Genomic DNA, 71,639 nt, shown 5'->3' on the forward strand with positions numbered 1-71,639 from the left:
GGAGGGACCGCCCCTTCGGCACGCATCCTCCAATCACGGTGAGCGGGAGCAGGGAGGGGCTCCTGTGGTGTCCTCAGCCAATCGGCGCCCAGAGCTCAGTAGGGCGTGGCAGGTGGGAGGGGCATTTGGCCAGCCAATCGGCGACGAGCTTTCCTCTTCCCATCCCCTTCGGGTTCCCCTCCGTCAGCCAATGGGGTCGCGGGTGAGGGCTCCCACGTCGAGGCCCGGCCAATCGCAGGGCTGCCCGCCAGGCATCAGCCAATCAGGTTCCAGATTGGGATCCATGATGCTGTGTGATTGGCTGGAAGGAGAGAGAGAGAGAGAGAGAGAGAGAGAAAGAGAGAGAGAGAGATATGGGGGGAAGGAGGGGCTTGGTGAGGAGGTGTCCAATCAGGGCTGGTGATCCCCTAACAGACTGATAGGCTGGCCAATCATGGGCTGTGTGTGAGCTATGTGTGGGCTGTGGGCTGGCTTGTGTTCATCTCTGATGGGCCTTTGTCTCTGTCTGTCTGTCTGTCTGTCTGTCTGTCTGTGAGTGTGTCTCTCAGATAACACCCATCTCCAGAACACAGTCTAATACACTGACCCATCTCTCTACTGAACACTGACAAGATTACAGAGAAACAGGAGACATTGATGGTGATGCGCTCTCTCGCTCTCTGTCATACGAACACACACTGTGTCTATCTTTCTCTCTCACACTGTACCCCCCTCTGTCTGTCTCTCCCTCTCACACACAGATTACCTTAACATGAGGAAAGTACAGCCATAGCCCTGAGAGTGAGAGAGTCAGAAAGAGTCAAAGAGAATAATTGACAGAGAGAGAGAGAATAAAGAAGAGTCAGAGAGAGAGTGAGAAAGGAGAGTCATATACAACCTGCAAGAGAGAGAGAAGGACAGACAAAAGTGTGTGAGAGAGAGGGATGGAGGAAGGGAGAGAGGGAAGGAGGGAGGGACACAATTTATTCACAGTGTTTCAGGCAAAAAGAGAAGAGAAAACAGTCTAGTCCAGTCCAGTCTAGTCCAATCCAGTGCAGTCCAGTATCGCCCAGAAATGTATGACTCCATGGGTCCAGTTCAATCTTGTCCTATCTGGTCCAGTCCAGTCTTGTTCTGTCCACTCAGTCCAGTCCATAATCCTCCACTATCAGCTCAATCTGAAAACCATGTCCTGAAGAGCACTGCACTCTCCCTCCCTCTCCCTCCCCCTCTCTCTCTACCTCTCCCTCCCTCCCTATCCCCCTCCCTCTCTCTCTCCCTATCCTGCTAACCCTCCCTCCCTCCATCCCCATCACACACTCTCTCTGCTCACGGTGGAAGGTCAGTGTCTGACTGTGCTCGGTGCAGCAGTGGGGTACAGTGACAGTGTGGCTCAGAATCACACAGTGTTGTAGCGCTGTGCTGTGTTCCTGTGTGCTGCGCTGTACTAAGCTGTGTGGGGCGTGCTGTGTCTCGTTGTACTGCTCTGTATTGTCTTGTGCCGAGCTGTACTATGCTGCGTGGGGTTGTGCTGTACTGTGCTGTAGTGCTGCTGTGCCGTAGTGGATGCTGTGTCTCCTGTATTGTATTTGTAGGATTTCTGTGTACAGTGTGTGAGGGGCCTCCATCCCTTCACCTCCTCCTCCTCCTCCTCCTCACCCACCCCCTCTCTCTCCCTCCCTCCTTCCAGCTCTCTCCCTTTCTCTCTGTCTCTCTGGGGAGGTGGACAGGGTGACGACGGTGCAGCCCCGAAGAGAGAAACAGGATGGACAGACATTCTGAGAGGCAAGGGAGCAGAAGAAGAAGAAGAAGGAGAGGCAGATGAAGGCTGTGACACACTCATCCCTTTTTCTGTGATTTGCTTCTTGCCTTCTTTGCTTCTTTATGTTCCTTCTTTTCCTCTTCCAAAGTGACGGCCCATCTCTCTCTCTGTCTCTCTCTGTCTCTCTCTGTCTCTCTCTGACTCTCTGTCTCTTTCTCTCTCAGATCTTGTCTTCTCGGTGTTGTGGTGGCAGGTGTGTTGTTGTCGGTGTTGTTCTGTGACAGCTAGTCTTCCTCAGTTCCTCTGCAGCTGCTCCTGTGCTGCTCCTCCTCCTCCTCCTCCTCCTCCTCCTGGTCCTGATGGGGTTGCCATGGGGCCCGTCGGAGTTGCCGCGGGTGCCGGGGTGCCAGGGGCGGTTGCCAGAGAGATGGCGGCGCCGAGCTCTCCGTTGTGGAGGCGGGGGGTGCTGCGGCGCCTGGGGCGGGGCAGCGGGGGGGGTGGGGGGGGGAGCAGCGAGGGGGGGGGCGGGTTGCCGTTGCAGGGGGGGGCGCTGCAGGTCGACATTCCTGAGGAAATCCCGGAGGATGACATTCCCAGACTCCCCCAGCCCGACCCCCCCCCTCCTCCTCCTCCTCCTCCTCTTTCTCCTCCAATCTTCACACAGGGGTCTGCAGAACCCAGGGAGGAAAACTGCTCCTCCTATCACACAGAGAGAGAGAGAGAGAGAGAGAGAGAGAGAGGGGTTGGGGAGAGGGGTGAGAGGGAGGGAGAGGGGAGGCAGTGCGAGGCAGAGAGAGAGGAAGAAGTAGGGGAAACAGGAAGAGGCAGAGAGAGGAAGAGGGGGAGGAGGGAGGAAGGAAGACAGAGAGAGAGAGGGATGGGCAGGGATTAAATAGATAAACCTGGGGTAACACACAGAGCTGGCCTCCGGGAGCTCCTGCTAATGAGCTGTGTGTTCAGTCAGTGTCCACAGCACAGAGCTCAGAGCACAGAGCACTGCCAGCCTGCCACAGGGAGCATTTCAGTGTTGGGCTAGTGCAGCTCTCAGTCCAGTCCAGTCCAATCCGGCCGAGTCTAGTCCAGTCCGGTCCGGTCCTGTCTAGTCCAGTCATGTCTTGTCCGGTCCATTGCAGTTCAGTCCATTCCAGTTTAGTCCAGTCTTGGATTGTCTCAGACTGCTCTTTCAGATGTCAGTGAGAAACTCTGTACAGTAGGAGAGAAAGAGAGAGAGAACAAGTGAGACAGAGAGAGAAAGAGAGGCAGAGACAGAGAGCAAGAGACAGAGTGAGAGACAGAGAGACACAGAGATAGAGACACACGTAGGGAAAGAGAGAGACCCCTCAGGTGGTCTCAATATTAACACTGTTATTCAGAGTGTTGAGAAGACTGTGTTCAGTGGAGAGACGGGTCAGTACATTACACTGTGTTCAGTGGAGACTCTGGCCGTGTTCAGTAAAGGAGCTACAGTGCAGTCTGCCGTGACCCTCCCCACTCTGACCTGGAGCTGCAAAAGAGCTGGTTCACACAGGACACAATCACAGCCCACTCCCCCTCCCACCCCCTGTGCCCCACTGACTGACACACTGACTGACTGACACACTGACTGACTCACTGATGCACTGACCGACTGACTGATGCACTGACTGACTGACTGACTGACTGACACACTGACTGATTGACTGACACACTGACTCACTGACTAACGCACTGACCGACTGACTCACTAACTCACTGACTTACTGATTCATTGACTGATACACTGATTGACTGACACACTGACTGACTGACTGACACACTCTTTGACTGACTGCAGTGGTGTCAGGATGCCACTCTAGGGGCCAGCAGTGAGAGACTGAGTGTGTGTGCCAGTGTAATTCTCTCACTGCAGACAGACACACAATTGTGAAAGACCAACTGAGAATCACCACACTCTTCTGCCAACCAGCAGCCCACCAACCACCAACTGGAAATTGAACAGACAGGCCAACGGTGGCTCAGTGTTGGCTGCCTTTCTGTGCAGTGAGACTCAGTGAGAGCAGAGGACAGAACAGAGGAGAGATGGAGAGACAGGATACAGAGAGAGAAGTGCTGGGCAGGGAGAGTGTGTTAGTGACAGACAGATGGACAGACAGACAAACAGACACACCCGCTGACACACTCATGTTTAGTTCGGTGCAAACTGTTTCATCACATCAGTCTTCTCTGATACAAATAGACTGACTGGTACAGTCACTGGCACACTCACTGACTGACTGACACACTGACTGAATCATACACTGACTGACTGACGCACTGACTCACTGACTGAATCATACACTGACTGACTGACTGACTGACGCACTGAGTGACTGATACACTGACTCACTGACTGAATCATACACTGACTGACACACTGACTGACTGACTGACTGACTGACTGATACACTGACTCACTGTCTGAATCATACACTTACTAACACACTGACTGACTGACACACTGACTGACTGACATTCATTGTACCATAGTGTAGTACAGTGTACTGTAGTGTACTCTAGTGAAGTGTAGTGTAGTGTGTTGTAGTGTACTGTAGTGTACCATATTGCAGTGTACTGTAGTATACTGTAGTGTACTGTAGTATACTGTAGTGTAGTATAGTGTACTGTAGTATACTGTAGTGTAGTGTATTGTAGTGTACTGTAGTGTAATGAAGTGCTGTATAGTGTGCTGTAGTATACTTTAGTGTAGTGCAGTGAAGTGATTCCCACACATTGGTCCACGGGCCAGTCCCAGTCTGAAGCTCATCTCGTCCGGCATGCTGTCTCATTCAAACATCCTTCACAATACTGAGAAAATCCCTGGCAAGGCTCCAGTATTGTGTATGAGTGTTGTGTGTGCGTTGGGAATCAGAGAGTGTGTGTTCTGTATGCAACTGAATTTGAGTAGGCTGTGCAGTTAATACTGTGGTGGTCTGAGGTACTTAAATACCACAGATAGTCGGGGCAGGGGAGAACCTGGGAACACTGCAGTGTAGTGGAGTGCAATGTAGAGTGTGTTGTGTTGTGTTGACTTCAATGCATTTAAATGACTCCATTTACACTCCAGGAAGAGCTGAAGAGAAACTGAACTAAAGGAGGTTTATAACACAGACATACTGACACACTCACTGACTGAGACTGACACATGGACACTGACTCACTGACACAGAATCTCTGACACACTGAAGACACACAAACACTGAGATACTGTGAGACACTGAAACAGTGTCAAAGTGACACAATGACATATAGATAGAGTACCATAGTGACACAGGGATACAGTGAATCAGTGACATTGACTCTCTGACACAGTGACACACTAATACACAGAAACAGTGACACAGAGACACATTGACACAGTGACGCTCCAGCACTGTGAGGATGTGAAATAGATACGGGGATTTCCCAAAATCAACCTGCAGGGGGGCGAAAGGGCAGGGGGGAGCGGGGGGGGGTAACTGTGTCTGTCTCCTATACAGGATCCCTGACACTCAGTGTCCTCCTGGGATTGTAGGGGGTGGAGGGGGGACAGTCACAGCAGCGTCCCACATTAACTGTGACAGGCAGCCTCTGTGCTCCTCCCACACTGAGCTGGCTGTGTACCTGGTATCACTGACTGACCAGTCTGTGTAACTGGTATCACTGACTGATCAGTCTGTGTAACTGGTATCACTTACTGACCAGTCTGTGTAACTGGTATCTCACTGACTGACCATTAACTGACCAGTCTGTGTAACTGGTATCTCACTGACTGACCAGTCTGTGTAACTGGTATCTCACTGACTGAGCAGTCTATGTAACTGGTATCACTGACTGACCAGTCTGTGTAACTGGTATCTCACTGACTGACCATTAACTGACCAGTCTGTGTAACTGGTATCTCACTGACTGACCAGTCTGTGTAACTGGTATCTCACTGACTGACCAGTCTGTATAACTGGTATCTCACTGACTGAGCAGTCTATGTAACTGGTATCTCTCTGACTGACCAGTCTGTGTAACTGGTATCTCACTGACTGACCAGTCTGTATAACTGGTATCTCACTGACTGACCAGTCTGTATAACTGGTATCTCACTGACTGACCAGTCTGTATAACTGGTATCTCACTGACTGACCAGTCTGTGTAACTGGTATCACTGACTGACCAGTGAAAGGCCAGTATGAATCAGTGCACAGTAACCCTATTGTTAAAAAGCCTGGCTGTTCGTTAGCCGGTGACACAGAATGGCCAGTGTCATTAGACTCCGGGGAGAAATTTGAGTAAGCAGAGCCCATCGGGGTTGAGAGGGAAGCAAGTTCACACGGAGTACACAGGAAGTGCTACATGGTACTACTGTGTGTGAGTGTTTCGGGCTGTGTGTGCGTGTGTATGTCTGTCTGTGTGTGTGTCAGTCTGTGTGTATATGTGTCAGTCTGTGTTTGTGAAAGTGTCTATGTGTGTGTCTCTTTGTGTCTATTTGACTGTCCGTGTGGTGTGTCTGTCTGTCAAATGGAGTGAAATGTTAGAAGGGTCAGTGTATTTGTCTATCTGTCTGTGTGTTTCGGTATGTGTGTTTATCTGTGTGTCTGTCAGTGGCTAAGTGTGTTAACAGTGTGTCATCGTGTGTGACTATGTGTATAGTAGTCTGACAGAATGCCAGTGTGCATATCAGTGTGTTAGTATGTGTGTATGTCTGTGGCAGTGTATCAGTGTGTACACTGTTTTGTTTTTCAGTGTGTCAGTGTTTACCAGTGTGTGGCACTGTGTGCATTAGTGTGTTTGTCAGTGTTTGATAGTGTGTCAGCATGTCAGTGTGAAGTGTATTGTGGTGTCAGTGCCATGTTGCAGTGGTTCAGTGTGTCTCCAGTGTGTCAGTGTATCATTGTGTCTTTATTGTGTCAGTGTGTCTGCAGTGTGTCAGCGTAGCATTGTGTTTGTAGTGTGCTCCACTATGTGTGGAGTTCAGATTACTTTTAGGGTCAGAAACGCACAGAGAGCAGAACCAGATAGAGAGAGAGAGAGTAATGGAGGGATGACGGGAATGGAGATGGAGAAGGAAACCTGCCTGTGTGCTGTGTGTGAGGGGGCGGGGGGGTGTAACGGCTATCATAAACTACGTAAATTAATGAATCTGTTCATTAAAACTGTGTGAGAGAGACGGATGTATTTACAGACTGAGTGATACACTGACTGACTGAGTGATACACTGATTGACTGACTGACACACTGATGGACTGACTGACTGACTGACACACTGACTGACTGATACACTCAATCACTGACAGTATATTTATCTGTCTATCTGTATGGGTAAAGGTACCATAGTAAAGGTACTTCTGGGAAATCCACACATCTATCTGTCTATCTGTCTAACTGTCTGCCTGTGTGTCTTTGAGTGTGTCTGTCAGGGTGTGTCTGTGTGAGAATGTAAATCTGTGTGGCTGTCTATAAAGGACTGTGTGTGCAAGCATCTGTCGGTGAGTGATTGAGTGTGTCTGTTTGCATGTCAGTGTATTATAATTTAGCTCAGTGTATCAGTCAGTCAGTCAGTCAGTCAGTCAGTCAGTCAGTCAGTGTATCAGTCAGTCAAGTCAGTTAAGTCCTGATGGATATAAGTCCATCAGTTGGTCAGTCAGTCAGTTAGTCCTAGTTAGTGTGTCTAAATGACCAGTGTGAGCTATATGTGTTGTTGTAGAGAGCAGTGTAAATAAGACACTGAGTCATAGCGTCTGCAATGTGTGTATATACAGCTCTGGAAAAAATTAAGAGACCACTTAACATTGATTTCTGAACTTCGAGTGGTCTCTTAATTTTTTCCAGAGCTGTATATGTACACACATTGCATATGCTATGACTCAGTGTCTTATTCGATGGGGAACAGTGTTTGGAGTATGCACAGACTATGTGTATTTAGAATATGTTCATCTGAGTATTGTGCAAATGTGTGTGCATATGTATTTTATAGAGAGTGAAAGTGTGTGTTTATGGAGTTATAAAGTGCGTGTAAAGAATGTAATGGAGCTGTGTATAGAGTTTTATGTATTGATTGTTATACAGTGTGTGTAGAGGGTTATAGAATGAAATAGAGTGTGAGTATAGAGTGCTCTGCAGTGTGTGAATACGTTGTTTTATAGAGTGTGTGTATGCTGTGATATAGAGTGTGCAGTGTTATGGAGTGTGTGCATCCAGTGTTATGGAGTGTTTATAGTAAATACAGTGTGATAAAGTGTTTGTATAGAGTGTCTCTACAGCATTATAGGGGGTGTGTATAAAGAGTGCTATAGAGTGTGTGTATAGTGCTATATAGAGTGAGTGTGCAGTGCTATATAGAGTGAGTGTGCAGTGCTATAGAGAGAGTGTGTGTATATAGTGCGCTATAGAGTGTTATATAGTTCTATAGAGTGTGTGTATACAGCATGTTATAGAGTGTGTATATATTGCTATAGAGTGTGTGTGTATACAGAGTGCTACAGAGTGGGTATATGGTGCTATAGAGTGTGTATTAAGAGTACTACAGAGTGTGTTTAGAAAGTGCTATAGAGAGTGTGGGTATAAAGAGTGCTATAGAGTGTGTGTTTTACAGTGTGTGCATTCAGTGTTATAGAGTGTCTACAGTAAATACAGTGTGATAAAGTATGTGTATAGAGTGTCTCTAGAGTGTTATATGGTGTGTGTATAGAGAAAGTGTGTGTATACAGAGTGTGTACATAGTGCTATAGAGTGTGTGTATAATGCTATATAGACTATGTGTATATAGAGTGCTATAGAGAGAGTGTGTGCTTAGTGATATAGTGTGTATAGTGCTACAGTGTGTGTATAGAGAGTGCTATAAAGTGTGTATCTAGTGCTATAGAGTGTGTGTATTGAAACTGCTAGAGAGTATGTGTATAGAGAGTTCTATAGCGTGTGTATATAGTGCTATAGAGTGTGTATGGAGAGTGCTATAGAGTGTGTGTATTGAAACTGCTATAGAGAGTATGTGTATAGAGAGTTCTATAGCATGTGTATATAGTGCTATAGAGTGTGTATATAGTTCTATAGAGAGTGCTTTAGATTGTGGGTATAGAAAGTGATATAGAGAATGTGGGTATAGAGAGTGCTATAGAGTTTGTGTGTGTAGAGAGTGCTATAGAGTGTGTTTATAGTGCTACAGATTGCATATAGAAAGTTATATAGAGAGTGTGTATAGAAATTGCTATAGAGTGTGTGTATAGAGAGTACTATAGAGTGTGTACATAGTGCTATACAGTGTGTATAGAGAGTGTGTATAGAGTGCTATATAGTGTGGATATAGAGAGTGCTATAGAGTGTGTATATAGTGTTATAGAGTGTGTGTATATAGAGAGTGCTATAGAGAAAGTGTGTATATATTGCTATAGAATGTGTATATAGTGCTATAGAGTGTGTGTATAGAGTGCTGCAGAGTGTATTGCCTTTGTGTGTGTGTGTGTACACAGTTCTGCAGAGTGTATTACGTGTGTGTGTTTGTGTGTGTGTGTAGATAGTGCTGCAGAGTGTATTACCTGTGTGTTTGTGTGTGAGTGTGTGTAGACAGTGCTGCAGAGTGTATTGCCTGTGTGTGTGTGTAGACAGTGTTGCAGAGTATATTACCTGTGTACTCGGGGCGGGGCGGGCGCGGGCGCGAGGCGGGGCTGGATTAGGATTGATTGTCGCCTCCCCTGTGGAAATCACCGTATCTCATCAACACACAGAGAGAGAGAGAGAGAGAGAGAGAGAAAGAGAAAGAGAGAGAGAGATGGTAGAGGGGGGGAGGGGAGAGAGGTAGTGGGGGTAGAAAGAGAAGGAGAGAGGGTTAGGGAGAGCGGGTAAAAGAGGAAGAGAGAGAGGTGGAGATGGGCTAGAGAAAGAGAACAGGGAAGAGAGTGTATGTGGGAAGAGGAGGAGAGGGGGTGGTAACAAACTGCAAGATACTGTAACACACCACAACACACTGAAAGTCACTGTACCACACAGTACCACACCATGACACACTGACATACTGTGACCCACTGTAACACACTTAACTCTGCATGCTACATGTACAGGCCACAGTCCAGTCTGGGCACAGCTGCACACAAGCACACAGGGACAGAACACACAAAGACAGGTGTGTTACAATGCGCACCAAACAAGCATGTAATAGAGCACATGGGACGCAGGGCAACATCGCCCACAGGTAAACATGCACAGTCACCCGTCCCAGGGCATGCTAGCACATGCCACATGCTTCATGCTACACACTGACAGGAGACAGACTGTGCATGTGTGTCTACTGTACTCCAGTATGTGTGTAGGGGGGAGTAGTGTTAGTGTGTGTTGGGGGGGGGGGCAGAGTGTGGAGCATGGCATAGAAAAAAACATGCACATATATATAGAGAGAGAGAGCAAGAGAGACGAGAGAGAGAGACAGAGACAGAGAAGAGGATGAGGAGAGAGAGAGGACAGTCACACACCAGCATCACACTGAGAGTGGGAGGACTGATGCACACACATCACATGCCACTCACATGCAAGTAACAAACAGAGACACGCAACCGCACACACATACACAGAACACAAACAAAAAACATATAACACACTGACACACGAAATACACATAACATAGATTCACACACATGGGCACTACATACATGCAACACACATTGAACCATATACACAGACATGAATACACAAGCACACACACTGACACACACTGTGACACACAGACTCATGCACAGGTGAAAATGATAATTCTTATGCTGCAAACTGCATTAATATACTGCACACTATAATGGCAGTCACTGCTTATCACTGTTTGCAGAAAAGATACTAAGACACACAAAGACACACACAAACAGTCATATAGACACACAGACACACATAAAGAAACACATATAGACACACAGACATACACAAAGACACACACAAACAGTCATATAGACACACATAAAGAAACACATATAGACACACAGACATACACAAAGACACACACAAACAGTCATATAGACACACATAAAGAAACACATATAGACACACAGACATACACAAAGACACACACACAGACATAGTGACACACACACACACAAATCCATATAGACAGACATGCAAACAGATATTGACACACACAAATACACACACAAACAGACATATCGACACACAGATACACACACACACAAATAGACATATAGACACATAGACACACAAAGACACACATGCAAACAGACAGAGAGACAGGCACTCATACAAAAGAATGCACAGAGATGTAGACAGGCAAACATACAGACAGACACAGTCAGACAAAGCACGTAACACACAGACAGACAGACACAAACAAACTGACAGACAGACAGACACAGAGAGACAGACAGAGCATGTGACACACAGACACAGACAGACAGACAGACAGAACATGTGACACACAGACAGACAGACAGAGCATGTGACAGACAGACAGACAGACACAAACAAACAGACAGACAGACAGAAAGATAGGCAGACAGACAGATCATGTGACTGACAGACAGACAGTATTATTCTCTCTGTTCCACCTGAGCCTCCAGCATTCTGGGCTTCAGCTCAGGAACGTGATCCCTCCTCAACTCATCCTCCACTGCCATCAGCCTGAGAGAGGGAGCGAGGGAGGAGAGGGAGAGAGAGAGGAGGGGAGACAGTGAGAGAGAGAGAGAGAGACACAGAGGCCGTTAATACAGACACACCTGTGACTGACTGACTGACTGGACACTGCAGTCCATGGGCCGTGCACAGAGAGAGAGAGAGAGAGGGAGAGAGAGAGAGAGAGGAGAGGCTGGCACACAGCACATCAACACTGCACCGACCCACTGCCTCCCTCGCTCCGCCCCTCTCTCTGTCTCTCCCTCTCGAGCCCGTCTCTCTGTTAGTCCATCATTGTCCAGCATCTCTCCCCCCCTCAGTGCAGCGCTAATGGACCACAGTGTCCGGTCAGTCAGTCGGTCAGTCAGTGTGACTGTATCCACCTCTCCATCTCTCCTGCTCTCCTTCCCCCACCCTAATCTCTGTCACTCCTCCACTCTCCCTCTCTCTCTCTTTCACTCCCCCTCTGCCCTCTCAGTCCCTCCCCCTCTCTCCCGTCCCTAGCTCCTGTCCCCACTCCCCTTCTTCCTCCCTCCATCTCTCTCTGTCCCTTCCCCTCCACCCCTCTCTCCCTCTCTCTCCCCTCCCCTCCCCGACCCTCCCTGACCCTCCCTCTCTCTCCCCCTTTCTCTGTCTCCCCGCCACCTCTCTCTCAGTACCTGTTGATGATGCCCTTGATCTGGGAGTCCTTCTCCACCTGCTGCAGCCGCAGCCGGCGCTCGCTCTCCTCCAGGCGGCTCTGGTACTGCAGCAGGATCTTGCTGGTCTGCTGCTCCTGAGACATCAGCCGGCGCTCGTACTCCTCCAGCTTCCTGTGTGACATCATCAGCCTCTCTTTCAGCGAGTGGATCTCCTCCTCGTACTCACGCACCTGGGAGAGAGGGGTCAGTACAGACACGCTAACTGACTATCACACACTCTTAACACACACACACTCACGCAAACACACCCTAACACACACATGCAAACACAAAATCACACTAACACAATCTAACACACACACACTCTAAAACACACAATCCCACTAACACACTCTAACACACGTACACACACACGCAAACACACAATCACACTAACACACACACTCACACAATCACAATGCACTTTTGTAATGATCTTACTGTTTGGAATGCTTTGCTAAATGACAGAAGACCCCCAAAAGTTTAACGTGAATTTGAAATTGAAAACTGGTTTATCACGGAGGAAAAAGCAATCACCGGGATCATTTAACCAACGTAAGTTTCAATTATTATGCATTATTTATTAGGCTTAATAATGGGTCACATCCATAGAATTGAAAAATATATTGTTAACACAAACTCTGACCTGTAGAAGGGACTCTTTTTATTATAGTTAACCCAAAAGTCAAGGTTACCGTGTTCCGGTGTATTTAGTATTTACTGCTTTCAGTATAGTTGTCTTTTTTATGTTACTGAACACCGGGGTTTATTAAGGGTTTTACACCGATTTGTTATTTCTGACACTATTCTGTATTGAATAAAATACAAATTACAGAGTTAACATATGTTTACGTCACTGCGCATATAGTTTATTATGATTAAGGTGCTTTTACTGGAAGGTTAACATGTTTCATGCAAGTAAATTTAAAACGTGAAGGGGTGGGTGTCGGGTGCGATGCCAGATTGGCAGCGGTTGGGATGGACCTAGACGGACTGGACCTTGGCGATGGAGACTGGCTTGTGGGACGTGGAATGTCACGTCACTGGTGGGGACAGAGCCGGAGCTTGCGGAGGATGTGGAAAGGTGCCGACTAGATATAGTTGGTCTCACCTCCACGCATAGCATTGGCTCTGGAACCAAACTTCTCGATCGGGGGTGGTCTCTCTCCTACTCCGGAGTGGACCGGCGTGAGCACCATACCCACCTTCTCCAAGAAGGCCAAATACTCTGAACTGCTGTCCAGGGCGGGTGTGGGGATACTCACAAGTCCCAGGCTTGGTGCCGCACAGTTGGAGTTTGTCCCTGTAGACGAGAGGGTCACCTCAATGAGGCTTCGTGTCTCAGAGAGGAAAACTTTGACTGTTGTCTGCGCGTATGTGCCGAACAGCAGTTCAGAGTATTTGGCCTTCTTGGAGAAGGTGGGTATGGTGCTTGATAGGATGCAGCCTACCAACTCTGTAGTCTTGGTGAGGGAAGCTGTCAAGTCGAAGAAAGAGGCCTTACGAGCAATGCTCGCATATAGGTCTCCGGAGTCGATTGAGAGGTACCTGCTGGCCAAGAGGGCTGCAGCAGTAGAGGTCACCAAAGCGAGAGCTGCGTATTCTCGGCGTTAAGTCGAAAACGTTCAAGGTGTTGGACTCCACCAAGGGGGCGTCTTGTCTCCACTCCTGTTTGTGATTTTCATGGACAGGATATCAAGGCGCAGCCAAGGTGGAGAGAGTATCCAGTTTGGGGGCTTGGAGGTGGCATCGCTGCTGTTTGCAGATGATGTTGTGCTTCTTGCCCCATCCGACTGTGATCTCCGACACGCACTTAAGCATTTTGATGCCGAGTGTGAAGCGGTTGGGATGAGAATCAGCACCTCCAAGTCTGTGGCCATGGTCCTCTCTCAGAAAAGAGTGGATTGCCTGCTCCAGGTTAGGGGGCAGAAGCTGCCTTTTGTGGAGGAGTTTAAGGGTTTTGTTCACGAGTGCTCAGGGGTTTACATGTCAATCTACCTCCCCATCCTCACCTATGGTCATGAACGTTGGGTAATGACCGAAAGGACAAAATTGCAGGTGCAAGTGGCAGAAATTAGGTTTCTCCACAGGGTTGCTGGACTCACCCTTTGGGATAGGGTGAGGAGCTCAGTAATCCGGGAGAGCCTCATAGTAGAGTCACTACTTCTCCGGATTGAGAGGAGCCAGCTGAGGTGGTTCGGGCATCTGGTAAGGATGCCCCCTGAGCTCTATTGGGCACGCCCCAATGGGCGGAGACCCCGAGGCCGACCCAGGACACGCTGGAGGGATTATATCTCCCGGCTGGCCTGGGAACGCCTGGGAAATTCCCCAGGAGGAGCTGGAATCTGTCGCTGGGGAAAGGGAGGTCTGGTCTGCCCTGCTTAGTATGCTGCCGCCGCGACCCTCATCAGGACAAGTGGTGTAGAAAATGGATGGATGGATGGAAAATTAAAATATGAAAACATGATTATTGTTCAAGATAACTTATTTTGAACTACAAATGGATGTTTAACCTGCAAAAAAAAAAAAAATACAAAATTTATACACTAGTAACTTATATGACATCATCGATAAGTTATGCAAATTAACACCAATGAAGCTTCAAACCTTTGTTCGGTAATGTGTTCCTAACCTTCAAAGGTAAAAATGGACCCTTCCGGACAGCCCTAATAATAATAATAACACACACTCTAACACACTCTAACACACACACACACTCCCTTACACACACACACACACACACACACATATGCACACACGCACACTGACCCTGTCCAGCCGAGACTCGTCCATGCTCTTGCTGTACTCCTTCAGTTTGAAGTCCTCTCTGTCGATGTGCGAGCTCTCGATGTCGGCCGACAGGTGCGGCATGTTGCTCACCCAGGCGACCGTGCGCTCGGAGGCAGGGGTGGGGGGGTTCAGCGTGGAAGGGGACTGAGAGCCCTGAGAGACAACAGAGGAGAGAGAGGAGAGAGAGGAGAGAGGGAGAGAGGGAAAGAGGAGAGAGGAGAGTGTGAGGGAGAGAGGAGAGAGAGAGGGAGAGAGGCGAGAGAGGGGAGAGAGGAAAGAGAGGAGAGACGGGAGAGAGTTTGAGTTTTACAAAGCACTTTATTGAAACAAACACCAAGGAAACATGGAACAATCAGTAAAAGCAATTATACCATTAGACAACATAAACTTTGAATGGTAACATAAAGAGGAGTTCCCCTCTCCGAGGGTGCATAGTGCATCATCTATGCACCACAATCGACTAAAAGTTTAAAGGTCCTTATTAAACCTATAGTCAAGTAAATTCCTGGCCTTAATAAAACATTTAAACAGCACAAGATTCTGCTCAACACTGGCACTAACTTTCATTTTTCTGGACTTTCTGGCCCCAAGGTGAAAGTAGCAAGCTGCTGTCTCCCACGCAGCTCCTTCCCACCCCGAACACCATATATAAAAACAGAATAGTTCAAAACCAGTTTAAGACCATTGAAAACTCTACTGACTGCACTCAAGAGAGGCCATAGATAGGCACAATATAAAAAACAATTAAACAGTCTCCCGCTCCTCACAAAAAGGGCACCTAACTGTGCAGGGTTAATTAGCGACAAGAAGGAGTAGACAGAAATGATTGCGTGGAGCACCCTCCACTGCAGATCCCCAGCTCTCTTATTCAACGGTGGCTGATACACACTGCGCCACACTGCCCCCCTCTCCCCTCCTCCCCCGGCCTGTCCCTCCAGGGCATATCAGGGAGTGGCAAGAGCTGCGCATGGAACTGGGCCTTCACACAGGCCCCATAGAAAACTTTACCCTCCGCACAATCCAGGGACAACTCATGCGGTCCCCTCCTCAACAGGGTCCCTGCGTGGGCACCATCTGACCTCAGTGCAGGGGAGACCATCAAATTGGGGAACTTGGACAGGGGCTCTGGGGTCTGGCGCTGGAGTAAACACTCCCTCAGCAGCAGCTTCCCTTCAGAGGGCAGGGCGGCATGGGCCTGTGCCAGCAGAGTGCCTGTCAAGCACAGGGAGCACACACCCAGCTTCTCTGCCAGGCTCTCCGTGCTCCGCCAGACACTCAGCCCCTCAGCCAGCAGATGATGCAGCTGGAATACCCCGGCCCTGAGCAGCAGGGCAGTTGCCCCCGGAGGGGGGGTCAGCTCAATGTCCAGAGTGGGATTTCGGACGCTAGGCATCTGGAGCAGCCAGTGCAGGGTGAGAGAGCTGTACACGAGTCGGGCTGTGAGCAGCTGCCAGGCCCTCAGCACACTGCGGCAGAATCCTGGAAGGCTGCCCGCTGCCAGCCCGCTGATGTCCATCAGGAACAGTGCCCTGTCCACCTGCAGCGACCCCACCTGACAGAGCTGGGCGCATGCCAGAGGCCTCCAGGACAGGAGGCTCAGCCTGTAGAGCAGTTTCTGCAGGAACTGCAGACGGAAAGCAGCCATTCTGCTCTACACGTCCACCAGCACCCCCACTCCTCACAGGGCAGGTACAGTACCCCCTGTCGCAGCCAGTGCAGCCCAGTCCCAAAGAAGCCCAACAGCTCCCTCTGCAGGACGGAAAGCAGCCCCACCGGCAGCTCCAGGCAGGCCAGCCAGTGCCACAGCTGCCAGGTTGTTGATGATGAGAGCCCGACCCCTGTAGGACAGCTGAGGGAGCAGCCAGCGCCATCCCCCCAGCCTTCCCCGCATCCCCTCCAGCACCCCCTCCCAGTTCCTCTGCTCTGTGGCCTGATCCCCCAGGTGCTCCCCCAAGTACTTTAGACCACCTCTGTACCATTGTAATCCCCCTGGGAATCGCGGGCCTCCCTGCCCCCCCCACTCCCCCAGCAGCAACGCCGTGCTCTTGGACCAGTTCACTTTGGCCGAGGAGAGTCTGTTAAAGTCCGAGAGCGAGGTGCTGAGTCTGTCCACATCCCCCTGGCATCCCACCAGCTCCACCACAACATCAGCGTCGGCAGAGAGGCAGAAGGGTGTCGGGCAGTGAGGGACAGAAAGCCCCCCCACCACTCTGCGCAGCTCCTGCAGCAAGGGCTCAATGGCCATGGAGTAGAGTATCCCCGACATGGGGCAGCCCTGCCTGATTCCCCTGCACACCCTGAAGGGGTGCTCAAGCCACCGTTGATTTTCAATATGCTTTGAGTGTCACCATAGAGCACCCTGGTCATGGCTATGAAACCAGGGCTGAACCCAAAAGCCTCCATCGTCCGCCACAGGTACTGGTGCTCAACAATCCACAGTCTCTCAGTCTCCAGGGACCTCATTGACTCGTTAATGCTCTTGGTGACACTCACAGTGTATTGCTGACACACCCCACCATTGCCTCACAGAAGAAAAACAGTTAATCTTACCCCTCCACTGACGCCAAAAATAAATAAAACAAGATTGAAAATGTTTATCACTGGTTAAAATGCTGTTAAAATGCCAATGGGGGCTTTTATTCTTAGCTGTTGGAATGACACAGGTACACGACACTAGGCAATGGTCAGACAGAGAAGTAGGTGTGATAAAACTGGCAGTAAAAACACTAAAATGATGACTAAAAGTGTAAAACCGGTCAAGCCTGGCTAGGGAGAGAGTGTCCCTCCGCACCTTCGACCAGCTATACTGCCTTTCTGCCCCATGCAACCTCCTTCACACATCCTGCAGGTCATGCCTCTCCTGCAGCGCCTTCATCTCTCTGGCAGACTGGGAGTGTGGCTCAGTGTGGTTCCTGTCAAGTTTGTCATGCAGGGTGCAATTAAAATCTCCACCCAATACCAGGTAATCGTCAATATTGCAGTTCTCTAGAACATTGTCAAACTGTTTTAAAACCCCCACTCTCTCCCTGCCGTTTGTCGGTGCATATAAATAAATAAAAACAAACGACCGTCCCTCAACTTCTGCCTTGACAACAAGCAGGCGTCCTTCCATCACCTCAGTCATTAAAACAGGAACTGGTCTAAAATAATCTGAAATTAAAACTGCAACTCCTGCACTCTGTCGTGACCCATGACTAAAACAGATCTTGCCTTTCCAGTCCCTGACCCACTCCGCCTCTAGCACACTGTCCGTGTGCGTCTCCTGTAAAAGATCACGGACAGGCGCTTCTGCCTGACATACTCAAACACAGCCGACATACTCGAAAAACAGACAACCGAAAAAAATAACTAAAGCACCCACCATGCATCATTTTAAATAAGTTTAGCAGATGCTTTCAATTTACTAAGGAGGCTTTTAATCCTATTTCCTCTGTTCTGCGCTTTTTAACTGTAGCCCCGTCCTCAGCCTTCCGTGTCCTTTTAAATCTCTGCGGTCTCTTAAACAGCACCTCAGGCTGCGGTCCCTCCATGTCCTCCCACACGCTTTCAGTCACCTGCACTGTCACCTTCTCCTGCTCCGCCTCCGCCCTCTGTACCACCTCATCTTCCACACCGGGATCCACCAGCTCCTCCACATCCCCCGCCATACCTCCCTGAGACTCATCTCCTCCTGCCTGCTCCTCCTCCTCCACCCTTGCCTGTTCAGCGGCTTCTCCACCGGGGTGCACAGTGCTCGGTTCTGCAGCCGCCGTCCTCCCCCCACTCGGGTCTCTCCCGCTGCTCGGGGCAATGCCGCAATTGAAGCATTTCATCCCATCGGTTGTTACAAAAATAGCATCAATCTTGAATTATAAACAAACATTTAAATCCTCCTGACTGCTCTTCAGAATCATGTACACATGTCTGCGAAAAGAGATGACATGCTTCAATTGCGGGGCTTTACACCCCAGAGGGATCCGCTTGATGGAGGAGACGAGCTGGCCGCAGCAGGAGAGTTCTCGCTCCAGCCCATCATTGCTCATAAAGGGGGGGACGTTAGACAGGGTGACTCTCCGAGCCGGGGTAGCGAGAGGGAGGATCGGCGTGTACGATCCCTTGACCACAACACCGTGCTCAACTAAAAAATTCACCAGATCAGTGGAAGACACAAACACCACCACCGCGCTATTCATGCGAGAGGCTGAGCGAATGTTCTCGCACACGATCACCTCTCCCACGGCGAGAACACACTCCTCTACGGAGCAGGACACCTCGGGGGTGATCTTCACCCCGTGTCGGTGAGTCAGCCTCTCAAAAGGGATTGCTTGACCCGCAGCTTCCCCAATCGGGTCCAACAACCCCCCCCACAGAGACAACAATCTACTGTTTAAACACACAAACAAAAAAGAAAAAAAAAGTATAAAACCAGAGAAAAAAGACAAGGAAAACACAGTCCAGACCTCCAGCGCACTCTCTCTCCACCACACCACCACAGGAGTGGTGAGTTGGGACACAGAGAAGGGGTAGGAGAGGGAGGAGAGGGAGGGAAGAAACTTCCTTCCCTCTCTCGTATCCTCCTTCCTTCCCTCTTCTCACTCCTTCCCTTACTCACCTGTTTGCTGATTGCTGGTTTCAGTAGGTGTTGCTGTGATTGTTGCTGTGATTGTTGCTGCTGTTGCTGTTGCTGTTGTTGTTGTGGTTGTGTGCTCTGAGTCGCCCCCCCACCTGGCCCTCCAGCAGCCCCAGAGCCACCCCCCCCACCCTGCGACCCTGCCGTGACCCCAGGCTCGCGCACGGAGCTCTGCTGGTGGGGCAGACCTGGGGCGGGGCTGTCTTTGACGGACAGCTGTTGCCGAGGCGAGGGCCTGCCCCCAAAGCTCGACTCCGGCGATTGGAGGAGGTTGCCACTTGGGGGGCGGACTTTGGGCGGGGCTGGGGGCGGGGCCTGGGTGGCGGCCGCGCTAACAGACAGCTGGTGTGAGGCCTGTGATTTGACGCGCTGCGGTGGGGGTGGGGCGATTGAGCTCTGTCTCATTGGCTGCACTGTGGATGGAGGCGTGGCCAGAGTTGAGGGGGAGGGGCCTGTCTGTTGGACCAATCCCATCATCATCTGCTGCTGCTGCTGCTGTAAAGTATCCTACCACAGAGAGAGAGAGAGAGAGAGAGAGAGAGAGAGAGGTGGAGAGAAGAGGAGAGAAAGAGAGAGAGAAAGAGCGAGAGAGAGGGAGGAGGCAGATAGAGGGCGGAGGGGGGTCAGTGTCTCAGTATTTCAGTGTCTCTCAGTCTCCCTCCATCACTCCGTCTCTCCACTTTCCACGACCCCCCCCCCACCTACAGCAACAGCTGTCCTGCCCCCCCACCCCCCCTCACCTGCAGTGACAACTGCCTCCTGCCGTACTCAGCCTGGTTCTGCCGGGTGTAGTCGTCGCTGTAGCTGTGGGAGTGGATAATCGGCGGCTGGCCCAGCCCTCCCGGTCCCCCTGGCCCCCCAGGCCTGAGGGAGGACAGGTCCTCGCTGCGGGAGAAGCCGCCGTGGCCAAAGGCGGGCAGGAAGGCGGGGTGGGTTGGCTCGGAGTGGGGCTCGGGGGCCAGCAGGAGCGGCGGCGGGGGCTGGTGCTGGGAGAGCTGGGGGTGCATCCCGCGGGGGGGGGGCGGCTGGGGGCCATCGGCGGCCAGGTGGAACAGCGGGTTCTGGAAGGACAGCGGGAAGCGCAGGGCAGCCGCCTGCTGCTGCTGCGACAGCGAGTCCGTCGTCCCGCCCAGCTGGGACAGCCGCAGCCCCCCCGACACGCTGGAACCCCCCGAGCCGGCCGACAGGCGCCCTCCCGCCCGCAGGGGCCCTCCCCCGCCGCCCCCCCCGCCCAGCCCCCCCAGCGGCCCCCCCAGACCCCCCAACCCCCCGAGCCCACCCAGACCCCCCAGCCCGGCAATGGAGGCCTGCGAGCTGTTGAGCATGTCGCCCACCGACTGCAGGTTCGAGATGCTGTTCATGCGCGAGTCCTGCAGGTCCATCATTGACACACTCTTATTGACACTCAGCACCTGGGGAGGGGCAGGCGAGGGGTTAATTTATTCAGAGAGTCGGTGTGTCAGAGTGTCGGTGTCAGTACCTTAGGGTCTGGCTCAGTGATGTCAGAGGGTCAGAGTGTCAGTGCGTCAGTGTGTCAGAGTGTCGGTGTCAGTACCTTGGGGTCTGGCTCGGTGATGTCAGAGCTGCTGGTGCAGTAGGCGGGGCTGGAGCGGGCCAGCGGGGGACGTGTCACATAGAACACATCCTTGGAGGCGCGGTGGGCGTGGTCACGCTCTGAGAAGCCAAGCCCCGCCCCCCTTGACGACAGCAGCCCTCCCGATGACAGCCCCGAGGTGGGGGAGGGCAAACGAGTGATATCAATAGAGCTGAGAGAGAGATGGAGAGGGAGAGGGATGGACAGATAGAGAGGGAGAGAAAGACTTAACCACTTTTATTCTACAAATTAGGAGAATGAAAGCCAGTCATCTGGATCAGTGTGTGAGTGTGTGTGTTTGTCTGTACCTCTCTGCCTCACTTTCCTCCTTGCTGCCCCACTCTCTCCCTCTCTCTTCCTTTCCCCACCCCACATCCCTCTCTCCTTCACCCTCTCCCTCACCCTCCTCTCTCTTTCTCTCTCACCTGTTCAGGTCTCTCATCATGAGGCTTTGAAAGTCGGAAGAGACACCCCTGCTGAAGCTGGGCCTGGAGTGGAGCCGGTCCGCCTGCCTGTCCACCTGCCTGTCCGCCTGTCTGTCCGGCCGCTCGGCCTGTCTGTCCTGGTGGCTTGGTTGCCGCTGGATGTGGGGGTTCCGCAGCGCCACGCTGATGTCATTCAGTAACCTTGGCAATGGCCCCAACTTCATGATGGCATCCTGACAAAGAGAGACAGGAGAAGAGAAGGGGAGAGAGGGAGCGATGACAGATCAGGATACATGAGGAGGAGGTACTAAAGGGACTAGCAGAATTAAAAACAAACAAATCACCTGGGCCAGATGGGATATTTCCAACAGCACTTAAAGAAATGAGGGAAATTATTTACAGGCCGCTAACTCAAGTATTCCAAATGACATTTAGAACAGGGGATGTTCCAACTGACTGGAAGACAGCAAATGTCATACCAATCCACAAGAAAGGGGACAAATCTGAGCCAAGAAATTACAGACCAATCAGTCTCACCTGCATTACTTGTACAAGTTTGGGAAAAAATATTTAGACTTGATTCAAGTCTTCAAAATCATGAAAGGAAATTGGGCTTCAAGGCGTTCAAGACGGAAAACAGGAGACGCTTCTTCACATAGAGAGGCGTCACAATCTGAACAAACTCCCCAGCGTTGTGGCTGAAGAGACAATTTGGGAACATTCAAAAACAGACTGGATAGGATCCTTGGATCACTTAGTTATTAATGGACACCAAACGAGCACGATGGGGCGAATGGACTCCTCTCGATTGGACACTTTCTCGTGTTTCTTCTTATGTTTCTTATGAATGTGGGAGAGGGAAGGGGAAAAGAGACTTGCTGGGGCTCAGCATATTTCTCTAGCACAGAAGATCTGTTTCTCCCTGGAAGATTGTGTGATATTTTATGTATTGGCAGACGCACTCATCCAGGGCCACTTACAGTTTACACAAGCATTACAAAAGTGCAGTAATGCAAAATCAATACTAATTTCAATTTAAACTTTACAAAAGTGCAGTTGTACAATGAATTTAAAATACAAAGCACACATCCTAGTTCACTGAGATGACAAGTGGATCCAAGGGGTAGGTGAGGGTCAATGTCTTGGTCTGGATTCCAGCCAAGATGAGAAGCTATTGAAGGGAGAGGAGCAGTGTAGTAGCATGTGCAAATCTGGGCAGAGATAATGCCAGACAAGCAGCCAGGTTTTGGATAACCTGGAGCGGGCAGGTAGCAGTTGCAGGCAGGCCAGCCAGGAGGGAGAGAACCAGGGACTGGACGAGCAGCTGAGTCAGGTAGTTGGTGAGGAAGCGGTGGATTCTGCATACGTGGCTCAGAAAGAATCGTCAGGTGCGTGTCGGCATGATGATGTGCTGGGAGTAGGATAGAGCGGGTCAAGGGTGACTCCAAGATCCTTTGCAGAAGAAGAGGGGGAGAGTGTTGTACATTCCAGTGGAATTGAGATGGAGAGATCACCAGAAGGTGAAGAGGAGGGAAAGAAGAGGAGATTAGATTTGGAGAGGTTAAGCTCGAGATGATGTGAGTGCATCCAGGAGGAGATAGCAGAGAGACAGGACCAGATGTGAGAGGGAATAAGGGGGTCAGAAGAGAGAAAAGACAGGAATATCTGGGCATCATCTGCATAGAGATGGTAGGAGAAACCATGGGATGTGATGAGGGGGCCCAGAGAGTCATTGTAGAGAGAGAACAGGAGGGGCCCCAGGACAGGGCCTTGGGGCACACCTGCTGGTTGCGGTCTGGACTAAGATACATGCCATGTCATCTGGTAGGAGGTAGAAGGAGAACCAAGGGAGAGCAGTGCCAGAGATTCCAAGTTCAACAAGGGTGGAGAGGATGGAGTGAGTGACAGCGTCAAAGGCTGCAGAGATCGAGGAGCCTCAGGACAACACAACTAGAGTTGAGCGAGTCAGTGACCGATAGCAGAACAGTATCAGTGGAGTGAGCAGCGCAGACGTCGGATTGCAGAGGGTCAGGGAGTGAACTGGAGGCATAGAAATGCAGAGAGCTGATGGTGACAAGCCCTCTCCAGGGATTTCAAGCGCAAGGGAGGGGAGAAGGGAGACAGGGCTGTAATTACGGAAAGAGGTGTGGTCGAGGGTATTGTGGAGTCACTAAAGAATGATCGAAAGTGAAGGGGAAACAGCTAGAGAGTGAGGAGTCGAGAAGGGAGGAGATGAAGGGGAGTGGATTAGGCGCAGTCACCTGAAGGAGGCGAGTGGGTCAAGGGCATACATGGTCGGTTTGTGGCTGTGGAGCAGAGAGGAAAGCTTAGAGTCAGAGAGTGATGAGAAAGAAGAGGAAGAAGGTAGGTCAGTAGGAGACCCGGAGTTTGCACATATCAGCAATTTTAGAGAAGAAGGATGCAAAATCATCTGCATATATAGAAGAGGGAGAACGAAGAGGCGAAGGGGCAGAGAGGGAGGAGAAGGTGGAGTAGAGTTTGCGGGGGTTGTTGACAGTGGATTCAAAGAGTGACTGGAAGTAAGACTTCTTGGCTGAGGTGAGCGAGGAGGAGAATGTGGCCAGTAGAGAGTGGTAGAGTTCGAGGGCAGCTGGGAATTTGGACCTCTTCCACTTCTGTTAAGCGACTTGCAGACTGGATCGGGCTGAGCGGAGAATGGAAGAGATCCAGGGCTGTGGAGAAGAGGGACGGACAGGACGAGATGTGAGAGGACAGAGAGAATCCAGGGAGGAGAAAAGGTAGAAGTAGCACAGTCCAAAGATAAACGAGAAAGCAGTCAATAGGAGGTAAGAGAGTGAGAGCAGTGGAGGCGAGGGTGGGGGTAGAGAGGGAGTGGAGACTCCGTCAGAGCATGAAGGTAGGAGTGGGTGGGGTGGAGAAAGAGGAGAGGGAGAGGGAGAATGAGATGAAGTGGGTGGGGTGGAGAGAGAGGGGATCCCCTCGGTGTCCTCATAGCCTGTAGATTAACCCTTAATGCCCATATATGGTATAGACTCCTGTAAACAGTTGAATGTGGTTGAGTTCTTGTGTTGACCTTTGGCCTTGGTATGAAGGGACACATTTCATGAAGGTCTTCGCCAACCCAGCCCAACAACTAGCCTGCGGGGCCCATTGTTGTGTTCCAATAGGATTGGTGAGGTTAAACCTTTAAGAGTCTCCAATCACACAAAGACACCAGGAAGAAGACAAAGGAAGAAGACCAGAGGAAGAGTACAGCATCCTGCACCTCCTCTCTCTCTCTCTCTCTCTCTCTCTCTCTCTCTCTCTCAGTAACGCTGTGACACAGATATCACTGTACTGAACTCTCCCTCCCTCTCACCTTGCTGAGCTGGCCCATGACCTCCCACAGCAGGCAGTGCAGTGTGGACAGCTCCCGGCCCAGGTCGATGTAGCCCTCGAAGCCCCCAGCGCTCGTCACGCTGTCCAGGTTGGAGATCTCGTAGAGGAACTGCTGCATGGACCCCCACTCCATCTCCAGGAACTCATTCATGAAGCACATATACTCCTCCTTACTGCCGAACCTGGGGAGTTTACATAGATGCAGTGTGTTATATACAGTGTGTTATATACACAGTGTGCACAGTATACGGTGTATACAGTCTGTTATATACACAGTGTGCACAGTATAGTTTATACAGTGTGTTATAAATACAGTGTGTTATAGACAGTGTGCACAGTATAGTTTATACAGTGTGTTATATACAGTGTACAGTATACAGTTTATACAGTGTGTTATATACACAGTGTGCACAGTATTTAGTTTATATAGTGTGTTATATACAGTGTGTACAGTATACAGTTTATACAGTGTGTTCACTTCTGAAAGTCACTGGTGTTATATATGTAGTGTGTGCACACAGTACATACAGTGTATTATATATACAGTGTGTGCATTATAGACAGTGTGTCACATGAACTGCGATTGACTCACTTGGAGAAGTTGGCGAGGTTCTGGATGACCTTTGCGATGAGGGTGAGGGTGCGGGAGGTCTGCTCGTCAGGGTACTCCTGCGTCAGGCTGAACAGGCTGGGTGACATCACAGCTGGGCATAGGAAGCGTAGGAACAGCGAGGCAGAGATGAGGCGGTCAGCAATGTCCTCCCGGCCACGCTCCGCACAGCGCACCCGCCAGGATGCAAACAGCTCCTTAAGCTCCCGCGGGAACACGCTGAGAGGGGAGTGGTGGGGAGGAGGGGAAAGTGTGGGAGGTAGAGAGGAGTGGGGGGGGGGCGAGAGGGGATGGGAGGAAGGGAACAGTAGGGGAAGGAGAAGAGCAAGAGGGGAGGAGAGGAAAGAAGTGTTTTAATATAACTCAAGTGACTGACTGGTGGCAGGGGTAGGCAGCGTGAGTGACAGATGAGGTGAGAGAGTGAAATGATAAGGGAGTGACCACTGACCAATAGGAGAGAGAGAGAAACAGGGAGAGAGAGGTTCTGACCGCTGAGGGTAATTATAGTGAGCACTGATCAATGAGAGTGCGAAAGACAGGGTGAGGTAAGCACTAACCAATGGGAGTTCACGATCTTGCAGAGTGCCAGCTCGCAGCACATGCGCAGGTTGGCCTGGTGGTCAGCCAGCACAGAGGGCGGAGTCTTCATGGGGTCAACTTCACAGTTCTCTTCTGACTCATACAGAGCGCGGATAAACTCTCCTGCAGAACAGAGCAAAACACTGATCAATATTGCACCGTACAACACTGTATAACACTGCACTATACAACACTGCACTGTGACACTGTATAACACAGCACTGTAACACTGTGTAGTACTGCTCTGTAACACTGTATAACACTGCACTGACACACTGTATAGCACTGCACTGTGACACTGTATAACACTGCACTGTAACACTGTATAACACTGCACTGTGACACTGTATAACACAGCACTGTAACACTGTGTAGTACTGCTCTGTAACACTGTATAACACTGCACTGACACACTGTATAGCACTGCACTGTGACACTGTATAACACTGCACTGTAACACTGTATAACACTGCACTGTGACACTGTATAACACAGCACTGTGACACTGTGTAGTACTGCTCTGTAACACTGTATAACACTGCACTGACACACTGTATAACTCTGCACTGTGACACTGTATAACTCTGCACTGTGACACTGTATAACACTGCACTGTGACACTGAATAACACTGCACTGTGACACTGAATAACACTGCACTGTGACACTGAATAACACTGCACTGTGACACTGTATAACACTGCACTGTGACACTGTGTAACACTGCACTGTGACACTGAATAACACTGCATTGACACTATAACACTGCACTGTGACACTGTATAACACTGCACTGTGACATTGAATAACACAGCACTGTGACACTGTATAACACTGCACTGTGACACTGAATAACACTGCACTGACACTGTATAGCACTGCACTGTGACACTGTATAGCACTGTGACAGTACAGAAACCACAGACCCCACACACTTCTTCCCCCCATCAGTCCCGCACCCCTGCCGCCCCCGCCGGTGTGCCTGCATACCAATGGCATCCTTGAGGTACTTGTGTCCAATGAGCTTGAGGTATTCCTCCACGGCCTTGCTGGCCAGTGTGTTCTCCCTGAAGATCAGGTGCTCTCTGTCGATAAAGCGGTCAACCTCACACATCGCCATGTCTGACAGGAAGTCCTGAGAGGCGAGAGATGGAGGAAGGGAGAGAGGGAGGGAAGGAGGGAGGGAGAAAGAGAGGGAGGGAGAGAGAGTTAGTTTTGAGGTCACAGTGAGGTTTCAGAACTTTACAGACAGACAGTTAGACAGCATACAGGTGTGTTACACTGTTACTCTGCATTGTGCAGGACAGTGTGTTACAGTACGGTGCCGTGTGTCACAGGATAGTGTGTTACAGTGTGATGATAATATGGTTACCTTGGCCTTGCCGGTGCTCTGCAGGATGTGAACCAGCGCACAGGCCACCTCCTCCTTGCTGCGCACACTGAGCACCGGCTCCAGCACGCCGCACAGCGCGCGGTAGTTGTTGGTGACAAACTCTGCAAACTCCTTGTACAGCTCCATGGGCAGGATGCTCATAGTCTGATAGCGCGACTTGAGCCGCAGGGAGGCGTTGACAGCCTTGCCCCCCCCCACACCGCCGCCCTTGGCCAGCACACTGGGCTGTATGACCGGGTACCACTGCTCCACAAACTGGCGCCCCGTCACACTGGAGATAGGGATACTGACCAGCCCCAGGTACGTGCTCTTCTCCTGGGGGGAGGGGAGAGGGATGAAGAGGAAGAGAGGGAGAGGGAGAGTTCAGTGATGTGATGTATGTGTCAATGATGCAGTGTTATTATTATTATTATTATTATTATTATTATTATTATTATTATTATTATTATTATTATTTATTTATTAGCTGATGCCCTTATCCAGGGCAACTTACAAAATATAAGAGCAATACAAAGTGCAATAATACTGTACAGTTCAAAACGATACAATTACAAGTTCAATATTACAATATTACACTATATTATGACAAAGTATTATCAGTGAACTGGATCTGTTTACCATAGATCTCTTCTTGTCTGCCTCCTTGTACAGGAGTAGATATATTAGAGTGCAGTACAATATAGTGTTACCGCACAGCACAGTATATAGTGTGAAGTGCAGTATAATATTACCACACAGCACAGTATATAGTGTGCAGTACAGTATAATATTACTGAACAGCACAGTATTTAGAGTGCAGTACAGTATAATATTACTGCACAGAGCAGTATATTGAGTGCAGTGCATTTTAATATAATTACAGCACAGTATATCTGCTCTCACAGTATAAGTCAGTACTCGAGGCAGGGCTGTACCATGCGCCTCTTCTTGTCCATCTCCTTGAACCGGTGCAGCCGCAGGTTACAGTGCAGTATAAGATTATTATAGTATAGTATATATATTATAGTGCAGTATAATATTATTACAGCGCGGTATTTAGAGTGCAGTGCAGTATAATATTATTATAGTATAGTATATATATTAGATTGCAGTATAATATTATTACAGCGCAGTATATAGAGTGCAGTGCAGTATAATATTATTATAGTATAGTATATATATTAGATTGCAGTATTATATTATTACAGTGCAGTACATATATTATAGTGCAGTATAATATTAATACAGTGCAGTATATAGAGTGCATTTAATATTATTGCAGCACAGTATATCTACCTTGCGCCTCTTCTTGTCCGTCTCCTTGTACAGGTGCAGCCGCAGGTTGCGCACAGCCGGCAGGTTGTTGAACTCGAAGTGCTCTCCCCAGAACACGGTGTCGGTTCGCGGCTTGCTGGTGGTGCGTGCGTACAGCATGTCGTCCAGGCACAGCTCGCAGTAGTAGCGCTTCTTGGGCGGCAGGTCTCTGGCCTCAATGATCCACAGCTTCAAGACATTGTCCACCCGCCGGCTGTTATCCTGGGGGAGGAGAGAGGGAGAAAGGGAGGGACACAGAGACATGAACACAGTGCTGGGCTGGAGGTCTAAGGGACAGCCCAACATCTCTCTCTCTCTCTCACCTTGTTGGGTTTCACTGCTCTCTGCAGGTTTTCAATCCACTTGTCTCTCTCCGCCGCCGAGCGACACGCAAAGCACTTCGTCCCTGACGCCGTGGTCACCTGACAACAAAAGACACAAAACACAACACACAATGAGTGTCACACACTGATGGGCAAACAAACTGTCAGTCAATGTGTCCGTCAGTCAGTATATCATTCAGTCAGTGTGTCAGTCAGTCAGTCAGTCAGTCAGTCAGTGTGTCAGTCAAGGTGTCAGTCAGTCAGTCAGTCACTCAGTTAGTCACTCATTCAGTGTCAGTCAGTCAGTGTGTCAGTCAGTCACTCAGTGTACCAGTCAGTCAGTCAGTGTACCAGTAAGTCATCAGTGTTGAGTCAGTTGTCTATCAATGGTCATCAGGGTCCAGTCAGTGTCCAGCAGTTCTGACCTCAAAGCAGTACTCCTGGCCCAGGATGCTGGAGTGGACAGGCTTGATGAGCGCGTCCTCATCCAGCGTGAGGTCCAGTGCCTCAGCCGCCGTGCTGGGGGACAGCAGAGACTCATGGGAGTGAGACTCCTTAAAGCTCTGCATCAGACGTGTCCTGAGAGACAGAGAGGGAGGGAGAGAGGGGGAGACAGTGGGTGATTGATACGGGACACAAGCACTGATGGACGGACAGATGCTGTGGACACTACAGCACACTGACACCCACTCTATGTCATCTCACACACAAATATCACATCTATTACACATCATATACATTCAAAGGAACTGAAAAGGTTTCAAGAAGGACAATACAGACCCGTGAGAAGTGCAGACAACCACCCTCTCCCTCCCTCTCTGTCTCTATGACTGTCTTTCTCTCTGTCTGTCCTGATTCCTATGCATCAACATATACTGTGTACAGTGTGTGCATCGGAGCGCATGAACACCAACAGAAGGGGAGAGAGAGGGATGGAGAGAGAGTTAAAAATAGACCCGGAGGAATGAGTCAGAAGAAGAGAAAGAAAAGCACCGAGTGGGGGTTGGTGGGGGGAAAGGTAGAGAAGAGAGAGAGAGAGAGAGAGATGGAGAGAGGGGAGGGCAATCATATTCTCAGCTGTTATATAACTAGAGAGTGACTGGACAGAGAGAGAAAGAGAGGGAGAAAGAGAGAGAGAGGGAGGGATGGGAATGAAACTGAGTCTGGGGTGGAGAGTGAGTGAAGCAGAAATATGGCATGGGGCTGAACTGAGGACAGACTGTTCACAAACACTACAAACTAAACACCACATACTACACATGACACGCCACATGCTACACACTACATACTACACAATACATACTACACACTACACACTACACATGACACACTACACGCTATACACTACATACTACACACTACAGCCTACAAACTACACACTATATACTACACACTCACACCCCCTACACACACACTATACACACACTCTCTCTCTCTCACCGGTCCTGGTCGGCACTGCGGAAGCGGGGCAGGATCATGTGGCGGAAGCTGCTGGTTCGGTCCAGCTTGGGCTGAGACTTGGCCCTCTTAATAGAGCCCTTCAGCCTCCTGCTGAGAAAACTCTGACAGAGCGAGAGGGGAGAGAGAGACGTTTGATTCAACAACAGACCCTTACTGTAAAAACAGCAGATTATGTACTGGCCACTAGAGGGCAGCAGCACATCACAGACAGAGAGGGAAAGATGAAAGCTCTACTGACTGACTGACTGATACACTGACTGACACATTGACTGACTGACACACTGACTGACACATACTGACTGACTCTGACACACTGACTGATACACTGTCTGACTGATACTACACAAATACAGCACTGTACTTTACTGCTATACTGCACTAATACAGAACTGTACTACTATACTGTACTGTGCTGTATTGTCCTGTGTGTCAGTGTTGCTGTGCTGTACTGTACTGTACTGTGCTGTGCTGTACAGTACTGTGCTGTGTGTCAGTGTGGCTGTGCTGTAGTGTGCTGTACTGTGATGTATTGTACTGTGCTGTAGTGTGAGTTTGACTGTACTGTGTCTTTCCCATACTGTGATACACTGCAGTCAGTGCCTGTAAGGGAGGCGAGAGATGGAGGGATGCAGGAGGGGTGGGGGGGGGTACTCACGGACTGTCTGAAGGGCTGGGGGGGGGCGGTGGGGGGGGTCTCCATGCTTGGCTGCTTCCCAGTGGCTATACTCTTTCGACGAGAACGAGCGTACTCTGAGAGAGAGAGGGAGTGTGGGGCAAAGAAGGAGAAAAGAGGGAGAGGGGGGTAGAGAGGGAGTGGGATATGGGGTGTAGAAAGAGAGAGAGGGAGAGGGGGGGCAGAAGGAGAAAAGGAGTAATGGGTAGATGGGGAGAAGGAGAGAGGCAGGGGGAGGGGGGAGAGAAGGAGAGGGAGAGAGAGGGAGAGGCAGAGGGAGAGGGGAGAGGGAGAAAAAGTGAGAGGAGAGTTAATACAGGTCTACACTCAGATACTTGCAGACAGTTTATTTTTAATGCTGATCCGTATTAAAAATAACAGCAGAGATGGGAGGACAGAGGGAGAGAGGGGGTGAGGGAGAAGGGGAGTGTTTCCAGTGAAAGAGTGCAGCACATAGAGGAGATGGGTCATCTAACTGACACACCAACGTTCAGCCAACTGTCAGCCAACGTTTCAGATCTGGCAATCAGTCAGTAAGAATTGTGTCATTGGTAGACAGATGAATAGATAGATAGATGGACAGATGGATAGATGGAGAGATACATAGATAGATTGATAGCCACCCAGATCCTTATAAAAGCCTGTGAACTGTGATAAGAGACACACAATAGAGCTGTGATTTACTTACTATAATTTCACAATTGTTACCCATCTGTGGGTCGGCTTTACAACTGTACGGCAAACACACTACATACATTCCACTATTCATCTCTCCCCACTATGGGGTCCCTCTCTTTCTCTTTTCCTTTTTCTCTCCTTTTCCCTCTCTCTCCGCTCTTTCCTAGTAGAGCAGTAACCTCTTTATATTTCACACTATAAATACTCTCTTTCTCTCTCTCTCCCTCTCTTCGTTTTCTTCCTCTCCCACGCACCTTTTTTACATAATTCCACTGGTGCGCTCACCCCCTTCCCTTGCTCTCCTCTCCTCTCCTCCTCTCTTCTCTCTCTCAATGCAGTGTTCATGTCCTGTAGTGTCCAGTCAGCCAGTCAATGTGTCTGTATGGACCTCTCTCCCTCTCCATCACTCCATCCATCCTTTCTCTCTCCCTCATTTTTCCTTTCACCCTTCCCTCTTTCCCCCTCTCTCTCTCTCTCCAGTATAATTATTAGCTCTGTTTTTAAACTCTCTCTGACAGCCGATCAGTCGCCCACTCATTCTCACACAGATCCCAGAATGCCTTGCAGCCATTACATAGCTCGAGGGGGGGGGGGGGTTATAGTGGAAAACACCTCTGACTGTTGACCACTGACACCTGACCCCTGACCTCCTGATGCTTTATATAGTTCCTGTGACTCATTCTATGCTCACACGCACACTGACACTAACACACTCACTCACATACAGATACACACTCAACACACACACACACATTCACTCCACACATTAAATACACACTCACTCAACACTCACATTCAACACACTTACTTACAGACAAGCTAAATACACACTGTCACAGAAACACACAAATCACACACACACACATACACACAAACTCTCTCTCTCTCTCTCTCACACACACACACACATACAAACTCTCTCTGCATCCTTCTCTCTCTTTCCTAAGTAAAAATCCAGTCTGACTTAATCACAGAATAGGTGACAAAAGATACAGCATGTAAAAATAGCTCCATTCAGTTTTCTCTCTATACACCTCTCTCTCTCTCCATGTCCATCTCTCTCTCCCCCTCTCTCCCTCTCTCTCTCTCCATGTCCATCTCTATCTCTCTCTCTCTCTCCCATCAAAATTCCATCTCTTTGTTTGGTTACCATAGCAACAGTGCCGAGCACTCCACTTCACAGTAGCCTGTGGTTCAGACGCAGCTCTGCGCCTCACAATCTACACACATACACACTCAGCACACACACAACACACACTTAACAGACACAACACACACTAAAAACCCACACACTCAACACACACACACTGAATACACACACACCACACACACGCACTAAACACACACACATACACACTGAACAGACAAACACATTCAACGCACACACAGACACACAATACACACACAACACAATCTCAACACAGCACACACATTTAGTACTCACTGAACACACAGACACACTCAACACACACAGAAATACACAACACACACTCAAAACACAACACATACACACACTCAATGTACAAATATAATGATCACACTCAAAATTCTGAACACACACACTCAAAATACATGCAACACACACACACCCTGAATACTCCAACTGTGCAAAGCAACTGAACAGCCTCTCTCTCCCTCCCTCGTTCTTTCTCTTTCACACTGTCTCTCTCTCTCTCTCTACATACGTATATTTATATATATTTATATATATATATATATATATATATATATATATAATGATACAGTGTGTATTATACAGTGTGTATGAGAGTTATAGTGCTGTGTGTAGTCAGGGTGCTGTCAGGTCTGCTGCAGTGATGTCAGTGTAGTGTGTGTGGGAGGAGTGGAGAGCACAGCCTTGAGCTAACTCACCAGAGAGAGAGAGAGAGAGAGAGAGAGGAAGGGAGAGGGAGGGATAGGGAGGGGGAGTGTGTGGGTGTCTATTTAAGTGAACAATACCTCTAGGCTGTGTGTGTTTGAGAGCCTATACAACCTGCTTCACATGCACTGTTACAGTGCAACACACCCTAATGCAAACTGACTGACTGACGACTAACTGAAACACTGACTGACTGACACACTGACTCACTGTCTGACTGACTGACTGACACACTGACTCACTGACTGACACACTGATTGACTGATACACTGACTGACTGACACACGGACTGACTGCTGACTGACTGACACACTGACTGACTGACACACTGATTGACTGATACACTGACAGACTGACATACTGACTGTCTGACTGACTGACTGACTGACACACTGACTGACTGACTGACACACTGACTGACTGACACACGGACTGACTGCTGACTGACTGATACACTGACTGACTGACACACTGACTGACTGATTGATACACTCAGTGACTGATTGGCTGACCTTGTTAGCAGTAGTAATAGTAGCAGTTATAGTAACTGCGGCAGTAGCAGTAGTAGTAACAGCAGTAGTAGCAGTAGCTGTAGTAACAGCAGTAGTAGCAATAGTTGTAGTAACAGCAGTAGTAGCAATAGTTGTAGTAACTGCGGCAGTAACAGTAGTAGTAACAGCAGTAGTAGCAGTAGTTGTAGTAACAGCAGCAGTAGCAGTAGTAGTAACAGCAGCATTAGCTGAACTAGTAACAGCAGCATTAGCAGTAGTAGTAACAGCAGGTAGAATTAGCAGTAGTAGTAGCAGCAGCATTAGCAGCACTAGTAACATCAGCAGTAGCAGTAGTAAAAGCCGCAGTAGCAGTAGTAGTAACAGTAGCAGTAACAGTAGTAGTAACAGCAGTAGTAGCAGCACCATTTACATTTTTAGTAGAAATACCTGTAGTAGCAGCAACAGTTACTATCCATCCGAATACTACAACCAGTACAAGCACCAGTAGCAGTAACTTTAACAGCAGCAGTACCAGTACAAGTATAATAAGTTGCAAGACTATGAATAGCAGCAGTAGTATTAACAGTAGCAGTAGCAGTGAGAGTGATAGTAATAGTAGCATTAACAGCATGAATAGCAACAGTGATGATATCACCAGTATCCACAGTAATTATATCACCAGTATTCACACTAATTATTAAACCAGTATTCACCGTGATTGTATCACCAGTATTCACACTAATTAGATCACCAGTATTCAGTGATTAGATCACTAGTATTCACACTAATTATTACACCAGTATTCACATTAATTATATCACCAGTATTCACAGTGATTATATCACCAGTATTCACACTAATTATATCACCAGTAATCACAGTGATTATATCACCAATATTCACACTATTACACCAGTATTCACACTGATTATTACACCAGTATTCACTCTAATTATATCACCAGTATCCACAGTGATTATATCACCAGTATTCACACTAAGTATATCACCAGTATCCAGTGATTATATCACCAGTATTCACAGTAGCTGTAACAGCAGCAGCAACAGTAGTAGTAGTAGTAGTAGTAATATTGATTATATATTATTACTGTAGTACAAGTAGTAATATCCGTAGCTGTAGTAATATCAGTAGTATTAGTAATATCAATAACTGAAGTGCCAGTAGTAATATCAGAAGTCATAGTAATATCAGAAGTCGTAGTAATATCAGTAGTTGTAATAATATCCACAGCAGTAGTAATATCAGTAGTAGTAGTTGTGGTAGTAGCAGTTGTAGTAATAGTAGTAATATCAATAACTGTTGTACCAGTAATAATATCCGTAGCTGTAGTAATATCCGTAGCAATAGTAGTTATGGTAGTAGTATGAATAGCAGTAACTAGCATAGTACAATGTTCAGACAGGGATGACACAGTGAGTGTGTTAAATGTGTCATGCAGGACAGTGAAGACAGTGTCACCTACCTACACAGTGTGTTCACACAGCACCTCTCTCTTTCTCTCTTGCTGTGTCTCTTCCCTCTTCCTGCCTTTCCCTCTCGTGTTCTGTGGCTGGAGCTCTTATTATTATGATGATGATGATGATGATGATGATGATGATGATTATTATTATTATTATTATTATTATTATTATTATTATTATCAGTTAGTCTGTGCAGTGCTGTACAGGGTGTGTGTCAGTGTAGATCAGTGTATTTTTGTGGAGTGCTCCTGTTTGTACAGCTGCAGGTGTGAGGTATGTATATTACTGTGTGTGTCTATCTATCACGGTGTGCTACTGTCTATTAAATGGTATTGTTGTGCCTGGTTTCTGTATGATTTGTGAAAGTGTACTCTTCAGTGTTACTGTGTAGGTTACTGTATTGTTGTGTGTAAGAGTGCATTGCTGTATTATTGTGTGTGGTTGTGTATTGCACTGTTTCAGTGAACTGTGGTGTATTAATGTGTGTGGTTGTGTATTGCAGTGTGTTACAGTGAACTGTTGTGTATTAATTTGTGTAACTATCAGAGTTATGTTATTGTATAAGCCTAATGAATGTCTATGCAACTATCTGTGTGTGTGTGTGTGTGTGTGTGTGTGTGTCTGTGAAACTGTCAGTCTGTGTGTATCTGTAAGGCTGTGTTCGTCTCTGTGTGACTGTATGTCTGACACTATGTGTGTCTGTATGTGGCTATGTGTCTGTGTATCTGTGCTGTAGTGTCAAGATTTTATATAAACTCTTATGAATTCATTCAGGCTGGAATCTCGGCGGTAGCTGTTTAAACGCCTGGGGGGCAGCGACGGCGTGTTGAGGGAGCCGCCAGGGCCCTGGGAGGGGGTCTGTTGTTGTTTTTTCTTTTTGATTGTGTTTTTATTTTTTCGGGCAGGTGGGAGGGGGGTGGTGGTGGTGTAAGCGGTCTATTTCGATTAACCGCCTGGCAACGTGTTATCGTTCATACCCTGCGTATACCGGGGAAAGCGGGTTTTACTCGAGTGCTGGAAAACCGAGTTCGATCGTTTCGAGAGCAAGGGTGGACAGTGACAGGACAGAACATGAAAGGACAAAAGGAAGGGAAAGAAAGACTCAGGGATAGCGAGACAGACGAAATGAGCGATTGCCTATCCAGAGTTGACGGGTGAGAGTGAAGGAGTGTGCGGTGACCCAGTTAAGCTCGAAAGAAGTGCTGCTTGGTCGTATTTGACACAGCGAGTGTGTCAAGGTAGACGACACTCTATCTAAGCGCAACTGACAGGTCAATTAATTTAAACCAGTTTTCTGAAATTAAATTCGACGCTTTCATTACTACTGTGTGTTTTTATGTGTGTCTCTTCACAGATACTCCCTAGAAACCGCATCAAATAACAATATCAAGAACCATCAATGAAACTAGATATCTGACGATCATTGCTATTGGTTGTGTTTCGTTGTATTTCGGTTTTATCGAGTGACTTGTATTAATTTGTACATATTGGGAATATGTAAAGCTAGTCCCTGTCTATTATTATTATTATTATTATTATTATTATTATTAAATATATGTTTTAGTATATGTACAAGCTCCTATATACAAAACAGGACTAAGTGAATTGACCCTTTACACAATTCCATTTGCTGGTACAACCATATATATATATAGGCTATGTATGTGTATGTATTCGTGTATCACTATAAATATACAATTTAAACTAAACAAGAGGAAGGGAATGGCGATAATAACCTGGAGATGGGCTCTCTGTTATAACCGCAAACTCATTGCCGAGGTCAGCAGCTCCGTCGCTCTCTCTCCCCGGCTTCCAGCGGCGTCTCCTAGCCCTGTCTCCCCGGCGCACAGCGACTCTCTCTTGGCGCACAGACCCGGCGCTGCCCCGCTCTCCGCCCCCGTCTTTCGCGGCTCCCTCTCCCCGGCTCTCGGCGCACCGACCCGGTCGGAAATTTGTGCGACCCTCGCTAGCCCGCTGTCGTATCGTCGGTAACCTACTGAATCCCCACGGCGGCTAAATCCTCTCATGTTTTGCGTGTGTGATTATTATTCTTATTATTCTTATTATTGAATGTATGGATGGATGTATAGTTTAGTTATATTTTATGCTGTAGAGTTTATTATAAATTAGCAAATCTAATTATATGCTTATTATTAGAACAATGTCGAATTCGTTCAGTAAATTGTTATTGGTCTTTATGTATATGTATCCGTGTGTGTGTGTGTTACTGTCTGTTCAGTAGTGGCGCTGTGTGTGAAAGAGCCTGTACGATACTAGTAGCACTCTCACACACACACACTCTCTCTCTCACACACTCTCTCTCTCCCTCTCTCTCCCTCCCTCCTGGTGCCGGTTCGGTCAGTGGCGCACAGAGCCCAGGACCCCTCCTCTCGGGCGGCACCCCGGGGACTCTCCGGGCGGGCGGGCGGGCGGAGTGAAGGGAGGGCGGCCGGACTAGGGCAGCGACACCGACACCAACTCCCTTACCGAGCAACGCCGCTACTCCCGCCGCCACTGCGCATCTCTCCAGGAACGCATAATATTGCTACTATTAGTAGTAGTAGTAGTAATAATAATAATAATAATAATAATAATAATAATAATAAAATCCCAAATCTTTAGTCCCTCCTCTCTCTCTCTTCTCTCCGATAGACAGGACAGAGGGAGACACAGAAAATGTTTCCTTATATGTCTTCTCCTTCTTCTTCCTCCTCCTCTCCCGCTCGGTGCTGTTTGTCTGTAATTCGGTATTCCTCGCCGGCTCGATACCGTCTCCCTCCTGTATGTGTGTATTGAGTGATCGATATTGCTACAGTACATCGATATCCCGGAGCCGCTGTGTGGCGGGGCTCTCTCCGGAACAGGTGAGCAGCGACACTGAGCAGTCTGTCCCTCTCCCTCCCTCTCTCTCTCTCTCTCTCTCTCTCTCTCTCTCTCTCTCTATCTCTCTCCGTGAGTGAGTGAGTGAGAGACTCGGGCAGGCAGGGAAGGAGGGAGGGAGGACGCGTGTGTTCGTAGAGCGAGAGAGAGGGAGAGGGAGTGATGGAGGGAGTTATATAGATGTATTGCCCCGGGTGAACCTCGCTCTCTCGCGGACAGTCAATTGCCTTCCTCTCTCTCTTTCTCTCTCAATTTCCTTCTTTCTATCATTCAATCAGTTGAGCGAACAAGAAAAGAAAGGGGGGGGGGCGCGATAGAAAACGTTCCTCTCCTCACACCATACAGAATACAGGGCTTCTGTCTGTCTGTCACTACATCTGCCTCTCCCCCTCTCTCTCTCTGTCTCTCTCTCTCTCTCTCTATCGCGTGAGACAGAGAGAAAGAGAGGGATGGAGGGAGAATGAGAGGGCAGAAAGAGAGAAGGTGAGAGGGGGAGGGGGAGAAGGAGAGGGAGGGAGAGAAGGAGAAGGGATAAAGGGTGAGAGAAGGAGAGGGAGAGAGGGAGGGAGAAGGTGTGTGAATTGAGAGAGGAGAGTACTGGACTGTGCTGTACTTTACTGAACTATAAAGTGTACTGGACTGTAAAATGGACTGTGCTGGACTATATTACACTGGACTGCATTGCACTGGACTGGACTGTATTACACTGGACTTTACTATATTACACTGGACTGTATCACACTGGACTGGACTGTATTACACTGGACTGGACTGTATGACACTGGACTATATTACACTGGACTGGACTGTATTACACTGGACTGGACTGCATCACACTGGACTGTATTACACTGGACTGCATTGCACTGGACTGGACTGTATTACACTACATTGGACTATTACACTGGACTGGACTGTATCACACTGGAATGGACTGTATTACACTGGACTGTATTACACTGGACTGGACTATATTACACTGGACTGGACTATATTACACTGCACTGGACTTTATTACACTGGACTGTATCACACTGGAATGGACTGTATTACACTGGACTGTATTACACTGGACTGGACTGTATTACACTGGACTGGACTGTATCACACTGGACTGGACTGTATTACACTGGACTGTATTACACTGCACTGGACTGTATTACACTGGACTGTATTATACTGGACTGGACTGTATTACACTGGACTGTATTATAATGAACTGGACTGTATTACACTGAACTGGACTGGATTACACTGGACTGTGTTACACTGGACTGGACTGTATTACACTGGACTGTATTACAATGAACTGAACTGTATTACACTGGACTGTGTTACACTGGACTGGACTGTATTACACTGGACTATATTACACTGGACTGTATTGCACTGAACTGGACTGTATTACACTGAATTGGACTGTATTACACTGGACTGGACTGAAATAATTAATTATTGTATTGTTATACTAATATACACAACACAACTGCACAGCCACTGTACACCCCAGTTACATAAAAAACATTACAGCAACATATGTCATATATATAATGATGGGTCGAAAGCACGATGGGTCAAAATGAGCATGATGGGTTGAATGGCCTCCTCTCATTTGTAAACTTTCTAATTGTATATATATATACAATTTATTTATATATGTGTGTGTGTGTGTTATTATTCATATTTAGGTTTTAATTGTAGGATTTTCTTTCAGTCCTTAAAATATTTGCTAATTTAATCTATCTGTATTCTGCTTTGAGTGAATTTGTCCTGGAAACAATACACCCCCCTATATCTCAGCTCTCAGATGGTTCAGTCCAGTTGGGACCATTCCAAGGATGCTACTCGGATCCAACCAATCACAGATTTCCCCACAGCCGGGGGGGGGGGGACATGGGAGAGGGAAGTGAGGGGGGGCAGAGAGCAGACTCTCCTGTTCCCACGGCAACCACAAGCCCACGATTTAGACCTTTGAAACCCCTAACACACTGAGAGAGAGAGAGAGAGAGAGAGAGAGGGATGAAATCAGAAGGATAGAGAGAGATGGAAGTAGAGGGATGGTGAAGAGGGAGGGAGAGAGATGGAAGTATGAGGAAGAGGGATGGAGAGAGATGGAGATGCAGGACAATGGCAAGGAGGGAGAGAGGGATATATACAGAGAAAACAAGATGGAAACGATAGAGCACAATAGACTGTTTCTGTCTCTCTGCCTCTGTGTGTGTTTCTCTCTCACAAACTGAACATTTCTGTAGGGGCTAAATCGCAGTGCTGATGGTAACCATGGTGATAATTACACAGCACGGAGAGAATGAGAGAGAGAGACTGACGGGGGGTGAGAGAGAGAGAGAGGGAAGGAGAGAGAGAGGGAGGGAGGCCAACTACAGACAAACTCACTCTTGCACGCGTGCGCATACTCCAGTCCAGCCCTGTGTCTGCTGTCAACAGTCAGTCAGTCAGTCAGTGTGTCAGTAAGTCAGTCAGTGTGTCAGTCAGGCAGTCAGTCAGTGTGTCAATCAGTCAGTCAGTGTGTCAGTCAGTCAGTGTATCACTCAGTCAGTCAGTGTATCAGTCAGTGTGTCAGTCAGTCAGTCAGTGTGTCAGTCAGTGTGTCAGTCAGTCAGTGTGTCAGTCAGTCAGTGTATCAGTCAGTGTATCAGTCAGTCAGTCAGTCAGTGTGTTATTCAGTGTATCAGTCAGTCAGTCAGTTAGTCAGTGTGTCAGTCAGTCAGTGTGTCAGTCAGTGTATCAGTCAGTCAGTGTGTCAGTCAGGCAGCCAGTCAGTCAGTGTGTCAGTCAGTCAGTCAGTCAGTCAGTCAGTGTGTCAGTCAGTCAGTGTGTCAGTCAGTGTGTCAGTCAGTCAGTGTGTCAGTCAGTGTGTCAGTCAGTCAGTGTATCAGTCAGTCAGTGTATCAGTCAGTCAGTCAGTCAGTCAGTCAGTGTATCAGTCAGTCAGTCAGTCAGTCAGTATATCAGTCAGTATGTCAGTCAGTCAGTGTATCAGTCAGTCAGTCTGTATATCAGTCAGTGTATCAGTCAGTCTGTCAGTCAGTCAGTCAGTGTGTCAGTCAGTCAGTGTGTCAGTTAGTCAGTGTGTCAGTCAGTTAGTCAGTCAGTCAGTGTGTCAGTCAGTCAGCTGGTGTATTAGTTAGCCAGTGTGTCAGTCAGTCAGTCAGTGTGTCAGTCAGTGTGTCACTCAGTCAGTCAGAGTATCAGTCAGTCAGTGTGTCAGTCAGTCAGTGTATCAGTCAGTCAGTCAGCTGGTGTATCAGTTAGCCAGTGTGTCAGTGTGTCAGTCAGTTAGTCAGTCAGTCAGTGTGTCAGTCAGTTAGTCAGTCAGTCAGTGTGTCAGTCAGTGTGTCAGTCAGTCAGTGTGTCAGTCAGTCAGTCAGTGTGTTGGTCAGTCAGTCAGTCATTGTGTCAGTCAGTCAGTTGGTGTATCAGTTAGTCAGTGTGTCAGTCAGTTAGTCAGTCAGTCAGTGTGTCAGTTAGTCAGTGTGTCAGTCAGTTAGTCAGTCAGTCAGTCAGTGTGTCAGTCAGTCAGTTGGGGTATCAGTCATTCAGTCAACCAGTCAATCGGTCAGTCAGAGAATGGGAGAGGGAGAGAGGCAGTAAGTGGGAGAGGGAAAGGGAGGGAAAGCCTGTAACCGGGTCAGAGACAGAGATGTAGAGAACAACATGGATGGAGGAAGAGGAAGAGAGCGACGAAGAGAGAAAAAGTCCCTGTGTCCATGTGTCCAAATCGCAGTGTGTCTCAATTACTCAGTGTGTCTCAGTGTGTCCATGTGTCAGGGTGTTCTGTTGTGTATGTCTCAGTGACACAGTTCCCTGAGTTGTCCTCATTCCTCCACTGACACACTGACACATTGACACTATTACCTATCTCAGGGTGGTGTCGTCCCTCTAGGCACACTGGCACACTGATACACTGGCACACTGACACTCTAACCTTTCTCAGGGTGGTGCCATCCCTCTACTGACACACTGACACACTGGCACACTGACACTCTTACCTACCTCAGGGTGGTGTCGTACCTCTACTGACACACTGACACACTGACACTCTTACCTACCTCAGGGTGGTGTCGTACCTCTACTGACACACTGACACAATGACACAACAACACACTGACACTCTTACCTATCTCAGGGTGGTGACGTCCCTCTACTGGCACACTGACAGTGCGGCGCAGCAGCTTGTTCCTATGGGACTCCGAGCGCCTCTCTCTCATCAACAGGGGGTGGACCTGCACACGGCCAGTACAGCATAAGGTCAATACAGCACAGCACAGTATAGCACAGGGACCACACAGCACATGGTCAGCAAAGTACACAGTCAGTACAGCACAGGGTCAACACAGCACAGGGTCTGCACAGCACAGGGTCAGCACAGCACAGAGTCAGCACAGCACAGGGTTGGCACAGCACAGGGTCAGTACATCACAGGATCCGTACAGCACATGGTCAGTACAGAACAGTCACCACAGCACTGCATCACTACTGTACTGTACTGTAGTGATGTGTAGTATAGTATAGTATAGTATACTGTAGTGTAGTATAGTGATGAGTACTGCGCTATAGTGTGGTAGTGGGGCAGTAAAAAGGCAGTGGTGGTGTAGTAGCAGTATAGTAGCTGTGTAGTAGTGGGGTAGTACCTCCTCCTGGTCTAACATATAGAGCTGGTTTCCAGAGATCACACAGAGACGGGGGTTCCAGCCGGGCCGGTCGTACGGAGCGTGGGAGGGGGGGGGGCGATAGGCACTGGGGGGGGGCGCGGCACACCTCGCATCTGAGAGAGAGAGAGAGAGAGAGAGAGAGAGAGAGAGAGAATGGTTAATATACACTGATAACTGAAGAACATCAGGCCTGAGGGATAAGTCCAGACACACTGACTGACTGACTGATTGACACACTTACTGACTGACTGACAAACTGACTGACTGACTGATACACTAACTGATTGACTGATTGACACAGTGACTGACTGATTGACTGATTGACACACTGACAGACTGATTGACACACTGAATGACTGGCTGACTGACTGATTGACTAATTGACACACTGACTGACTGACTGATACACTGACTGACTGAGACACTGACTGACTGACACACTGACTGCTGTTGAGGGGGTTAAGGTTAGCAGCCCCCAGCACTGCAGCCAGAGAGTGGAGATCTGGGGGTTGCAGTTCACTATGAATGTCAGGGGCTTGTACTCTGAACACACCATCTACAATATGACATTTACCATCAGGCCCGGCAAAAGGGAACGCACAAAGATCCTGGGGGGTGGAGTTTTATACGCACAGTTTATAACACACATACACACAAGCCAAAAGTATAATGACTGTATTTACTGTCCCTGATCACTGGACCTGTCTGTCATTGCAGCGTTGAGGCCAGAAGACTCACTGCCGCCCCCGCTCCTCTTCATTCCTCACCCCCAACCGGTGGAACGACAGCAAAGTCCCTGACCCCCTGACCACACACCCCTGTGCAGACTGTCCCTGTGATACAGCCTAGGCCGCCCAGCATTGTATTAAACTACGTCCCTCTTGTGTACTTGTGTATTATTGGCACTTGTGTTGTTTTAATGCAATTTCTCCTGCCCCCCCCTTTAGCTCACACCTGGGACTCAACTGTATCCTGTTCCTGTCACCTCATTGTACTACAATGTGCATGTATAATATTTTGTAATAATTGTGCATTTTTGTAACGCTTTAAAATGCTTCTTGTGATGCCTGTAAGGGTGTCTGCTAAGAAATAGATAATAATAGTAATAAAAGTGTCAGTAATAATGGAGAGGGAGAGAGAGGGAGAGGTGAATGAGTGCGCAGTTCCACCGATGTCCACAGGGTGTCAGAGTGTCTCCAGTAATGAAGACAGTCAAACAACACCCCCCATCTTCCACAACCAGGAAACCAGTTCATAACCTCACAGATGTCACTTCCGAGCCTCCCTCCCACACACTCTCTCTCTCTCTCTCTCTCTCACGCCCCCAGCTCGTCTCCATGACAACGGGTAAAAGAATAGCACACACTGTGTTAAAGACAGTCAGAGAGAAAGAGAGAGAGAGAGGGAGAGAGAGAGGGAGAGAGACACGGGAGGTAGAGAGAAGTAGACAAAGAGAGACTGAGGGCTGACAGAAAGGACAGGGGAGAAAAGAGGGAGAGAGGTGAAGACAGGGAATCAGGGTGGCAGAGATGTTGCACAGAAAAATATAGTGATTGACAGAATGAGTGAGAGAAATGAAGGGACAGAGGAATATTAACAGGCACGGGGTGTGTGGAAGGGATGAAAGGGTGGAGGTAAAGCGAGTGAGTGAGTGAGAGAGATGGAGGGATGTGGGGAGAAGAGAGATGATTTTCTGGAGAAAGAACCCACATCCTGTTCCCATAGCAACCGGAACACACGTGCAGTGGTGGCTTACACCATCTCGCTCCCTCTGCCTCTCTCGCTCTCCCTCCCTCCCATTCTCTCTCCCTCCCTCTCTCTCTCTCCATCTGTCTTACAACAAACTTCCTTCTTCTTTCCTTCTCTCTCCTTCTCTCTCTTTCTGCTCCTATATCCCTCTATGTCTCTCCATCTGTCTCTCCCTCTCTCGATCCCTCTCTCGCTGTCAGGCTGTCACTACAGCCTCTCTCCATCTCTCTCCCCCTCTCTCTCTCCATCTGTCTCTCCATCACTGCCTGTCAGTCTCAGCCCCCCCCTCCGTCTTTCTCTGTCCCTCTCTCTCTGACATGCTTACACACTCACCGTCTCTCATTCTCAGAATAGTATCAGTGAAGTGTCAGTGTATCTGCATAGAAATCTCTCAGTCAGTGTATCAGTCAGTCAGTCAGTCAGTCAGTGTGTTATTCAGTGTATCAGTCAGTCAGTCAGTTAGTCAGTGTGTCAGTCAGTCAGTGTGTCAGTCAGTGTATCAGTCAGTCAGTCAGTTAGTCAGTGTGTCAGTCAGTGTATCAGTCAGTCAGTCAGTGTGTCAGTCAGTCAGTCAGTCAGTCAGTGTGTTATTCAGTGTATCAGTCAGTCAGTCAGTGTGTCAGTCAGTCAGTCAGTGTATCAGTCAGTCAGTGTGTCAGTCAGTCAGTCAGTCAGTGTATCAGTCAGTCATTCAGTCTGTAAATTAACTCCATTCTATTTCTCTTTCTAATGCAATTCATCACTTTTAAAACAAACTTCCACTTCACACCTTAATAATTAATTCAGCATCAGTCAAGTCAAGCCGGTACAGTACAGTGTGTGTATTACAGTACTGTGTGTTATACAGTACAGTGTGTGTATTACAGTAGTGTGTTATACAGTATGGTGTGTTACAGTACAGTAGGTTATACAGTACAGTGTGTTATACAGTACTGTGTGTTACAGTACAGTGTGTTATACAGTACAGTGTTATACAGTACAGTGTGTGTTACAGTACAGTGTGTGTTGTACAGTATAGTACTGTGTGTGTTATACAGTACAGTGTGTGTTATACAGTACAATATGTTATATAGTACAGTGTGTGTTACAGTACAGTGTGTTACAGTACAGTGTTTGTTACAGTACTGTGCATGTTATACAGTACACTGTGTTATACAGTACGGTGTGTGTCACAGTACATCGTGTTATACAGTACAGTACAGTGTGTGTTATACAGTATTGTGTGTTATACAGAACAGAGTGTGTTGTACAGTACAGTGTGTGTTATACAGTACAGAGTGTGTTATACAGTACAGTATCTTATACAGTACAGTGTGTATTATACAGTACAGTGTGTGTTACTGTACAATGTGTATTATACAGTATAGTGTGCTATACAGTACAGACCGTGTTGTGTTAATGGGAGCAGGTCTGTGTCCACAGAGACAGAGTTATAATAGGCAGGTGTCCTGGATACAGAGATAGACAGAGAACTGTGTCAGCACTGATACACACTGATACAAATATGCACACATTGATACAAATTCACACACATACTGATACAAATACATACACACACACTGATACAAATAAACACACTGTTACACACTGATACAAATGCACACACACTGATACAAATATGCACACATTGATACAAATACACACACTGATACAAATACAAACACACTGATACATACTGATATAAATACACACACATACTGATACACATTTATACAAATACACACACGAACACTGATACACACCGACACATACACACACACTCACACAAACGCACATACTCACAAACGCACTGATACAAATACACACGCAGATACAAATCAACCTCACACAAAGATACACTGATACAAATACACACACAGATACAAATACAAACACACTGATACACACTGAAACAAATACACACACGAACACTGATATACACCGACACATACACACACACTCAAACAGACGCACATACTCACAAACGCACTGATACAAACACACACGCAGATACAAATCATACTCACACACAAACACACTGATACACATTGATACAAATACACACACACACTGATACAAATACACACATGAACACTGATACACACCGACACATACACACACACTCACACAGACACACATACTCAGAAACACACTGATACAAATACACACACACACACACACACGGATACACACTGATACAAATACACACACACTAATACACAGTGATAGAAATACACACACACACTCATACTGACACAAATACACACACACACAGATACACACACTAATGCTCACTGATACAAACACACAGACTAATACACAAGCACACTGATACATATACACTGAAACACACACTATTACACTAATACACACTGATACACTCGGACTGATACACACACTAATACACACACACACTGTCATACAAACTGATCCACATACATACACTGATACACACACACACACTGCCAAATCAATCAGTCAGTCATTCAGTGTTGTCAGTCGGTCAGTGAATCAAACAGGAATGTGGAGAGTGAGTGCGAAACAGAGACAGAGAGACAGAGCGACAGAAAGACACTCACAGAGGGAGAGAGAGACACTGATAGAGGGAGAGAGAGACAGAGAGACTTACAGGGAGAGAGAGACACTGATAGAGGAAGAGAGAGACAGAGAGACACTGACAGAGGGAGAGAGAGACACTGATAGAGGGAGAGAGAGACAGAGAGACACTGACAGACAGCGAGACAGAGAGAGTGAGGGACAGAGAGACAGAGGCGATGACATGGAGAAACGTTTCACAAGCATCAGCTGAGTATATTAAGACCTCCAGCTCCCAGAGTGCACTGGGAGTTTTCAGCTACACTAAGTCAGTGCAAAGCCCTGAAAGCAGGGACTCATGGGATATGTAGTCTTTCATGACTATTGGAGCCGCTGTTCTGAACCCACACACCTGCAGTACTGACACTCACTGGAGGAGCCCAATTTCAGACCCAGTTACAATAGACCCAACCAAACTAATCCTAATTAGTCTAATTAATACACTAACGAGGCACTCACTGTCACCTAGAGAATACAACACAGTCCCAGCATGACTGACCTGAGAAATTAGAGAGAGGGAGAGGGAGAGAGACAGGGAAAGAGGGAGATAGGGAGAGATAAGAGCCCTGGATAAGAAATAAATCATAATAATACAGTCCAGTACAGCAGTGTCTCCAGCCCTGGCCCTAGTCCCTGACACTCACTCCCTCACATAGAGTACCTCTGGGAGGATCTGGAACAGGCCAATCAGGTTACCACAGCACACTACAAAGGTTATTCTGTGCTGCTCCAGACCACAGCCTAGTAGACACATCAGACCTGCCCTGAGCCCAGCCTGGCCCTGCAGGGCCCACAGCATGGGTCATACCTAGAGCACAGGCCTGACAGCTTCCTCCCCTCCCTCTCTCTTCTCGGTCCCCCTCCCCTCCTCCTCTTTCCCCCTCCCCCTCTCTCTCTCTCTCTCTCTGAGTCCCTCTCTGTGAGTCAGGGGGACAGATGCTGGGAGGATCAGGGCAGTAATCTCAGACCTGTTTACACCTCTGTCACTGAAACAGCAAGAACAAACAGAGAGAGAGAGGGAGAGGGGGGTGGAGAGACCAGGAAAGGGGAAGAAAAAGCATGTGTGGGGGAGAGGAGGAGAGTGTAGAGAGAGAAAGAGGAAACAGCGAGGGTGAGAGAGACTGTAGGGTCCAGACTGGAGCCAGCACTGCGTGGACTGAGGCGTACAGAGAACTATAATTGCTGTTTGATGTGTTACTCCAACCTCTCCTCAGGAGTGAAGAGTGAGAGTGAGAGTGGGGTTACATGGCCTGCACGCACTATCCCACAGTAACCCTGACACACTGACTGACTGACTGACTGACACACTGATTGACTGATACACTGACTGACTGATACACTGACTGACTGACTGACTGACACATTGACTGACCCACTGACCTACTGATTGAAATATGAAAAAGACATGTATATGTTATAATTCCACTGCTAGACAAGACCAAGCACAATGTGGAGCAGTCCCCAACACCAATGTCACAGTATCTTCTACTATCTGTTCAAAGTAGCACAAGCCCAGACACTCCAGGGTTAATATTCAATACCCAGTATCACACACAGACATGGAGATAGGAGGAGAACTCTACAGCACACCATCACTGAGCCCAGCACAGTAAAGTGTGGTGTACTACAGTGTGCTTCAGCACTAATGCCCTGTACTGTACTAGTGTAGTTTACAGTACTGAGTGCTGGAGCACTGCATTGCACGGGTACAGTACTATAGTCATCCATTGCACTGCACTGTACAGTGTGCAACACAGCTACCACACACAAGCCTCACTGTGTGAGTACACACTCACACACAGAGACACACTGAGACTCTGAGCCTTCTACACACGGACACAGACACACTCATGCAGATCAACACACAATACAGTTACACAAACTGATACACATTGACACACTCACACACATACTCACACAGCAATACACGCTGTCACACACCCAGAGACACTGCTACACTTCTGAGGAGAGATAGTGAGAGTGTGTAAGTGAGTGTGACAGAGAGAGACAGGGGGGGATGCGGCTCCAGCGGGTAGGGGTACGGGGTGAGGGAGAGAGAGGGGGGGGGTAGAGAGAGCGCGGATGTCTTGTCTTACCTTGGAAAGGCGCATATGACATGATCCAGGGACATCCACCGGGTTCGACCTGCCCGGTCCGGCTGCCCCGCCGCGCCAATATTACCGGACACCGACAACCGCCGCCGGCCACGGGGTAACGGCAGTGCGGACGCCAGCAGTGATGAGAACAACTCGGGATAAATCAGCAAATAAATAAATAACGGATCCTGTGCGGGGACGGAGAGCACTAGCGCCAGCGAGCCGTCATTCACCCCCCATCAGACCGCGCAAAATAATCAAACCGTCCGATTCATGGTAGACATTGCACTGAGGGCGGGCGGGGATAGGGGGGCTGCCCGAAAGCTCACAGCGGAGAGGAAGAGGAGGAAGGAGGGATGAAGGAAGAGAGGAGAGAGGAGAGGAGGAGGAGGAGGAGAGGAGGGAGGGGGGGAGAGGGGGGAGCGCGAGCCGTGCACGAGCAGAGCCCAGTCCCGCAGTCGCGCGCCCCGCACCGCAGCCGTGCCCCCGCGCGCGCGCGAGAGAGAGAGAGAGAGAGAGAGAGAGAGAGAGAGAGAGAGACTGCTGCTCCCGGACGGAGGGATGGAGGGAGAGAAAGACAGAGAGGGAGATGGTCGTCGTTACTGAGGTGTGTAGAATTCACACACGCGAGAGAGAGAGAGCTGGGAAGGAGGGAGGGGGGAGTGTGTGTGTGTGTGTCTGTGTATCAATGTATAGTTTCTATAAGAGGCTTTATGACTGCTCCCTGCAGAGAGAGAGAAAATACATTGCACACGGGTAATCCTGGGGCGCATTCACACACATTGACTGACACATACACACACACACACACACACACACACACACACATATAGACTCTCTCTCACACACACTCTCACACACACTCACACATAGACTCACACATATAGACTCACATACACACACACACTCACACATATAGACTCATACACACACTCACACACACACACATAGACTCTCACACACAGACTCACACACATAGACTCATACACACACAGACTCACACATATAGACTCTCACACACATAGACTCATACACACACACACATATAGACTCTCACACACAGACTCACACACACACAGACTCACACATATAGACTCTCACACACATAGACTCACACACTCACACACATAGACTCATACACACACACACATATAGACTCTCACACACAGACTCACACACTCACACACATAGACTCTCACACACATAGACTCATACACACACACACATATAGACTCATACACACACACATATAGACTCTCACAGACAGACTCACACACTCAGACACTCTCACATACACATACACTCATTCACTCACACACAGAATCACACAACACACTGTCGCTCCTTTGTGTGGGTGAGTCGAGCACGCTGACTCTCTCCCTCTCTCGTGCACACACACAGTCGCTCACTCGCTCAGCGCACTCACTCACACGTTCCAGAGAGAGGGCTGCACATTGACACACTCTGCCTGTGTGGCATCTCGACAGGGTCCTGAGAGGAGAGACGCGGTGGGCTGCTCTTCGGAGCTGCTCTCTCAGGATCCCCAGGCAGAGGAGGGAGTGAGCCAGCTGGGTGTGAGACCTGTGACATTGTACAGTGTGAGATGTGACAGTGTTATAATTGGTCAGTTTGTGGTGTCAGTGTGTATTCGGGCATTTGTATTTGAGTGTGTCTGTTTGTGTGATTTAATTTGAGCTCGTCTGTGTATGTGATTTTATTTGAGTGTGTCAGTGTGTTGTCACAGTGTATGTGTGAAATTCAGAGTGAGGGTAATATAGGAAGTCATGGAGTACTAGATATCCATCCCTCTTCTCTCTCCTCATTCTGCTTCTTCCAGTAAAGAGCAAGAGAGAGAGAGAGGATTCCTTCCCATGTTTTTCTAACCAATATAAGAATGACCTCTCTCTCTCTCTCATTCCCTTCTTATGAACCAGGCCCGAGTACCATCAGAACGTTTAAAGTAAAAATAGAATAATAATAGAATCCATATATACGTATCTACTGCAATTATAATCAATCCTCCTCCGTCATTCGTTTTCTGTCATTCTCCCAGACAAACGGAAAACATTACATTGTCAATTTTGGCCGCTACTGCAGCCTCTGTGTTGCTGCAAACCTAATAATGAGTGGAGCCAATATGGCGGACACCGGAGCCGCAGTTTCCCCAATATGAGCCCATTCTGGTAAGAATGATGCCACCTGGCGGAGAAGAGGCGTCCCTGCAAGCGGCTGTCATGCAGAGCACAGCGGCATCTAGCGGCACTAAGGGACACTGCAGCCTTCATACACAACACTTACCTCCGACTGTTCACCCGAGAGCAGGTTCAGAGGCGTCAGTGTGTGAGTGAACAGAGGAGCAATCAGATAGCAGGTGTACAAACAGCAGTTTATTAATTCTGTTCACCACAGGTACAGGGTCCCCAAATACACACTGTACACCAACTATACTGTATACTCACTGTACACATTTGATACACGGCAGAGTGCACTATACACTACACACAGCACACTGTATGAGCAGTGCAGTGTACACTACACACAGTGCACAGAACACACTAAAGGCTGTCAGCAGCGCATATACATGGCCTGCACTGCACTGTGTGCACTTGTGTATATACATCACACACACGCACTGTAGTACACCAATACTCACAATGCACATAACACACACATACACACTGCACTCACAGTCACACACACACACTCACACTGCACTCACACATACACACACTGTTTGGACCCTATTTCAAACCCCTCCTCTCAGTTGTAGACCCCTCTCTGTCCACTCTCCTCCTCCTCCTCCTCCTCCTCCTTCAGCCCGTACACCAAACCCCCGCCGCCCCCTCCCCGCCCTGGCCGCGCCCCAGAGTAGGAGCGCAGCCCGGCCCCGCCCCCGGACACAGACCCCGCCTCCGCATCGAAGTCCAGCTCTTCCACTTTGACCCCGCCCCCAGCATGCAGCCCCGACTTCTCCCCCAGGCACCGCCCCATGTCCGAGGGGGCGGGGCTTGTCCTGAGGACGTGAAAGGCGTCGCTGTGATGGGCACCGTCGCTGCCGCCCTCCTGGCCGTATATTTGCCCCAGCCCCGCAGCCTCCCCACTGTCCTCGAAGTACCCCTCCGCCTCTTGGTACCCCAGCGCGCCCACGAAGTAGCCCTCGCCCTCCCGCTCCTCCAGCTCTGCCTCCCGGCCCCGCAGCAGCCCCTCCCGGTACAGCCAGTGCAGCTCGGGTGGGGGGGGGTGCGGTGGCCACGGGGCGGGGCTGGGTAGCGCGGGGGCGAAGGCGGGGAGGGTGGCGGCGGAGGAGTGCGTCTTCAGGTGCTTGGTCAGGTGGTGCTTCATCTTGAAGGTCTTGGCGCAGACGGGGCACCCGAAGGGCCGCAGGTTCAGGTGCTGCATCTTGACGTGCCGGTCGCGCATGCTCTTCAGCGCGTAAGCCTTGCCGCAGTGGCAGTAATGCAGCTTGCCGGGGCAGGAGGGTGCGGCGGGGGGCGGTGGGGCCGGTGGCGTGGGGTGGGGGGGCGGCGGTTGGCGCCGGTGCTGGGGGGGGCGCCGGGGCGTGGCCGAAGGCCAGGTCGGGTCAGGGGGCGGGAGCTCAGGGGCCGGGGCGGGTGGTGGGGGCAGCAGGGGCTTCTGGGACACCTGCCCCGTGCCGTCCTCGATCTCGTCGAATGTGCCCCCCGCCAGGCCACTGCCGTAGCAACCGAAGCCCTCCGCCACGGCACCGTACTCCTCCTCCCCCTCCCCCTCCCCCTCCTCCTCGCCTTCCTCCTCCTCCTCCTCCTCCTCCTCCTCCTCCCTCACTCCTTCCATCTCCTCTACCTCTCCCTCATCTATGTCCTCCTCCTCTTCCTCTTCCTCCCCATCCTCCTCCTCCGGCCTCCCGCCTAGCTGGAGCCAGGGGCTCGGCTGCCACTGCGCCCGCCCAGGGAGAGGAAAGACTGGACTGGACCCGCTGCCGGGGCCTCCCCGTCCTCCACCCTTCGCCTCCTCTTCCTCCTCCTCCTGACCTATTCCTCCCATCTCCACCTCCACCTCCACCTCCCCTTCTCTTCCTCCACCTCCCTCCCCCTCTCCTTCTGCCATAAGTTCTCTCTCATCTCTCTCTTGCTCCTCTTCCTCCTCCTCCACTTCTTCATCTTCTTGTTCTGGCAGAGTCACATCCCCCTGTTCCTCCCTCTCTCCATCACACACAGTGGAGGAGTACTGGTCTAGAGACAGAGAGGCAGAGAGGGAGAGGGACGAGTAGGTGGACAGACGGAGAGAGACGAGCAGGTGGACAGACAGGCAGGCAGAGAGGGAGAGAGACGAGCAGGTGGACAGACAGGCAGGCAGAGAGGGAGAGGGACGAGCAGGTGGACAGACAGGGAGGCAGAGAGGGAGAGACAGACATCAGTCACAGGCAGGCAGCACATCTCATCTTCATCATAAATACTACTACTACTACTAAAGATTACTACTAATTTGTCCCCCTATAAATCTGCAAAAATTGTTCTTATATTCTGATTTAAAAACATGTCTTCTGCGGAATTCAGCGGCAGTGAAGCGTGTTTCATGTAATAAAATGAACAATTAAAAGGCATAAACTGAGACAAGGATGGTGCTTAAACAGTGATACTGTCTCCACGTCTCAAAATTTCCATGCTACACTGTGACTGCACATCCGGCGTGACTTCAATATCACCGACATTAGAAGAGACGCAGTGATGCCTGGACTCCGAAATACCGAGCATCAGCTGCAACAATACACTGATAACGGCTGAGCAAGTGGGACGCAATCGGTTCGCCTTCGTGACCATCCATGTTAAGCTTAGGTAGCCGTGTGTGTGCGCGTGTGCATGTCTATACGCATGGCACATTCTCTACCTCCTCTCTCTCTTCGGAAGCCACTGTTTTATGGATGGTTGCTGTTTAACATGCATTCGGGCTGGAGGAACGGCGCTACAGGTCTGTGTGAGCAGATTCGATGTGACAGGATCATCAGTTGTCGATGTCCTTGTGTGGTCAGGACCTTGTTTCAGATTGTGCAATGAACTTCTCCTCGTCCTAGTGAAGATCTGCATTTAGCCGAGACATTTTCAACCAGTTCAGTTACAATCTGGTCTGAACTGAACGTGTTGGCAACGTTGAGCTGTTCAGCTACTTACTTCATGTCACGTTACTGACATCTAGTGGCTGTACATGGCACCACATCTTTGTACAACTTATTTTTTTTAATATCTATCATTCCAACTGTGGCCTATTCTGTGGAATTCTGCACGAGGACGAGAATTCTGCTGCAAATTCACGGATTTCTTCAGGGACGAACTACTACTACTACTACTATTATTAAAGATTACTACTACTTAAAATAGTAAAGATTACAACAACTAATAACTACTACAATAATAAAGACTCTTTGCCTACCTGTGTGTCTGTCGGTCCTCCTCTCTTCATCCTTCACCTCCATCCCTTCTTCCTGCTCCTCCTCCTCCTCTGCCATCCCTCCATCCGGCTGCATCTCTCCATCCCGCTCCCTCTGTGGGCGAGTGGGCGGGGGGGCAGGAGTGGCAGGGGGCAGGGGGGTCCTGGGGCGAGACAGGGACCCTGCCCTCAGCCTCCCTCTGAACCTGCCCCCCCGTCTGGTCGCGCCCCTGCTGTAGCTGTAAATGCCCCCGTACCCGTAGATGCCCCGCCGGCTGTGGGGGTGTCTGGGGGCGGCGCGGGGGGGCCACCAGGGGGCGCTGTGAGCGGTGCTGGAGAGCCAGGGCTCGGGCCAGGAGGACGGCTGCGGGGGTCTCCTTCTCTCCATCTCCTCGCTCTCCCTCTCTCTCTTCACCACCGCGCCCCTCTCCCTGTCGCTCTCGCTGCTCCCTCGCTCCCGTCGCGGCGCCTCCCCGCCCTCCCTCTCCCCGCCCTCCCGCTCCCTGCCACCCCCCCGCCGCTCCCACTCTCCCTCGCTCCCGCACTCCAGGGAGGAGTACAGGCAGTCGGTGCTGCTGGGGGACTGCTGCCTCGAGTCCGAGCCCGGCTTCCTCCGGCAGCCGCGGTCGCTGGCCTCAGGGTTCGGGCCAGGGGGGGGCGGCAGGGGGGGCAGGAAGGAGTAGCCGTGGCGGGGTCTGGCTCTGCGGTGGGAGGAGGAGGCAGCGGCGGTGAGGCCGGGGGGGTGGGAGTGCGAGTCGGCCGGGTTCATGTTGATGCCGCTGCTGCTGCTGCTGATGCAGCCGGGGTTCAGCTGAGGGTGGGGGCCGCCCCCCCGGCCCCTGCGCGGCCCCACCAGCCCAGCGCCGGCGCCCCCCGCGCCCCGCAGCAGCTCAGTGCACTTGTCCACGATGTGCCACAGCTGCAGCACGCTGGCCACCGTCAGGTAGCTCAGCACGTCCGCCCCCAGCATGGCCAGCCGGCCGGTGTAGACGCTGGACAGCACGCTCTCCACGGCCCCCGGGTCCAGCACTGAGGGCAGACACACGCTGGACACCTTCTTCAGCAGCACCTGGGGGAGGAGCAGCGCAGGGGGTCACAGGGGTGTCACTACAGCACAGGGGTGTCACAGGGGTGTCACTACAGCACAGGGGTGTCACAGGGGTGTCACTGCAGTGCAGGGGGTCACAGGGGTGTCACTGCAGCGCAGGGGTGTCACAGGGGTGTTGTTTTACAGTACAGGTGTACAGGGGTGTTGTTTTACAGTACAGGTGCACAGGGGTGTTGTATCCCAGTACAGGTGCACAGGGGTGTTACCTGGTCGTGGAAGTATGGCGAGGAGGCCGCCAGCACGCAGCGGTGTGCGTGGAACACCTGGCCCTGCACCTCGATGGCCAGGTCACACAACTGCCCCTCCAGACGCTGCCGGTTCAGACCGGCCAGAACCGCCCCCCGCACCGAGGGGAAGCTCACCTGCACCTCCCACACGCCCCCCTCAGCGCTGCAGCCGGACATGGCACCTGGGGGAGAGAGGGGGAGAACCCCAGAGTTTATTCTCTCCTATAACAATCTGCCATCCAGTATGAGATTGTGGTTCCCTCTCCTCTGTGCCTAATGGTTTAGAGGTTTATTGTTCTATTTCTTTATTTTCAATCTGTAATGCGCTCTGTAGTTACCCTGTGAGGGCGCTGTACTAAATAAAAAATGATTGATTGAGTTATTGGCTGACAGATTAATAAACAACTGACTGGATACTGCAGGACAGTAACACTCACAACACAAATCACAAACTAACTTTTGAAGCAGCTTAATTCATTATTTAGTTATTGTTTTTTGGGAAGGGGTGGCAGTGGTGTGATAACCATTAACTGTGACTGACGATTAACCCAAACCCCGGCACTCCAGGGTTTGAACAGCCTGGGGACACAGAGTTCAGCGGGACGCTGAGGCTCACCTGACTGCACAGATAATGGGGTTACTGGTGCACTGGTGTGTTTTACTGTGTAGAGGACACAGCGCCATAAACAACCACACTGCATGCGATCCAATACAGTGTAAAACACTACAGTGCAATAGAAGAAAATAAAGCGCACTATACTGCACTCAGCACACTATGGCACAGTGCAGTTGGATACACAGACACTGCACACCGAAGCGATACTGTACAGGACAATAAAATACCACACAGTGACACACACTGCACTGGGATCCGATTCGGCACGTTTAACCCATTGCCATAAACAGCACCGGACACAGCCCCACACGCACACTCAGTCAGTCCCACACGCACACTCAGTCAGTCCCACACGCACACTCAGTCAGTCCCACACGCACACACAGCCCCACACGCACACACAGTCAGTCCCACACGCACACTCAGTCAGTCCCACACGCACACTCAGTCAGTCCCACACGCACACACAGCCCCACACGCACACTCAGTCAGTCCCACACGCACACACAGCCCCACACGCACACACAGTCAGTCCCACACGAACAGTCAGTTCCACACGGACACACAGTCAGTCCCACACGCACACTCAGTCAGTCCCACACGCACACACAGCCCCACACGCACACACAGTCAGTCCCACACGCACACTCAATCAGTCCCACACGCACACTCAGTCAGTCCCACACGCACACTCAGTCAGTCCCACACGCACACTCAGTCAGTCCCACACGCACACACAGCCCCACACGCACACACAGTCAGTCCCACACGCACACTCAATCAGTCCCACACGCACACTCAGTCAGTCCCACACGCACACTCAGTCAGTCCCACACGCACACTCAGTCAGTCCACACGCACACACAGCCCCACACGCACACACAGTCAGTCCCACACGAACAGTCAGTTCCACACGGACACACAGTCAGTCCCACACGCACACTCAGTCAGTCCCACACGCACACTCAGTCAGTCCCACACGCACACACAGTCAGTCCCACACGAACAGTCAGTTCCACACGGACACACAGTCAGTCCCACACGTACCTGCGCGGCTGCGGCTGGTCTCCGGGCAGAAACGCGACCCTGCCGCCCGGCTCCGCCTCACTGCTGTCGCCTCTCACTGCGGGGCGGCCGAGGCTGTGCTGCCCGTCCCGGCCGGAGAAAACATGAACAAACCACAGCAGCGCGGTCAACAAATACACAGTGTGGAAGATTGAGCAGCGCCGCGTATCTCTCAGAGCACACGCATCTCACACCGACGCCATTGTCGAGCGCTTCAAGCGGGAGACGGAGGGAGGTTTGTCCCTCTCGGTGTGCCGTAGAGACGCCAACCAGCCAATCGGGTGGTTTGTTTACCGGAAGCACTTCCCGAGGGTCAGCAAGTGGCGCTGACACAGAAATAAACTGGGGACCAGTTGGGCAGGGAGCTCTAATACTGGCGCCACTAAGGAAAGAAAAACAAGGCTATTGGGAAAGTCCTGAAGTGTTTGTTCCTCAATGCCAGGAGTATAAGGAACAAGATGTTAGACCTAGAAGCCACAGTGCTGGCGTGTGACTATGATGTTGTAGGAGTGACAGAAACATGGCTTACAGAAAATGATGGGGATGAATACAAGTTGAAAGGATACACACAGTTTAGGAGAGAGGGGGTGGGGTAGCATTATATGTCAAAAATGACATTGAGGCAGAAGAATTTAAATTAGATCCTAATAACGAAACAGAATCTTTGTGGGTGAAACTTTTGAACAAGAGATCTGGAGGATCAGTGGTAGGAGTGTGTTACAGACCACCCAACTCAGATATTCAGAAAGATGCTGCATTGTACAGTGTAATCAGGACTGCATGTAGCAAGGATGTGGCTGTTATAATGGGGGATTTCAATTTGCCAAACATAGACTGGGAAAGCCCAGGTGGGGACTACAGAAGCAGAAATAGAAATGGTTGAGATGGTAAATGACTGCTTTCTAACTCAATTTGTCAGGGAACCAACCAGAGAGAGAGCATGTATTGACTTGATCTTTTCAAATGACCAAGATGTAGTGTGTGTCTCAGTATGTAGCTTGTGTGTCTCATTATGTAGTGTGTGTCGCAGTATGTAGCGTGTGTGTCTCATTATGTAGTGTGTGTCTCAGAATGAAGTGTGTGTCTCAGTATGTAGTGTGTGTGTCAGAATGAAGTGTGCGTCTCATTATGTAGGGGAGAGGGGTGAGTTGATATGTACTTATAAATAAATATGTACTTATATTTCAAGATGTGGTGCATCCCTGGGAATAATCACTTTGTATCTATAATAAACAGTTTTCAAAATACGTGTCTCTTGGTTCAACTTGCCCCCGGTGAGAGGTAAGTTGAGCCTGGGGAGAGGATACGTTGATCCACATGGAGGTAAATTGTGACATTGATTTTGTTAAAATAAAACTGAACATTTTCACCTCATATAGGCTTATGCTATATCAAAGCACGACAAATTCAATACTAAATGACTTATTAAAGGTTTTATTTAAAGATAAAGTTTACAACTTAAAAGGCCAAGTTTCTTCAACAAGGCCTATTTAAAATGTTCAGAACAAAATCAAGTTCAAAATGAAGAACAAAATCGACTGCAATTCTCCTCACAGAACCGGGCTACTACTCCACATCCAACTTGTCAATTCTGCAGGGGAATATGAACTTCTGCTCCCTTCTGGCGGTTCCACCGAATTTGTGCGGTTTGGGTAGTTTCTTGAGCACATCACCTCTAGGGATGAGTCCTTCATCATTCTCTTTGAATGCGAAGGTGGGCTTTACATCCACACGACTCCCACGACTTCGCCTCAGAAACTTTGCACTGATGTCAGTGCCCTCGAGCTTCTCCACCAATCCAATGTAATTATAGGATTTGTTTTCACCTGCAAAGTTCACAATGACAAAGTCACCAGCAGACAGATTCGTGTCACCATCATCCTCACTCAGGTCATCTTCTGAACTATCATAGTCAGTGGTGTATATGCCTGTCACTTTGAATCCTGAGATGATGTTCCTTGGTGTCATTGCTGACATGGATGCTTCTCTCACAAGTCCTGGAGTGTCATATATTGTTACCGGGGTTTGTGGGCACTTCTCTGTATGCTAGCCGCTAGGTGAAGGTGGGCATTTCCTGGGAAAATAATTATTAATACACTTCCCTACACTTAGACTAACCTGCTCTTCCCTCTCTGATCCAGCTTGCAGGGACATCAATGTCATTCCGTCGTGCCTACTCAAATGCCAGTTCACGACATGTCATGGCACTTGGACCGTGAAACATTGCAGATCGATTTTTTATATGGTCTGCAAGCTGTGTCTCAATTTCTTAATTGTAGTCTTGTTTGGCATGTCCTATTCTATTATACCCTGTTGTTTTTACTTCCCCCCCAGCTCAGACCAGAGGCGCGGCTCATTAATCATGTAAAATATATGTCCAATGTAAATAACCTGAGATTTTATGTTTGTATCATTTTTAATGTTTACAACGTTATTGTATTTAATTTAAATTGCTTTGACAATACTTGTGTGTAAACATTTCATGCCAATAAAGCTTGTTTTGAATTTAAATTTAATTTGAGAGAGAGAGAGAGAGAGATACACACACACAAAGTACATATATATACACTCACCTAAAGGATTATTAGGAACACCATACTAATACTGTGTTTGACCCCCTTTCGCCTTCAGAACTGCCTTCATTCTACGTGGCATTGATTCAACAAGGTGCTGAAAGCATTCTTTAGAAATGTTGGCCCATATTGATAGGATAGCATCTTGCAGTTGATGGAGATTTGTGGGATGCACATCCAAGGGCACGAAGCTCCCGTTCCACCACATCCCAAAGATGCTCTATTGGGTTGAGATCTGGTGACTGTGGGGGCCAGTTTAGTACAGTGAACTCATTGTCATGTTCAAGAAACCAATTTGAAATGATTCAACCTTTGTGACATGGTGCATTATCCTGCTGGAAGTAGCCATCAGAGGATGGGTACATGGTGGTCATAAAGGGATGGACATGGTCAGAAACAATGCTCAGGTAGGCCGTGGCATTTAAACGATGCCCAATTGGCACTAAGGGGCCTAAAGTGTGCCAAGAAAACATCCCCCACACCATTACACCACCACCACCACCAGCCTGCACAGTGGTAACAAGGCATGATGGATCCATGTTCTCATTCTGTTTACGCCAAATTCTGACTCTACCATCTGAATGTCTCAACAGAAATCGAGACTCATCAGACCAGGCAACATTTTTCCAGTCTTCAACTGTCCAATTTTGGTGAGCTTGTGCAAATTGTAGCCTCTTTTTCCTATTTGTAGTGGAGATGAGTGGTACCCGGTGGGGTCTTCTGCTGTTGTAGCCCATCCGCCTCAAGGTTGTACGTGTTGTGGCTTCACAAATGCTTTGCTGCATACCTCGGTTGTAACGAGTGGTTATTTCAGTCAAAGTTGCTCTTCTATCAGCTTGAATCAGTCGGCCCATTCTCCTCTGACCTCTAGCATCAACAAGGCATTTTCGCCCACAGGACTGCCACATACTGGATGTTTTTCCCTTTTCACACCATTCTTTGTTAAACCTAGAAATGGTTGTGCGTGAAAATCCCAGTAACTGAGCAGATTGTGAAATACTCAGACCGGCCCGTCTGGCACCAACAACCATGCCACGCTCAAAATTGCTTAAATCACCTTTCTTTCCCATTCAGACATTCAGTTAGGAGTTTAGGAGATTGTCTTGACCAGGACCACACCCCTAAATGCATTGAAGCAACTGCCATGTGATTGGTTGATTAGATAATTGCATTAATGAGAAATTGAACAGGTGTTCCTAATAATCCTTTAGGTGAGTGTATATATATATATATATATATATATATATATATATATATATATATATATATATCATCATAAAGCTCGGCGCTGTGAATGTCCTCACCTGATCCCTGTGTCCACAAGCTCAAGCATCGGCTCTTTCCTGTGCCAGGTGATTGTGTCCCCCACTGTCCCCCAGTGTCCCCCAGTAAGTGGGAATATTCAAGGGTGTTTTTCTGGTTTGTTAAAACAATCAGTGTATTCTCCACCTGCCCATATGTCAGCAAAGAGCCCCACTGTTACTGTTTCCCATATACTGTATATGTAAACGTTACATTTAAATGTTTTTCTTTCCCTTCTTCAACCTGGGATTACTGTAATATATGCATGATTAAATAACACCCACGATTTTATCATTTTTTCTCAAAGCTTTTTTTATTGTGGTACAAAAAAATCATTAACACGAAGTTATGCATAAACATAGAATATAAAGAATTTCTTATAAAGAAATACAGTAAACAGTTGAGCTGGAAGTTTATAAGCAGACACCCTTATCCAGGGCGATTTACAAAACATAAGATCATTATAAAAGTGCAATACAGTCTATGATTACAGATCAAGACAGTACAAATTACAAGTTCAAAATGACATAAGTGCAGAAGAGAAATATATATTTCGATTTGCTGGTATTGTATCAAGATAAAATACAATTACACTGTTTCAAGTTGCACTACATGTTTAAGAAACGCACACAGCACTTGCATTAGCGAACCAGCCAATATATAAAAGAAACCGGCTCACAATAAACGGAGCAGAAGACGCTGGTCTGCGTATCACATTGTGTTACATTATGTCATGGGCGCTTACAGCCCTGCTTTAATAATAATGATTACAATCCGCGCACTGTACAACCGTAGATCTGATAATAACCTGCGGACATCATGGATTTGTATCAGAGCAGGCATCTTCAGTGTTTATTGGATCTGGCAGCGCTGCTGGCCTTGCACTAGACTGGGGAGGAGATGCCACTCTCTACACACGGCCATTGCAACACAAATAATCATATTTCTGTGCACTAGATTGAGAAGAGATGTCACTGTCTACACACGGCCATTGCAACACAAATACTCGTATTTCTGCGCACTAGAGTGGGGAGGAGACGTCACTCTCTACACACGGCCATTGCAACAATGAAAACGTGTTTCTGCTGATACTGGCGCAGGCGTAGCTGTGGTGCTCATACAATCTCACTCAGCCAATCGGATGGCCGGATCTCTCTGGTCGAGTCTTCTGATTGGCTCCTCCACGCTCCGGGGGTGGGTTGTTGTTTTTCAATATTCGAATTTGTATTGGTCGATCGGAGGCAGAGTGGGCGGGCAGAAGCGGGTTGTTTGAATGTGATTGGTCATGTGGGTGATTGACGGTCGACTTGACCAGTGGCGTGGGGGAAGTCGAGTGCGGCCCCGACAGCGGGAAGTGTGAATTTGAAATCCTAACGGCCGAAGAGAGGAGCCGGAGAGAGCGAGGCGGACGGACGGACGTATGTATGTATCGCTCCGTGTATAACTAAGGTAAGACATGTTTAAGTATGATTTAATCTGCACACGATTGATTAATAAGCCCGCTGGCACGGTCTGAAGCGCTGGATCGGGCCGATATTGCGAGGAGGAAAGCTGGGGTTTTATTCAGTTTAACACCGGTGTAGTCCAGGCTGTGGCCTCAACACGGCCAATAAAACCTACATTGTGTCTGATCGTTGCAAAGGGTCCGTCCTATTACCTGGACTGTGTCTGATTATTGTAAAGGGTTTTATTGATTATTGTAAAGGGTTCGTCCTATTACCTGCACTGTGGCAGTGGAACAATATGGAGACGTTATGGATGTTTGCGTTGTTAATGTTGTGGCGAATTGTACTTTTATTTTCTGTATATTATTAATGGTTTCGTGCTGATTAATCAGTTTTGTATATAAAGCAATCACTAGTTTGCATTTACTCTGATCTGGTGCTACCTTAATGATTAGTTTCTTAAAGCATTGTGGTTTGGTTAGACTCGGGATGCTACAAAGATGCACCAAAGATCATGTGACCCCGTCTGACTCGGGTTCATTGTGTCCATGGATTGTGACCAGCTGGTGTGTGTGTCTGCGCCATTTCATCCAGCTGCTGTGTGTGTCTCTGTGCCATTTCATCCAGCTGCTGTGTGTGTGTCTGTGCCATTTCATCCAGCTGCTGTGTGTGTCTGCGCCATTTCAACCAGCTGCTGTGTGTGTCTCTGTGCCATTTCAGCCAGCGGCTGTGTGTGTCTCTGCGCCATTTCAGCCAGCTGCTGTGTGTGTCTGCGCCATTTCAGCCAGCTGCTGTGTGTCTGCGCCATTTCAACCAGCTGCTGTGTGTGTCTCTGTGCCATTTCATCCAGCTGCTGTGTGTGTCTGCGCCATTTCAGCCAGCTGTTGTGTGTCTCTGTGCCATTTCAACCAGCTGCTGTGTGTGTCTCTGCGCCATTTCAACCAGCTGCTGTGTGTGTCTCTGCGCCATTTCAACCAGCTGTTGTGTGTGTGTGTGCCATTTCATCCAGCTGCTGTGTGCGTCTCTGTGCCATTTCATCCAGCTGCTGTGTGTGTGTGTCTGCGCCATTTCAACCAGCTGCTGTGTGTGTCTGCGCCATTTCAACCAGCTGCTGTGTGTGTGTCTGCGCCATTTCAACCAGCTGCTGTGTGTGTGTGTGTGTCTGCACCATTTCAACCAGCTGCTGTGTGTGTGTGTGTGTCTGCGCCATTTCAACCAGCTGCTGTGTGTGTGTGTGTGTGTGTGTGTGTGTCTGCGCCATTTCAACCAGCTGTTGCCTTTAGGTTCATTCATTCAGCTGCTGCCCTCTAGGATATTCAATCTCATAGACCAGGTACACAACCTGTACACTGTTTGTTTTGGGGTTATTTAAAACAAAGTCTTTGATAAACTGCTAATCTGCTGCCTGAAGAACAGTGACCAGGACCAAGCAACACATCACACACACAACAACAAACTCAGGTCTATGTTAATTGTACTACATGTTGTAAATTATTTTGTACAACTGTATTTTAATTAGATTAATCACCGTTGATAGATAAGACAGGAGACACAAACAGGCTTCTTCAGCTCACATCCACAGTCCTCCTCTTCTCATCCTGTGAGAGGAGCTCCAGGTTCACCTGTGTTTGTTTCCTGTAATACCCCGGTGAAGAAGGAACATGGAACAATAATAAGTTACTGTAACGCGGTTGTACAATCCCATGAACAGCTTCAGCGCAGTGTGAGACTCCCACTCGGGCGCGTCTCCTCTGAAGAGATTCAATGCACAGATGGGTTTGATAGCAATGGTGTTGCCATTGTGTGCAGGAACATGGTACCAGGTTACAGCTGTGCGTGTGTGAGAATATGGTCAGTCTTGCAGCACCTTCAAATGAACCGGGTCATCTCACAGTCCCGTGTCGTGGTGAGAGTTTTACACAGTTGGACGTGTTTGGCTGCTGCTATTCAACCAGGACCTGCGGTGGGACCTGTCGGTGCCACAGTGTTCAGTGGGTAAACCAACACAGACACACCCACAATACTGTCCAATGTAGTGCGCAGACGCCAGGCGGGTACTTCATTAAACCTGTGTTGCAGCCTAGTTTCCCAATGTCTTCGATCTTCAGGGTAAACTGAGAGTACAGAACAGTGCAGTCTGAGCCATGTGCCACTCATGACACTAGACACTGACCCGCACACGCGAGCGGCTGCTCCACTCTGTGGTGTTTTCTGCCTCTTTGCCACAGCTGTGGTCGTGTCTGCTTCACTAACACTGAACGCCGAACACACAGCGGGTTACCTGTTATGAGCTGTCCTGTTGATCTGAATGAATTCAAGCTGGTTTCGGGTCGTAGGGGAGACGCACAGACCCAGTGTGTCAGTGCAGTTCAGCTTGCGGCCTCTGGTGTTGATTGTGTTAGTAATGACTCTTTCATTTTCCAGGTTAATTGCAGAATCATGGACAAAGAGGTGAGTGTCTTTCTATTGTTGCCTGTCTTTATCACTATGTATTGTGCTGTGCAGTGTGTAGTGCAGTGTCTCTCTGTGTCTGTGTGCTGTAGGAGAGGTGTGTCTCTGTGTCCTGTAGGACTGTGTGTGTGTGTGTATGCTGTGCTGTAGGACATTGCTTTATGATAGCTTCTCTCTCCCTGCAGAGGTCTCCGCTCCAGGTGGTCAATGGGGAGAAGAGCTTCTCTCGACTGCCTGTGCCGTCAGTCAAGAGGGCCCTGCCTGTGGGGGACAGCTGCCCTGTGGACAAGCAGCCAGCCCAGGTAAAGCCTGGACATGCTGCTGTAGTGTGTGCACTGGACAGTGGACCTGCTGCTGTAGTGTGTGCACTGGACAGTGGACCTGCTGCTGTAGTGTGTGCACTGGACAGTGGACCTGCTGCTGTAGTGTGTGCACTGGACAGTGGACCTGCTGCTGTAGTGTGTGGACTGGACAGTGGACACGCTCCTGTACTGAGCAGCAGCGTGGACAGTCTTACTAACCTGACCAGTCTTGCTGTCCTGATCTCTGGCCCCCTGGGACTAGATACTGACCTCAGTGAGTCAGTCTGTATTAACCCACACCTCCCCCTGTTCTTGTAGAAGAGGATGCGGACAGCTGACTCCGCCCCCGCTCACAGGAAGCCAGTGAGCACAGCCAGTGTGCTGGGGACACGGTCCCGCAACCCAGTGGCATCACAGAGACCTGTGGGTGAGTGAGGGTGGGGAGGCGGTTTATTGGTGACAAAATGACAATCTGTCCGTATACTCTGTATTAACTCTCTCTCTCTCTCTCTCCCTCTCTCTCCCTCCCAGTGAAACCAGTGCGGCAGACTCGGGTGGCTGTGACTGTGGCCGCCGGACCCTCGAGAAGTAAGCAGCCGCACTGGTGATGGATCTGTGTCCGTAACGAGCCGAGACAGCAGCAGACTGAGCTGGGCCGGGCTGTGGGGCAGAGGGACTGAGGGGGCCAGTCAGTGAGATCAGTGTTGATGGTCAAAGTGCCTTAATCCCACTGTACTAATCTCTCTCTCTCTCTCTCTCTCAGCTTTTCAGAAGAGACCAGTGGCTTCTGTCCCCAACCCCAAAACGGGTAAATATAACCCTCCCCACTGCCCCACAGCGTCCCCCCACTAAATTTGTCTGTGTGCAGAATAGACTATACAGTGAGGGGAAAAAAGTATTTGATCCCCTGCTAATTTTGTACGTTTGCCCACTGACAAAGAAATGATCAGCCTATAATTTTAATGGTAGGTGTATTTTAACAGTGAGAGACAGAATAACAACAACAACATCCAGAAAATTTCAAAAAAAGTTATAAACTGATTTGCATGTTAATGAGGGAAATAAGTATTTGATCCCCTATCAATCAGCAAGATTTCTGGCTCCCAGGTGTCTTTTATACAGGTAACGAGCTGAGATTAGGAGCACTCTCTTAAAGGGACTCTCCTAATCTCAGCTCGTTACCTGTATAAAAGACACCTGTCCACAGAAGCAATCAATCAATCAGATTCCAAACTCTCCACCATGGCCAAGACCAAAGAGCTGTCCAAGGATGTCAGGGACAAGATTGTAGACCTACACAAGGCTGGAATGGGCTACTAGACCATCGCCAAGCAGCTTGGTGAGAAGGTGACAACAGTTGGTGCGATTATTCGCAAATGGAAGAAACACAAAATAACTGTCAGTCTCCCTCGGTCTGGGGCTCCATGCAAGATCTCACCTCGTGGAGTTTCAATGATCATGAGAACGGTGAGGAATCAGCCCAGAACTACACGGGAGGATCTTGTTAATGATCTCAAGGCAGCTGGGACCATAGTCACCAAGAAAACAATTGGTAACACACTACGCCATGAAGGACTGAAATCCTGCAGCGCCCGCAAGGTCCCCCTGCTCAAGAAAGCACATGTACAGGCCCGTCTGAAGTTTGCCAATGAACATCTGAATGATTCAGAGGAGAACTGGGTGAAAGTGTTGTGGTCAGATGAGACCAAAATCGAGCTTTTTGGCATCAACTCAACTCGCCGTGTTTGGAGGAGGAGGAATGACCCCAAGAACACCATCCCCACCGTCAAACATGGAGGTGGAAACATTATGCTTTGGGGTTGTTTTTCTGCTAAGGGGACAGGACAACTGCACCGCATCAAAGGGACGATGGACAGGGCCATGTACCTTCAAATCTTGGGTGAGAACCTCCTTCCCTCAGCCAGGGCATTGAAAATGGGGCGTGGATGGGTATTCCAGCATGACAATGACCCAAAACACACAGCCAAGGCAACAAAGGAGTGGCTCAAGAAGAAGCACATTAAGGTCCTGGAGTGGCCTAGCCAGTCTCCAGACCTTAGTCCCATAGAAAATCTGTGGAGGAAGCTGAAGGTTCGAGTTGCCAAACGTCAGCCTCGAAACCTTAATGAGTTGGAGAGGATCTGCAAAGAGGAGTGGGACAAAATCCCTCCTGAGATGTGTGCAAACCTGGTGGCCAACTACAAGAAACGTCTGACCTCTGTGATTGCCAACAAGGGTTTTGCCAACAAGGGTTTTGCCACCAAGTACTAAGTCGAAGGGGTCAAATACTTATTTCCCTCATTAACATACTAATCAATTTATAACTTTTTTTAAATGCATTTTGTTGTTATTCTGTCTCTCACTGTTAAAATACACCTACCATTAAAATTATAGACTGATCATTTTTTTGTCAGTGGGCAAACGTACAAAATCAGCAGGGGATCAAATACTTTTTTCCCTCACTGTATATGGACCAGTGTCTGGACTGACTGGACTGTATTTTGCCCAGTCCTGTTTGCAGTATAGACTATAGTGACCAGTCTCTCTATAGTGATGCTGTCTGTGTGCTTTGTCATGCCCAGTCTGTACACTGACGCTGTGTGTGTGTTTAGGCTCACCTGTTTGTGTGTGTTTTTGTGTAGTGGCCAGTCTGTACACTGATGCTGTGTGTGTGTGTGTTTGTATACTGTATAGTATAGTGTAGTGCTCAGTCTGTACATTGATGCTGTGTGTGTGTGTGTTTGTGTAGTGGCCAGTCTGTACACTGACGCTGTGTGTGTGTATTTGTGTAGCCGCGGTGTTGGGTCGGCGCCCTGCCTGGGACCTGAAGGGGAAGGTCAGTGACATGGAGAGCAAGGTGTCGTCCTTCCAGAGCCGGGTCAGAACCACCGAGCAGCAGAACCAGGAGCTGCGGGAGCAGCTGGGCCTGGCGCAGGAGCGGGACAACGAGCGGGACCAAGAGATGACCCAGCTACAGGAGGAGCTCAGGTACAGCACTGACACACACACACACACACACACACACACACACAGTGTCACGCACTCACAATCACACACACACACTAACACAGCTGGGCCTGGCGCAGGAGTGGGACTGAGAGATGACACAGCTCCAGGAGGAGCTCAGGTACAGCACTGACACACACACACACACACACACACACACACACAGTGTTGTCAGGCAGTGCCGTGCAGAGCTGGCGGGGCTGTGTGCAGTGTGTGTGACGGTGTGTTGTGTATTCAGGCAGTGCCGTGTGGAGCTGGTGGGCCTGGTCTCGGTGCGGGAGCAGCTTGGTCTGACTAGTGCAGAGAGGGACAGTCTGCAGGAGCAGCTGGACAGACTGACCACACAACACCGCAGCCTGCAGGGCCTGAGGGACAGCCTGGAGTCCGAGCTACACAACGTGCAGGTAACACACCCTGAGACCCCCCCACTGAGCGCCGTGTGACCCAGCTGACAGTGCAGGGCTCGGTTCTGACCCATGTCTCGGGGCACTTACACCCTGTCTGTCCTTCAGGCCCAGCTGGCGGTGCAGGGCTCGGTTCTGACCCACTGTCAGGGGGATCTGGCACAGAGCAGAGAGCTGGCGTCGCAGCTGCAGCAGCGCGTGGAGGAGCTGACTGAGCAGCTGCACTGCGGAGAGATGGAGAGACGCAAGCTGCACAACACCATCCAGGAGCTCAAGGTACCACAACGCTGCACGACAGCCGTGGGTCGAAGGATAAAATATGATGTGTGCGCTGGGTGGCAGATGTGTTTCATTACAGCCCCAATGTCAGTGACGATCTAGAGAAACAAGAAACGCCAAACCGGTGTTCTGCCGTGCTTTACAGCTGGGGTATCATCGGAGGGCGGGGGCACAGTGTTTCAGGGCTGATGTGGACGACAGTTCACCCCACAGCCCTCACATCAGATACAGCAGAGCAGGACGACATGCACACGTATTCTTTTATCAATTTTGTGTTAATGTGCAGGGGGCTGCTGCTGTCATCCCGGGATACTGAGACAGACTCCGTAACTGAGAGACGCTGACCGGATAATGACTCCTACACCCTCGCTCCAATTAATAATAGTGCTTAATTATCATGCACGGCAAACAATGTGTATACATTTATAATGTACTTTATGCACTTCATTATTATCGATCATCACATTCTCTTTGTTCGTATGCGGACACTGTACATTAGTCATTTACCTTGTTAAGTGTATTAAAGTGCCAGAAGGTGCGATTCCTCTCCCGGTCACTCTCGTTGCTCTGGGATGTCGAACTGATCAGAATGACTTGTTTGTTGCGCATTCAGTCAGTCAGTCATTCATTGACCGGGTTAGTTTTAGCAAAGAGTCTGGATAATTAAAACGCACCTTTATTTACATGTAGCAGCTAATGTTGAACCCGTCCTGTCTCGATGTCCCGTGAGCAGCGCATCACAGAGAGACTGTACAGAACAGCCCGTCTCTCGTCTCTGCGCTGCACGTTTATAGGGCCTTGATAATGCAGAGACGCTGTTACGTTCCTGGATGCAACCATATATGATACACCTATTTACCATGGTATCTGTCCCCTGGGTGCGTTATTTTTGGTTTTTGCTGTGCTGATGCAGTAAAACAGCCGGAGACCGGGAGCGTGTCCTAGTGGGAGGACACGCACACATTCACGCAGCTTCATCGAGCTGCACTTTCACAGCGGCATCACTTCAGACATGTTTCATACACTTGGTGTTCAAACCCACACACACACAACACACACGTCATTGTTTGACCTCAGTGCTTCAAAAGTGAATTCTGAAACACGTCAGAAGTGATGGCACCCCAGCTTTGAGTGATCAGGGTATGAAGTGATGTCATATTTAGTAAAATCTGCCCATTCCCCACTGAACAATGTGATTGTAAACGAAACCCATACAACCAGCAGACTCGGAAATATAGGCAAGAAGAGGCACTCGGGGGTAACGTCAGAGTCTCTCAGCCAGGGGCAAGTTCCCCCCCTAGGTGCAGTGTGTTCGTTATTGTATTGAAACGCCCCCTCTCTGCAGGGCAACATCCGTGTGTTCTGCAGAGTGCGCCCCCTGCTGACGGGAGACGGATCCACAGGCATGGAGCACATTGAGCTGCCAGCACAGGACAACAAGACCGTCACCCTGGCCAAGACCAACGAGGTACACACTGAACACATTGGACAACGCACTGAGCACTGTCCACACACTCAGCACACTGCTATGCACTGAACACATTGGACAACGCACTGAGCACTGTCCACACACACTGAGCACGACTGCTAACACTGGACTACACTCTGAGCACACTATACACATTGAGCTGCCAGCGCAGGACAACAAGACTGTCACCCTGACCAAGACCAACAAGTTATGCATTGAGCACACTGCTACGCACTGAACACTGTCCACACACACACTGGACAACACACTTCACGCACTGCACATACTGACACACTGCACGTCTGTCCCCAGTCCCACACAGGCCGCGCCGGGGAACAGCAGACGCGCTACGTGTTCAGCTTCGACCGTGT

The 71,639-nt window shown here is 49.1% G+C and overlaps 3 protein-coding genes across 4 annotated transcripts in view; 1 reads left to right on the forward strand and 2 right to left on the reverse strand.

Moving 5' to 3' along the window:
- Nucleotides 1–10,071: 10,071 nt before the first annotated feature.
- Nucleotides 10,072–43,278, reverse strand: syngap1b (synaptic Ras GTPase activating protein 1b). Of its 2 annotated transcripts, XM_066723878.1 has the most exons (19): nucleotides 43,180–43,278; nucleotides 42,666–42,771; nucleotides 31,101–31,195; nucleotides 30,425–30,546; nucleotides 29,410–29,563; nucleotides 28,985–29,083; nucleotides 28,644–28,883; nucleotides 27,348–27,683; nucleotides 26,966–27,110; nucleotides 25,955–26,099; nucleotides 25,380–25,616; nucleotides 24,768–24,969; nucleotides 21,428–21,660; nucleotides 20,964–21,174; nucleotides 20,149–20,820; nucleotides 19,391–19,903; nucleotides 14,779–14,952; nucleotides 11,989–12,200; nucleotides 10,072–11,338 (listed from the first exon to the last, which is right to left on the reverse strand). In XM_066723878.1, the coding sequence occupies exons 1-19, from the start codon at nucleotides 43,195–43,197 to the stop codon at nucleotides 11,248–11,250; spliced, it is 4,005 nt and encodes a 1,334-aa protein (XP_066579975.1). In that variant the 5' UTR covers nucleotides 43,198–43,278; the 3' UTR covers nucleotides 10,072–11,247. The 2 variants fall into 2 exon arrangements, with proteins under 2 accessions (XP_066579975.1, XP_066579973.1); XM_066723876.1 differs by lacking the exons at nucleotides 42,666–42,771; nucleotides 43,180–43,278 and adding an exon at nucleotides 35,650–38,057.
- Nucleotides 43,279–51,986: 8,708 nt separating this feature from the next.
- On the reverse strand, nucleotides 51,987–58,308 carry LOC136772055 (zinc finger and BTB domain-containing protein 22). The gene is made up of 4 exons (XM_066724749.1): nucleotides 58,021–58,308; nucleotides 56,337–56,539; nucleotides 55,026–56,091; nucleotides 51,987–53,830 (listed from the first exon to the last, which is right to left on the reverse strand). The coding sequence occupies exons 2-4, from the start codon at nucleotides 56,532–56,534 to the stop codon at nucleotides 52,380–52,382; spliced, it is 2,715 nt and encodes a 904-aa protein (XP_066580846.1). The 5' UTR covers nucleotides 56,535–56,539; nucleotides 58,021–58,308; the 3' UTR covers nucleotides 51,987–52,379.
- A 4,952-nt stretch (nucleotides 58,309–63,260) lies between these two features.
- The window catches only part of kifc1 (kinesin family member C1), a 10,854-nt gene continuing 2,475 nt past the window's right edge, over nucleotides 63,261–71,639 (forward strand). The window contains exons 1-11 of the mRNA XM_066723875.1: nucleotides 63,261–63,362; nucleotides 65,783–65,809; nucleotides 65,995–66,111; nucleotides 66,430–66,538; nucleotides 66,643–66,699; nucleotides 66,875–66,919; nucleotides 68,904–69,099; nucleotides 69,356–69,521; nucleotides 69,630–69,797; nucleotides 71,146–71,268; nucleotides 71,581–71,639. The exon at nucleotides 71,581–71,639 is cut by the window's right edge and continues 226 nt beyond it. Of these exons, the coding sequence (XP_066579972.1) occupies nucleotides 65,798–65,809; nucleotides 65,995–66,111; nucleotides 66,430–66,538; nucleotides 66,643–66,699; nucleotides 66,875–66,919; nucleotides 68,904–69,099; nucleotides 69,356–69,521; nucleotides 69,630–69,797; nucleotides 71,146–71,268; nucleotides 71,581–71,639 (1,052 nt within the window). The 5' untranslated portion in view covers nucleotides 63,261–63,362; nucleotides 65,783–65,797. The remainder of the gene's footprint in view (nucleotides 63,363–65,782; nucleotides 65,810–65,994; nucleotides 66,112–66,429; nucleotides 66,539–66,642; nucleotides 66,700–66,874; nucleotides 66,920–68,903; nucleotides 69,100–69,355; nucleotides 69,522–69,629; nucleotides 69,798–71,145; nucleotides 71,269–71,580) is intronic.

This window comes from Amia ocellicauda, chromosome 15, assembly GCF_036373705.1.
Source record: "Amia ocellicauda isolate fAmiCal2 chromosome 15, fAmiCal2.hap1, whole genome shotgun sequence".
Taxonomy (NCBI): domain Eukaryota; kingdom Metazoa; phylum Chordata; class Actinopteri; order Amiiformes; family Amiidae; genus Amia; species Amia ocellicauda.

What these genes read in the sequence shown, in the direction of transcription:
- syngap1b (XM_066723878.1), bottom strand. An exon ending in ACGTCACCACCCTGAGATAG is followed by an intron (nt 31,196 to 42,665) that starts GTAAGAGTGTCA and finishes TCTCTCTCTCAG; the next exon opens with AGTACGCTCGTTCTCGTCGA. An exon ending in ACGAGTCTCGGCTGGACAGG is followed by an intron (nt 12,201 to 14,778) that starts GTCAGTGTGCGT and finishes CCTCTCTCCCAG; the next exon opens with GTGCGTGAGTACGAGGAGGA.
- LOC136772055 (XM_066724749.1), bottom strand. Translation starts at nt 56,534, where the DNA reads ATGTCCGGCTGCAGCGCTGAGGGGGGCGTGTGGGAGGTGCAGGTGAGC. An exon ending in CGCCATACTTCCACGACCAG is followed by an intron (nt 56,092 to 56,336) that starts GTAACACCCCTG and finishes CTCCTCCCCCAG; the next exon opens with GTGCTGCTGAAGAAGGTGTC. An exon ending in GAGGACCGACAGACACACAG is followed by an intron (nt 53,831 to 55,025) that starts GTAGGCAAAGAG and finishes CTCTGTCTCTAG; the next exon opens with ACCAGTACTCCTCCACTGTG.